Source organism: Triticum dicoccoides, chromosome 7A (genome assembly GCF_002162155.2).
Source record: "Triticum dicoccoides isolate Atlit2015 ecotype Zavitan chromosome 7A, WEW_v2.0, whole genome shotgun sequence".
Taxonomy (NCBI): domain Eukaryota; kingdom Viridiplantae; phylum Streptophyta; class Magnoliopsida; order Poales; family Poaceae; genus Triticum; species Triticum dicoccoides.
In genome coordinates, this window is record NC_041392.1 from 568,236,349 (window position 1) to 568,308,437 (window position 72,089).

Here is a 72,089-nt window from a genome sequence, read left to right on the forward strand (position 1 = left end):
AGGTGGGTACAACCCACCTGGGCGCGCCAGGAGAGGGTGTGCGCCCTGGTGGGTTGTGCCCACACAGGGGCCCCTCTCCGGTGGGTCTTGGCTCAAGAAATTCTTATTATTGATATAAAAAATCTCAAAAAGTTTTTTCCATTCCGAGAACTTTTATTTCTGCACAAAAACAACACCATGGTAGTTTTGCTGAAAACAACGTCAGTCCGGGGTTAGTTTCATTCAAATCATGCAAATTAGAGTCCAAAACAAGAGGAAAAGCGTAAGAAAAAGTAGATACGTTGATACGGCGAGTCGTAGCTCCTGTCATATTGATGTTGCACTTGTTCAAGAGATTGTTATTGTGCATGAAGAAATAATGCATGCGCCCTGTCATTTGTTTGACATGGACCAGAAGGCGCATGCATATGCTGATAGCACATACACGTGCAAGTATGAGGGAAAAGAATTATTTGGTACAGTACTATATACATCAGATTTAGGCTTTGTTGGGAATTTCCTTAAAATAGGAGATGCGATTGATTCGTTTGAGCTGCCGAGGCCGCCGGAGTTGAAACTTGATTCGGTTAGGAGAAGTAATGACTTCAAAAGGGATTTACTTTCCTGGTACCAAGTACGCATACATGGAATCCATCTAATCCAAGGTATGCACGTACATGAGGGAAGAGAAGGATTTCAAGGAGATTGTACGTGTGCTAATGCTTGTGGAGTTAAAATATGCTGCTTCTTTATGTTCCCACGTCCATCAGAAAATAAAAGGAAGGCTAGCAATCTTTTACCATGGGAGACTATGTCATTATGTTCTGTTGGATGGGGACCACCAGCAGGGATCTAACTAAAGATGCGCACCAGAAAAATAGGAGTCCAAGTTAGAAACATTTGTATCAGTTTTATACGGTTGGTTGTTTGCTAAAATATAAAGCATGGAATCTAGTATTAGTTAAGGAAAGGGTTATACGTGAGGAAGAGTCCATAGGTTTTAGGAAAGCTAGCTTGCGTGCGTGTGTGTGCTTTGTTAGATGGTTGGATAATATATAAAGCCTGGTGCGTCATCGTAGGAGGTCTGGTTATTTTGAGATGAATTAGACAACGTGTGTGTTATGGTCGTCGGCCATTATCGAGTTTAGAGAAACCTTGTCAAAAATCTCTGTTGGCGTGTGAGTTCCTGCAACGCGACGCGTAGGAGATTACAAGCTGAGCCTATATGGTTTGTCCATGTTATTCCATCAGATCGACGGGGTTGGCGTGTTTGTGCGGAGTTTGTGAATATTTTCGTAAACCCGCAATGAATTCTTGCTGCGATGGAGTTTTGTGCCATGAAAGATCGGGCCAACAATGGATCGACCCTCATCTCGAGGTTCGCTCCTCATCAAATGGTATCAGAGACCGACGTTTCTCATGGCACTTCGGAGGAGATGGCCGGCGCGCCGTCACTAAGGAGCTATTGGAGGCTATCAAGTGACTTTTTGCTGGAGGAGAAAGGATATGGTGCTGAACTTTTTCACACCTATAGTAAAGTGGGACAGAAAGTTTGCGTCATGACGATCGACCATGAGAGTTCGATCAACGCGGTCGGCATCGACATGGTGGAGAAGCTGGAGCTATCAACGACGCCACATCCACGGCCATACTCGCTGAGCAGGTGCTACGATAAGCTTGACATCACGCACCAAACTACGGTACTGTTTTCAGTGGAAAAAATTTCTTGTGAAGTTTTGTGCGACATTATTCCGGTACCGATGGATTCGTGTCATATGCTTTTGGGAGAGCCGTGGTATAAGAAAAATAATGCTACATATGACAATCTCGCCAACACATACACTGTTGAACGGGATAGAAAACATGTTCTCATGGCAATGGAAAAGAAGTCCTTCAAGACTTGGAGAAAAGCACGCTTGCAGACGATGAAGGAACAACAACATGCAAAGAAGGAGACCGAAGCTTCTGAAATTTTTTCATCACACGTTCATCCTATAGACAAAGAGGTTGCTGAAAAGACCGATTTGAAACCAAGGTTGGTTTCGCTTGAAGAAGGGGCGGATGATACGGCTAGTCGTAGCTCCAGTCATATTGATGTTGCACTTGTTCAAGAGATTGTTATTGTGCATGAAGAAATAATGCATGCGCCCTGTCATTTGTTTGACATGGACCAGAAGGCGCATGCATATGCTGATAGCACATACACGTGCAAGTATGAGGGAAAAGAATTATCTGGTACAGTACTATATACATCAGATTTAGGCTTTGTTTGGAATTCCCTTAAAATAGGAGATGAGATGGATTCGTTTGAGCTGCCGAGGCCGCCGGAGTTGAAACTTGATTCGGTTAGGAGAAGTAATGACTTCAAAAGGGATTTACTTTCCTGGTACCAAGTACGCATACATGGAATCCATCTAATCCAAGGTATGCACGTACATGAGGGAAGAGAAGAATTTCTAGGAGATTGTACTTGTGCTAGTGCTTGTGGAGTTAAAATATGCTGCTTCTTTATGTTCCCACGTCCACCAGAAAATAGAAGGAAGGCTAGCAATCTTTTACCATGAGAGATTATGTCATTATGTTCTGTTGGATGGGGACTACCAGCAGGGATCCAACTAAAGATGTGCACCAGAAAAATAGGAGTCCAAGTTAGAAACATTTGTATCAGTTTTATACGGTTGGTTGTTTGCTAAAATATAAAGCATGGAATCTAGTATCAGTTAAGGAAAGGGTTATACGTGAGGAAGAGTCCATAAGTTTTAGGAAAGCTAGCTTGCGTGTTTGTGTGTGCTTTGTTAGATGGTTGGCTAATATATAAAGCATGGTGCGTCATTGTAGGAGGTTAGGTTATGTTGAGATGAATTAGACAACGTGTGTGTTCTGGCCATCGGCCATTATCGAGTTTAGAGAAACCTTGTCAAAAATCTCTGTTGGCGTGTGAGTTCCTGCGACGCGACGCGTAGGAGATTATGAGCTGAGCCTATATAGTTCGTCCACATTATTCCTTCAGATCGAGGGGTTGGTGTGTTGTTTGTGCGGAGTTTTGAATATTTTCGTAAACCCGCAACGAATTCTTGCTGCGATGGAGTTTTGTGCCATGAAAGATCGGGCCAACAATGGATCGACCCTCGTCTCGAGGTTCGCTCTACGTTGGAGACGCATCAACTCCCCCAAGCTTAAACCTTTGCTTGTCCTCAAGCAATTCAATTGATAAACTGAAAGTGAGAAAGAAAAACTTTTACAAACTCTTTTGCTCTTGTTTGCATAAATAAGCTTAAACATTGCTACCTCTTGAGCATGTGTTGGTTTTCCTTGAAGAGGAAAGGGTGATGCATCAAAGCAGCGTAAGTATTTCCCTCAGTTTTTCAAAACCAAGGTATCAATCCAGTATGAGACTACACTCAAGTCCCCTAGTACCTACACAAACAAACAAGAACCTCGCAATCAACGCGATAAAGGGGTTGTCAATCCATTCACGGCCACTTATGAGAGTGAGATCTGATAGAGATAATAAGATAAATATTTTTGGTATTTTTATGAAATAGATTGGAAAATAAAGATTGCAAAATAGATAGTAAACTAGAATTGTAGATTAAAAACTTATATGATGTAAATTAGACCCTGGGGCCACAGGTTTCACTAGTGGCTTCTCTCAAGATAGCGTGTATTACGGTGGGTGAACAAATTACTGCCGAGCAATTGATAGAAAAGTGCATAGTTATGATGATATCTAAGGCAATGATCATGAATATAGGCATCACGTCCGTGACAAGTAGACCAAAATGATTCTGCATCTATTACTATTACTCCACACATCCACCGCTATCCAGCATGCATCTAGAGTATTAAGTTCATAAGAACAGAGTAACACATTAGGCAAGATGACATGATGTAGAGGGATAAACTCAAGCAATATGATATAAACCCCATATTTTTATCCTCGATGGCAACAATACAATACGTGTCATTTCCCTTTCTGTCACTGGGATCGAGCACCGCAAGATTGCACCCAAAGCTAAGCACTTCTCCCATTGCAAGAAAGATCAATCTAGTAGGCCAAACCAATCTGATAATTCGAAGAGACTTGCAAATATATCAAATCATGCATATAAAAATTCAGAGAATAATCAAATAATATTCATAGATAATCAAGTTCATAAACTCACAATTCATCGGATCTCGGCAAACACACTGCAAAAAGAGTTACATCAAATAGATCTCCAAGAAGATCAAGGAGAACTTTGTATTGAGATCCAAAGAGAGAGAAGAAGCCATCTAGCTAATAACTATGGACCCAAAAGTCTGTGGTAAACTACTCACACATCATCGGAGAGGCTATGGTGTTGATGTAGAAGCCCTCCGTGATCGAATCTCCCTCCGGCAGATCGCCGGAAAAGGCCCCAAGATGGGATCTCACGGGTACAGAAGGTTGTGGCGTTGGAAAAGGTGTTTCGTAGCTCTCTCCGAAGGTTTCAGGGTACGAGAGTATATATAGGTGAAAGAAATAGGTCGGTGGAGCTGCGAGCGGCCCACGAGGGTGGGGGCGCGCCCACCACCCTGGGGCGCGTCCTCCTACCTCGTGGCCGCCTTGCTGCTTCCTTGATGTCCACTCCAAGTCTCCTAGATCACGTTTGTTCCAAAAAAATCCTCGCGAAGGTTTCATTCCGTTTGATATTCCTTTTCTGCGAAACACTGAAATAGGCAAAAAAACAGCAATTTGCACTGGCTTTCGGTTAATAGGTTAGTCCCAAAAATAATATAAAAAGGTATATTAAAGCCAATTAAACATCCAAAATAGATAATATCATAGCATGGAACAATCAAAAATTATAGATACGTTGGAGACGTATCAAGCATCCCCAAGCTTAATTCTTGCTCATCCTCGTGTAGGTAAATGATAAAAACAGAATTTTTGATGTGGGATGCTCCCTAACATAATTTTCAATGTAATTCTCCTTATTGTGGCATGAATGTTCAGATCCATAAGATTCAAGATAAAAGTTTAATATTGACATAAAAATAGTAATACTTCAAGCATACTAATAAAGCAATTATGTCTTCTCAAAATAACATGGCCAAAGAAAGTTATCCCTACAAAATCATATAGTCTGGATATGCTCTATTTTCATCACACAAAATATTTAAATCATGCACAACCCCGATGACAAGCCAAGCAATTGTTTCATACTTTTGATGTTCTCAAACTTTTTCAATCTTCACGAAATACATGAGCGTGAGCCATGGATATAACACTATAGGTGGAATAGAATGGTGGTTATGGAGAAGACAAAAAAGGTGAAGATAGTCTCACATCAACTAGGCATATTAACAGGCTATGGAGATGCCCATTAATAGATATCAATGTGAGTGAGTAGGGATTACCATGCAACGGATGCACTAGAGCTATAAGTGTATGAAAGCTAAAAAAACTAAGTGGGTGTGCATCCAACTCGCTTGCTCATGAAGACCTAGGGCATTTTGAGGAAGCCCATCATTGGAATACACAAGCCAAGTTCTATAATGAAAAATTCCCACTAGTATAAGAAAGTGACAAAATAGGAGACTCTCTATCATGAAGACCATGGTGCTATTTTGAAGCACAAGTGTGGAAAAAGGATAGTAACATTGTCCCTTCTCTCTTTTTCTCTTATTTTTTTGGGCTTCTTTGGACTCTTTTTTTTCTTTCCTCGCATGGGACAATGCTCTAATAATGATGATCATCACACTTTTATTTACTCATAACTCAATGTTACAACTCGATACTTAGAACAAAATACGACTCTATGTGAATGCCTCCGGCGGTGTACCGAGATATGCGATGAATCAAGAGTAACTCGATTACATGATTAATCTAAGAACATAGTGGATACTAGGGATCAAGCCTAACAAAACTAACTCGATTACATGATGAATCTCATCCAACTCCTCATCGACCAGCGAGCCTACAAAGGAATTACCCACTCCCGGTGGGGAGCATCATGGAATTGGTGATGGAGATAGGTTGGTGATGACGAATATCGAAGATCCCCCTCTCCGAAGCCCCAAACAGACTCTAGATCTGCCTCCCAAGGAAGAACAGGGCTTGGCGGTGGCTCCGTCTCGCGGATCGCGATAATTCTTTCTCCCTGATTTTTTTCTGAAATAATGTGAATTTATAGCATCAGCGGGGCCACCAGGTGGGTACAACCCACCTGGGCGCGCCAGGAGAGGGGGGTGCGCCCTGGTGGGTTGTGCCCACCCAGGGGCCCCTCTCCGATGGGTCTTGGCTCAAGAAATTCTTATTATTGGTATATAAAAATCTCAAAAAGTTTTTTCCATTCCGAGAACTTTTATTTCTGCACAAAAGCAACACCATGGTAGTTCTGCTGAAAACAGCGTCAGTCCGGGGTTAGTTTCATTCAAATCATGCAAATTAGAGTCCAAAACAAGAGGAAAAGCGTGAGAAAAAGTTGATACGTTGGAGATGTATCAACTCTCCCAAGCTTAAACCTTTGCTTGTCCTCAAGCAATTCAGTTGATAAACTGAAAGTGAGAAAGAAAAACTTTTACGAACTCTTTTGCTCTTGTTTGCATAAATAAGCTTAAACAGTGCTACCTCTTGAGCATGCATTGGTTTTCCCTTGAAGAGGAAAGGGTGATGCAGCAAAGAAGCATAAGTATTTTCCTCAGTTTTTGAGAACCAAGGTATCAATCCAGTAGGAGACTACACTCAAGTCCCCTGGTACCTACACAAACAAACAAGAACCTGACAACCAACGCGATAAAGGGGTTATCAATCCCTTCACGACCACTTATGAGAGTGAGATCTGATAGAGATAAGAAGATAAATATTTTTGGTATTTATATGAAATAGATTGGAAAATAAAGATTGCAAAATAGATAGTAAACTAGAATTGTAGATTGGAAACTATGATGTAAAGTAGACCCGGGGGCCATAGGTTTCACTAGTGGCTTCTCTCAAGATAGCATGTATTACGGTGGGTGAACAAATTACTGTCGAGCAATTGATAGAAAAGCGCATAGTTATGATGATATCTAAGGCAATGATCATGAATATAGGCATCACTTCCGTGACAAGTAGACCGAAACGATTCTGCATCTACTACTATTACTCCACACATCGACCGCTATCCAACATGCATCTAGAGTATTAAGTTCATAAGAACAGAGTAACGCATTAGGCAAGATGACATGATGTAGAGGGATAAACTCAAGCAATATGATATAAACCCCATCTTTTTATCCTCGATGGCAACAATACAACACGTGTCGTTTCCCTTTCTGTCACTGGGATCGAGCACCGCAAGATTGAACCCAAAGCTAAGCACTTCTACCATTGCAAGAAAGATCAATCTAGTAGGCCAAACCAATCTGATAATTCGAAGAGACTTGCAAAGATATCAAATCATGCATATAAGAATTCAGAGAATAGTCAAATAATATTCATAGATAGTCAAGTTCATAAACCCAAAATTCTTCGGATCTCGGCAAACACACCGCAAAAAGAGTTACATCAAATAGATCTCCAAGAAGATCGAGGAGAACTTTGTATTGAGATCCAAAGAGAGAGAATAAGCCATCTAGATAATAACTATGGACCCGAAAGTCTGTGGTAAACTACTCACACATCACCGGAGAGGCTATGGTGTTGATGTAGAAGCCCTCCATGATCGAATCCCCCTCTGGCAGATCACCGGAAAAGGCCCCAAGATGGGATCTCACAGGTATAGAAAAGGTTGTGGCGGTGGAGAAGGTGTTTCGTGGCTCTGTCCGAAGGTTTCAGAGTACGAGAGTATATTTAGGTGAAAGAAGTAGGTCGGTGGAGCTGCGAGGGGCCCACGAGGGTGGGGGCACTCCCACCACCCTGGGGCGTGTCCTCCTACCTCGTGGTCGCCTCGCTGCTTCCTTGACGTCCACTCCAAGTCTCCTGGATCACGTTTGTTCCAAAAAAGATCCTCGCAAAGGTTTCATTCCGTTTGATATTCCTTTTCTGCGAAACACTGAAATAGGCAAAATAACAACAATTTGCACTGGCTTTCGGTTAATAGGTTAGTCCCAAAAATAATATAAAAAGGTATATTAAAGCCCATTAAACATCCAAAACAGATAATATAATAGCATGGAACAATCAAAAATTATAGATACGTTGGAGACGTATCAAGCATCCCCAAGCTTAATTCTTGCTCGTCCTCGAGTAGGTAAATGAGAAAAACAGAATTTTGGATGTGGGATGCTCCCTAACATAATTTTCAATGTAATTCTCCTTATTGTGGCATGAATGTTCAGATCCATAAGATTCAAGATAAAAGTTTAATATTGACATAAAATAGTAACACTTCAAGCATACTAATAAAACAATTATGTCTTCTCATAATAACATGGCCAAAGAAAGTTATCCCTACAAAATCATATAGTCTGGCTATGCTCTATTTTCATCACACAAAATATTTAAATCATGCACAACCCCGATGACAAGCCAAGCAATTGTTTCATACTTTTGATGTTCTCAAACTTTTTCAATCTTCACGAAATACATGAGTGTGAGCCATGGATATAACACTATAGGTGGAATAGAATGGTGGTTGTGGAGAAGACAAAAAAGGTGAAGATAGTCTCACATCAACTAGGCGTATTAACAGGCTATGGAGATGCCCATTAATAGATATCAATGTGAGTGAGTAGGGATTGCCATGCAACGGATGCACTAGAGATATAAGTGTATGAAAGCTCAAAAAGAAACTAAGTGGGTGTGCATCCAACTCACTTGCTCACGAAGACCTAGGGCATTTTGAGGAAGCCCATCATTGGAATATACAAGCCAAGTTCTATAATGAAAAATTCCCACTAGTATAAGAAAGTGACAAAACAGGAGACTCTCTATCATGAAGACCATGGTGCTATTTTGAAGCACAAGTGTGGAAAAAGGATAGTAACATTGTCCCTTCTCTCTTTTTCTCTCATTTTTGGGCTTCTTTGGACTCTTTTTTTTCTTTCCTCACATGGGACAATGCTCTAATATGATGATCATCACACTTTTATTTACTCATAACTCAATGTTACAACTCGATACTTAAAACAAAATACGACTCTATGTGAATGCCTCCGGCGGTGTACCGGGATATGCGATGAATCGAGAGTGACATGTATGAAAGAATTATGAACGGTAGCTTTGCCACAAATACGATGTCAACTACATGATCATGCAAAGCAATATGACAATGATGAAGTGTGTCATAATAAATGGAACGGTGGAAAGTTGCATGGCAATATATCTCGGAATGGCTATGGAAATGCCATAATAGGCAGGTATGGTGGCTGCTTTGAGGAAGGTATATGGTGGGTTTATGGTACCAGCGAAAGTTGCGGTACTAGAGAGGCTAGCAATGGTGGAAGGGTGAGAGTGCGTATAATCCATGGAATCAACATTAGTCATAAAGAACTCACATACTTATTGCAAAAATCTACTAGTTATCGAAACAAAGTACTACGCGCATGCTCCTAGGGGGATAAATTGGTAGGAAAAGACCATCGCTCGTCCCCGACCGCCACTCATAAGGAAGACAATCAATAAATAAATCATGCTCCGACTTCATCACATAACGGTTCACCATACGTGCATGCTACGGGAATCACAAACTTTAACACAAGTATCTCTCAAATTCACAACTACTCAACTAGCATGACTCTAATATTACCATCTTCATATCTCAAAACAATCATCAAGTATCAAACTTCTCATAGTATTCAATGCACTTTATATGAAAGTTTTTATTATACCCATCTTGGATGCCTATCATATTAGGACTAGTTTTATAACCAAAGCAAATTACCACGCTGTTCTAAAATACTCTCAAATAATATAAATGAAGCATGAGAGATCAAAAATTTCTACAAAATAAATCCACCACCGTGCTCTAAAAAATATAAGTGAAGCACTAGAGCAAAATTATCTAGCTCAAAAGATATAAGTGAAGCACATAGAGTATTCTAATAAATTTTGATTCATGTATGTCTCTCGCAAAAGGTGTATACAGCAAGGATGATTATGGTAAAAAAAATTCAAAGAATCAAATCATACAAGACGCTCCAAGCAAAACACATATCATGTGGTGAATAAAAATATAGCCTCAAGTAAAGTTACCGATAGACGAAGACAAAAGAGGGGATGCATTCCGGGGCATCCCCAAGCTTAGGCTTTTGGTTGTACTTGGATTTTACCTTGGGGTGCCTTGGGCATCCCCAAGCTTAGGCTCTTGCCACTCCTTGTTCCAAAATCCATCAAATCTTTACCCAAAAACTTGAAAACTTCACAACACAAATCTCAACAGAAAATCTTATGAGCTCCGTTAGTATAAGGAAACAAATCACCACTTAAGGTACTGTAATGAACTCATTTTTTATTTATATTGGTGTTAAACCTAATTTATTCCAACTTCTCTATGGTTCATACCCCCCGATACTAGCCATAGATTCATCAAATAAGCAAACAACACACAAAAAATAGAATGTGTCAAAAACAAAACAGACTGGAGTAATCTGTTGGTTTCGAATACTTATGTAACTCCAAAACTTCTACCAAATTAGGAAGATCTAAATAATTTGTACATTGATCTACTGCAGTTAGAATCAGTATTTTATTGCTCTCTGGTTAAAAATGAAAATTATTCTCGTGAGCACATACTTTCTGTTTTTTTCAGCAAGATCAAATAACAATCATCCAAGAAGATCCAAAAGGCTTTACTTGGCACAAACACTAATTAAAACATAAAAAACACAATCACAACTGAGGCTAGATGATTTATTTATTACTAAACAAGAACAAAAAGCAAGGAACAAAAACAAATTGGGTTGTCTCCCAACAAGCGCTATCGTTTAACGCCCCTAGCTAGGCATAAAACAAGAATAGATCTAGGTATTGTCATCTTTGGTATGCAATCCATAAGTGTATCTCATAATAGATTCATAAGGTAATTTAATCTTCTTCCTAGGAAAGTGTTACATGCCTTTCCTTAATGGAAAGTGGAATCTAATATTTCCTTCTTTCATATCAATAATTGCACCAATCGTTCTAAGGAAAGGTCTACCAAGAATAATAAGACAAGTAGGGTTGCAGTCTATATCAAGAACAATAAAATCTACGGGCACATAATTCCTATTTGCAACAATAAGAACATCATTAATTCTTCCCATAGGTTTCTTAATGGTGGAATCCACAAGATGCAAATTTAAAAAACAATCATCAAATTCACGGAAACCTAGCACATCACACAAAGTTTTTGGAATCGTGGAAACACTAGCACCTAAACCACATAAAGCATAGCATTCATGATCTTTAATCTTAATTTTAATAGTAGGTTCCCACTCATCATAAAGTTTTCTAGGGATAGAAACTTCTAATTCAAGTTTTTCTTCATAAATTGCATTAAAGCATCAATGATATGTTTAGTGAAAGCGTTGTTTTGATCATAAGCATGACAAGAATTTAACACGGATTGCAACAAGGAAATACAATCTATCAAAGAGCAATTATCAGAATTAAATTCCTTGAAATCCAAAACAGTGGGTTCATTGCTATGTGAAGTTTTTACCTCTTCAATCCCAGTTTTACCAATTTTTGCATCAAGATCTAAAAACTCCGAATCACTGGGACGCCTTCTAACTAAAGTTGACTCATCTCCAGTCCCATCTTTGTCAAGATTCATATTGGCAAACAAAGATTTAATAGGAGACACACCAATCACTTTTAGATATTCATCATTATTATCATGAAAACTAGAAGAACACGCTTTTACAAAAGCAATCTTTCTTAGCACGCATCCTAGTGGTTCTTTTTTGCACTCATCAATGGAAATTCTCATGGCATTGAGAGACTCATTGATATCATGCTTAGGTGGAATAGATCTAAGTTTCAAAGAATCAGCATCAAGAGAAATTCTATCCATGTTCCTAGCCAACTCATCAATCTTAAGCAATTTTTCTTCAAGCAAAGCATTGAAATTCTTTTGCGAATTCATAAATTCTTTAACACTATTCTCAAAATCAGAGGGCATATTATTAAAATTTCCATAAGAGTTGTTGTAGGAATTACCATAATTATTAGAGGAATTACTAGGGAACGACCTAGAATTAAAGTTTCCTCTATACGCATTGTTACCAAAATTATTCCTACCAACAATCCATAGATTCATTATTATTCTCAATAAAAGTAGACAAAGGCATGTCATTAGGATCAGAAGAAACACTCTTATTAGCAAACAATTTCATAAGTTCATCCATCTTTCAACTCAAGACATTAATCTCTTCTATCGCATGAACCTTTTTACTAGTAGATCTTTCGGTGTGCCATTGAGAATAATTAACCATAATATTATATAGGATTTTAGTAGCTTATCCTAAAGTGATTTCCATAAAAGTGCCTCCCGCGGCCGAATCTAAAAGATTTCTAGAAGCAAAATTCAACCCAGCATAATTTTTTTGTATAATCAACCATAAATTCAAACCATGTGTAGGGCAATTATGTATCATTAGTTTCATCCTCTCCCAAGCTTGTGCAACATGCTCATGATCAAGTTGCTTAAAATTCATAATATCATTTCTAAGAGAGATGATCTTAGCGAGAGGAAAATACTTAGAGATAAAAGGATCTTTGCACTTATTCCATGAATCAATACTATTTTTAGGCAAAGAGGAGAACCAAGTTTTAGCACGATCTCTAAGCGAAAACAAAAATAGCTTCAATTTAAAAATATCATTATCCACAGCTTTGTTCTTTTGCATATCACATAAATCAACAAAGCTGTTTAGATGGGTAGTGGCATCTTCACTAGGAAGGCTAGCAAATTGATCTTTCATGACAAGATTCAGCAAAGCATTATTAATTTCACAAGATTTGGCATCGGTAAGAGGAGCAATTGGAGTACTAATAAAATCATTGTTGTTGGTATTGATAAAATCACATAATTTAGTATTATCTTGAGCCGTCGTGACAAACAATCAATCCAACACACAAGCAAACAAGAGGCAAGCGAAAAGAGACGAATGGAAAAAGGGCGAATGGAAAAGAGGCGAATAAAACGGTGAGGGTGAAGTGGGGGAGAGGAAAATGGCAAATAATGTAATGGGAGGGATAAGAGTTTGTAATGGGTACTTGGTATGTCTTGACTTGTGCGTAGATCTCCCCGGCAACGGCGCCTGGAATCCTTCTTGCTACCTCTTGAGCATGCGTTGGTTTTCCCTTGAAGAGGAAAGGGTGATGCAGCAAAGTAGCGTAAGTATTTCCCTTGGTTTTTGAGAACCAAGGTATCAATCCAGTAGGAGACTACACTCAAGTCCCCTAGTACCTGCACAAACAAACAAGAACCTCGCAACCAACGTGATAAAGGGGTTGTAAATCCCTTCACGGTCACTTACGAGAGTGACATCTGATAGAGATAATAAGATAAATATTTTTGGTATTTTTATGATATAGATTGGAAAATAAAGATTGCAAAATAGATAGTAAACTAGAATTGTAGATTGGAAACTTATATGATGTAAAGTAGACCCCGGGGCCATAGGTTTCACTAGTGGCTTCTCTCAAGATAGCATGTATTACGGTGGGTGAACAAATTACTGCCGAGCAATTGATAGAAAAGCGCATAGTTATGATGATATCTAAGGCAATGATCATGAATATAGGCATCACGTCCGTGACAAGTAGACCAAAATGATTCTGCATCTACTACTATTACTCCACACATCGACTGCTCTCCAGCATGCATCTAGAGTATTAGGTTCATAAGAACAGAGTAACACATTAGGCAAGATGACATGATGTAGAGGGATAAACTCAAGCAATATGATATAAAACCCATCTTTTTATCCTCGATGGCAACAATACAATACGTGTCGTTTCCCTTTCTGTCACTAGGATCGAGCACCGCAAGATTGATCCCAAAGCTCAGCACTTCTCCGATTGCAAGAAAGATCAATCTAGTAGGCCAAACCAAACTGATAATTCAAAGAGACTTGCAAAGATATCAAATCATGCATATAAGAATTCAGAGAATAATCAAATAATATTAACCCACAATTCATCGGATCTCGGCAAACACACCACAAAAAGAGTTACATCGGATAGATCTCCAAGAAGATCGAGAACTTTGTATTGAGATCCAAAGAGAGAGAAGAAGACATCTAGCTAATAACTATGGACCCGAAGGTCTGTGGTAAACTACTCACACATCATCAGAGAGGCTATTGTGTTGATGTAGAAGCCCTCCGTGATTGAATCCCCCTCTGGCAGATCGCCGGAAAAGGCCCCAAGACGGGATCTCACGGGTACAGAAGGTTGTGGCGGTGGAAAAGGTGTTTCGTGGCTCTCTCCAAAGGTTTCAGGGTATGAGAGTATATATAGGTGAAAGAAGTAGGTCGGTGGAGCTGCGAGGGGCCCACGAGGGTTGGGGCGCGCCCTCCTACCTCGTGGCCGCCTAGCTGCTTCCTTGACGTCCACTCCAAGTCTCCTAGATCACGTTTGTTCCAAAAAAGATCCTCGTGAAGGTTTCAATCCGTTTGGATTCCGTTTGATATTCCTTTTCTGCGAAACACTGAAATAGGCAAAAAACAACAATTTGCACTGGGCTTTCGGTTAATAGGTTAGTCCCAAAAATAATATAAAAAGGTATATTAAAGCCCATTAAACATGCAAAACAGATAACATAATAGCATGGAACAATAAAAAATTATAGATATGTTGGAGACGTATCAAACAACACCCATGTTTTCAGCTAACATTATAACTAACCATGTCAACAATACCTTTTAAAGATTATAATGATTCGTATCAATGACATAATCAACTAGCGAGCGATAATAAGATATCTCAAACAACAAGACGTTGTCAAAACAATCATTATATAATATGACAATAATGGTATCTCGCTAGCCCTTTCTGAGACCGCAAAACATAATTGCAGAGCACCTCCGAAGTTCAAGCAGCGACTAAACATTGTAATTCATGGTAGAAAAGATCCAGTCATGATGCACCCAACATTAGCTATACACAATGCATAAATCATGACCGCTGTGCTCTATTCAGTTTCTGGCACTTGTTTATAGAAGGTGATGACACAACATAAAAGTAAATAGATAGGCCCTTCGCAGAGGGAAGCAGTGATTTGCAGAGGTGCCAGAGCTCAATTTTTAAAATAGAGATAAATGATATTTTGAGACAAGCACCCTTCTTATTCACTTCACGACCATCAGTTATCAACATATTCCATGCTAAGCACGCTAGTGGCGGTTCGCAAGCGATAAAAGTAATGGTTTACTCCCCCTCCACCAACATTCACATTCCACAAGTTGGCCGAAACAACGGGTGCCGTCCAAACCAACAACAGTCCCAGGGGAGTTCTGTTTAATTATTTGCATTTTTTAGTTCGAGACTGGGAATCCCTATTACCACCCATTTCCTCGTGCGATGGCAAGTGAATAAACACTCGACCTGAGGATAACATGCTTAGCATGGAAGATATCGACCACCTCCTGTCATTCCATGAACGATCCAGGCTCACAAAACGGATAATTTTTTAGAAGTTTTTAGAGATGGCACGTGCAAATTTACTTAGGACGGCAGGGTAATACCTTAGATAGGTAGGTATGGTGGACTCGTCTGGAATAACTTTGGGTTCAAGGTTTTTGATGTACAAGCAGAATTCCCACTTAGTACAGGTGAAGGCTAGCAATTTAAGATTGGGAAGCGGCTAGCTAGAGAGCAACAATGATCATGACCACGCATTATGCATAAGTAACATTGGACACTAGCATGAGTAGGATATGAACACCATGAACATAAACATTATAGAGGCTATGTTGGTTTTGATTTAACTACATGCATGAACATGTACCAAGTTAAGACACTCGAACATTCAGAGGAGGATACCATATCATCATACTACATCACAATCATTTTAACGCTATGTTGATATCCAAGATAAATTATTATTAACTCCCAGCTACTTATGCACGGCATGCGAAACTATAATCTCTAATTGTCATTGCAAACATGTTTAATCATAACGGGGTGAATCATGGGCACTTGGTGATACGTCTCCAACGTATCTATAATTTTTGATTGTTCCATGCTATTATATTATTTGTTTTGGATATTTAATGGGATTTATTATGCACTTTTATATTATTTTTGAGACTAACCTATTAACCGAAGGCAAAGTGCAAATTGCTGTTTTTTTGCCTATTTCAGTGTTTCGCAGAAAAGGAATATCAAACGGAATCCAAACGGAATGAAACCTTCGTGAGGATCGTTTTTGGAACAACTGCAATCCAGAAGACTTGGAGTGGACGTCAAGGAAGCAGTGAGGAAGCCACGAGGCAGGAGGGCACGCCCAGGGGGGCCAGGCGCGCCCCCACCCTCGTGGGCCCCTCGAGGCTCCACCGACCTACTTCTTTTACCTATATATACTCATATACCTTGAAAACATCCAAGAGCACCATGAAACCCTATTTCCACCGCCGCAACCTTCTGTACCCGTGAGATCCTATCTTAGGGACTTTTCCGGCGCTTCACCGGAGGGGGAATCGATCACGGAGGGCTTCTACATCAACACCATAGCCTCTCCGATGATGTGTGAGTAGTTTACCACAGACCTTCGGGTCCATAGTTATTAGCCAGATGGCTTCTTCTCTCTCTTTGGATCTCAATACAAAGTTCTCCTTGATTCTCTTGGAGATCTATTCGATGTAATTATTTTTGCGGTGTGTTTGTCGAGATCCGATGAATTGTGGGTTTATGATCAAGATTATCTATGAACAATAGTTGATTCTTCTCTGAATTCTTTTATGCATGATTTAAATATCTTTGCAAGTCTCTTCGAATTATCAGTTTGGTTTGGACCACTAGTTTGATCTTTCTTGCAATGGGAGAAGTGCTTAGCTTTGGCTTCAATCTTGCGGTGCTCGGTCCTAGTGACAGAAAGGGAAACGACGCGTATTGTATTGTTGCCATCGAGGATAAAAAGATGGGGTTTACATCATATTGCTTGAGTTTATCCCTCTGCATCATGTCATCTTGCCTAATGTGTTACTCTGTTCTTATGAACTTAATACTCTAGATGCATGCTGGATAGCGGTCAATGTGTGGAGTAATAGTAGTAGATGCAGAATCGCTTTGGTCTACTTGTCACGGAGATGATGCCTATATACATGATCATGCCTAGATATTCTCATAACTATGCGCTTTTCTATCAATTGCTCGATAGTAATTTGTTCACCCACCGTAGATTATGTTATCTTGAGATAAGCCACTAGTGAAACCTATGGCCCTCGGGTCTATTCTCTATTATATTATTTTCCCGTCAACTAGCTATTTCTGTTGCCGTTTATTTTGCAATCTTTACTTTTCAATCTATACAACAAAAATACCAAAAATATTTATCTCATTATCTTTATCATATCTCACCTTTGCAAGTGGCCGTGAAGGGATTGACAACCCCTTTATCGCGTCGGTTGCAAGGTTCTTGATTGTTTGTGCAGGTACGAGGGACTTGCCTGTAGTCTCCTACTGGATTGATACGTTGGTTCTCAAAAACCGAGGGAAATACTTACGCTAGTTTTTTGCATCACCCTTTCCTCTTCAAGGGAAAACCAACGCATGCTCAAGAGATAGCAAGAAGGATTCTTGGCGCCGTTGCCAGGGAGATCTACGCACAAGTCAAGACATACCAAGTACCCATCATAAACTCTTCTCCCTCGCATTACATTATTTGCCATTTTCCTCCTGTTTTCCTCTCCCCCACTTCACCCTTGCCGTCTTATTCGCCTTTTTCTGTTCGCCCTTTTTCCGTTCGCCTCTTTTTGTTTACCTTTTGTGTGGTCGTTCTTTGTGCGAATTGCTGCCATTATGTCTGGAACTGGGGAGGTTATCATTGATAAGGATAGTGGTATTAACACGGAAAACTTTGATGTTTTTGTTGATCCTCATGAAGATCCTACTATTTTACACACTAAAAAGTTTCGGATTGGTAGTGGTAATATTATTGGAAAAGGAGTTATTCAAGATTTCTTTACGTGTGTCGGTGCTTTGCCCACTATGGGAGGGTCAATTCTTCATAGAACTAGTAGTCTTGCAGATGTTATATCTTTGCTCATAGTTGAACTTTAAAGACAATTTATGCATATGCATCCTTCCATACAGAGGATTTTCTTAGAATTTTCCAATATTGAGCATTCTTCTGTCAAACGCGCAACTACTATCTTTTTGGCACATGAGTTCAGACTTATTATGAAAGAAGCCAAGGAAATTTTTGCGCACTATAGGGTGGATGCCGGCCGTCCACCCATAGAGGCTATCCTTTTTAATCAGGAAGATATAATGCATTTACAATCTTTAGATCATGTTGCTTATAATGAAAACCTTAGAAAGAAGGTTCCTACCAATGTTCTAGTCAATAGAATGTCCAAGTTTAATAATAATTTTGCTATTCAGAACAACGGGCTGGGATTTTCTCTTGAACAAAGTCTCGTGACTTTTTTTCTAAAAGAATTCTTATAATGATGAATTAGTTGTGCAATATAAGGGGCCAAAGGAGGAACCCATACCTCCCGAGCTTGATCTTGGGGACTTTTGTCCCATTAAATTTAGCCCTTTTGATTACTTTTGCTTGCCTCAAAGAAAACTTGCTGCCGAATGTAGGGAATATGAGATGAGTTTTCACGATTTGCCTTACCAATATTTTGACAATACCTAGATCTATTCTTGCTTTTATGCCTAGCTACGGGCGTTAAACAATAGCGCTTGTTGGGAGGCAACCCAATTTTATTTTTGTTTCTTGCTTTTTGTTTCTGTTTAGTAATAAATAATTCATCCAACTTCTGTTTAGATGTGGTTTTATGTTTTTAATTAGTGTTTGTGCCAAGTAGAACCTTTGGGAAGGCTTGGGGAAAGTCTTTGCGATCTTGCTGTAAAAAATAGAAACTTTAGTGCTCACGAGATTAGCTGCCATTTTTTTACTGGTGAGGGATATTAGGTTGATTCTTTTTGTGGATGATTAACAGAAAAATTCCTCACGTCTATCAATTTATTTCAGAATTTTTAGGGTTACATAAGTATACGTTTGATATATATTTCTACAGACTGTTCTATTTTTGACAGATTCTGTTTTTCGTGTGTTGTTTGCTTATTTTGATGAATCTATGGCTAGTATCGGGGGGTATGAATGTTAGGAGCTAGGGTTCTGCCGGTTGTAGGGCGGAGATTGTAGGGGAAAGATGGTGGAAGACGAGGTCGAGGGCGCGGCGGCCGGCGGCTGGGCGCCGTCCTTGCGTGGTGGAGAAGAGGCGGCGACGGCGCAAGAGGCGGCTAGGGTTAGGTCTCCCGGCTCCCTAAGGGAAGCCGAGCAAATACTGATTGCTTATTGCTTGATTAGATTGATACATCTCCTCTTCTTATATAGAGAGGTTTACTTGACTCATAAGCAAACGACCCTAATAACGATAAGATAATTGGGCTAAGCCCCTAATAACGATAGGATAACTTGGGCCACAGCCCACTGGGCTAAGCCCCTAATATGCCGGTCATAACACTTCTCCCCGCCTGCACAAACAGTTCGTCCTCGAGCTGTAAGGCGGGGAAGCGCTTGCTGAACTCCTCGAGGTGATCAAACAGCGTCAAACACCTCCACGACAGCTGGGGCGGCCAGGTCGCCGAGCTCGGCGGCGATGTCGTCCTCCTCAATGTAGTCTGCAGCCTCTAGGTAGAAGAGTCGGGGGCAGACATGGCTGGGCATGTAGGTCTCGTCGCAGTTGAAGCACAACCCTTGGCGGCGACGCTCGAGTAGCTCGGACGAGGTGAGCCGGCGGACGGGCGCGCCGCGGTCGTGGCAAGGGGTGCTGCGAAAGCCTGAGTAGGCCGACCCTATGCGGGAACATCCGGCCAGGGTGGTGGCCCAGCGGCCCGGGACGGTGATGCCTGCTGGATGGCCACCGCGTGGCGCTCGAACCCACGGGCGTAGTACATGGCCGTCTGGAGGTCTTGGGGCCCCTACAACTCGACGTCCACACGGATATGATCTGGCAGACCGCCGACGAAGAGGTTGGCCCGCTGGTGAGCCGTCACGCCGGACGCGTGGCACGATAGGGCCTGAAAGCGGTCGGTGTAGTCCTGCACCATACAGGTGAAGGGAAGACAACCCAATTCCGCCAGCCGGCTCCCACGTATCGGCAGGACGAATCAAAGGAGGAAGAACTCACGAAAACGCTCCCATGGCGGCATGCCGCCCTCGTCCCGCTCGAGGGCGTAGTACCACGTATGTGCAGCGCCGCGGAGGTGATAAGAGGCGAGCCAGGTGCGGTCCGACGCGAGCGTCCGTTGCCCCCGAAAGAACTGCTCGCACTGGTTGAGCCAGTTGAGGGGGTCCTCGGCGCCGTCGTAGGTGGCGAAGGCGAGCTTGGCAAAGCGCGGCGGTGTCTGAGCATGACCGCCGTGAGTGTATGGCTCGGCGGTACGGAGCAGCGAAGAGGATGGTGTTGGTCCGGTGTGCACAGGTGGTCCACAGGAAAGCGGTGGCCCGTCGAAGCCAGCGTGCAAACCCACGGAGCCAAAGGGCCTGTCGTACGGCAGGGAGGGTGCCTGCAGGTCCGCGGCCATGGTGTAGACTGGCAGCGGTGACATCCCGGCCAACCAAGCCGGAAACTGGGATGGCGAGGGCGGGAACTGCACTTGCTGAATCGGCACGCCCATCGGCGCGGTTGTAGTCAGCCCGGTGCTGGGCGGCGGAGGCGCTGGCAGTGGCAGCAGCTGCTGCCTGGAAACGGCGGAGGCGGCGGGCGCGGCGATGGCCGCGGTCGGCCATTGTGGCCAAATCAGGGCGGTGGCGGGGGCTGGCTGTAGCTGCAGCGAGGGATGGAGCGGCCCGACCAGCGTTGCGGTGGCCCCGGGGTGCGGCGGCTACCAGGGTTGCCTGGGCGGTGGTGGCGAGGACCCGGGTGGCGTGGGTGATGCAGCGTGGGCCGGCGCCGGCCATTGGGGCACGACGACGGGCGGCGGCTGAAGCGGCCAGTGGTGGTGTAGAGGCCCGGTCGGCGCCGCGGGTGCCAAATACAACGGCAGGGCGGCTGGCCCGATTGCGGCGGCCGGTGGCCCGTAGGGGCTGGCTAGGTATAGTCGTATCCCCTCGACGACGGTGACAAGATCGTTGAGGACCCCGGTGATCTCCACCGGGGAGTAGACGGCTGCCGGTGGAGCGGTGGAGGGCGCCATCATCTGGGTGGTGGCGGCGCCGTCATCTGGGTGGTGGCGGCGCCGTCATCTGGGTGGTGGCAGCACTAGAGGATGCGACCAGCGGCGCGGATGGGGAGGGCAGCGACGCGGTGGTGATGGTCGGCAGCGGAAGCGATGGGATGGGCGGCGGCGATGACATGATCAGAACTGAGCTACCTGATACCAAGGTGTTAGGAGCTAGGGCTCTGCCGGCTGTAAGGCGAAGATTGCAGGGGAAAGATGGAGGAAGATGAGGTCGAGGGCGCGGCGGCCGGCGGTTGGGCGCCGTCCTTGCATGGTGGAGAAGAGGCGGCGGCGACGCAAGAGGCGGCTAGGGTTAGGTCTCCCGGCTCCCTAAGGGAAGCCGAGCAAATACTGATTGTTTCTTTCTTGATTAGATTTGATACATCTCCTCTCCTTATATAGAGAGGTTTACTTGACTCCTAAGGAAACGACCCTAATAACGATAAGATAATTGGGCTAAGCCCCTAATAACGATAAGATAACTTGGGCCACAACCCAGTCGGCTAAGCCCCTAATATGCCGGTCATAACAATGAAGCATAGAGAAGTTGGAATACAGTAGGTTTAACACCAATATAAATAAAGAATGAGTTCATTACAGTACCTTGAAGTGGTGATTTGTTTTCTTATACTAACGGAGCTCATGAGATTTTCTGTTGAGTTTTGTGTTGTGAAGTTTTCAAGTTTTGGGTAAAGATTTGATGGATTTTGGAATAAGGAGTGGCAAGAGCCTAAGCTTGGGGATGCCCATGGCACCCCAAGGTAAAATTTGAGGACAACCAAAAGCCTAAGCTTGGGGATGCCCCGGAAGGCATCCCCTCTTTCGTCTTCGTCCATCGGTAACTTTACTTGAGGCTATACTTTTATTCACCACATGATATGTGTTTTGCTTGTAGTGTCTTGTATGATTTGAGTCTTTTCTTATTAGTTTACCACAATCAGCCTTGTTGTACACACCTTTTGGAGAGAGACACATGAATCGGAATTTATTAGAATAATCTATGTGCTTCACTTATATCTTTTGAGCTAGATAATTTTGCTCTAGTGCTTCACTTATATCTTTTTAGAGCACGGTGGTGGTTTTGTTTTATAGAAATTATTGATCTCTCATGCTTCACTTATATAATTTTGAGAGTCTTTTAGAATAACATGGTAATTTGCTTTGGCTATGAAATTAGTCCTAATATGATAGGCATCCAAGATGGGTATAATAAAAACTATCATAAAAAGTGCATGGAATACTATGAGAAGTTTGATACTTGATGATTGTTTTGAGATATGAAGATGGTAATATTAGAGTCGTGCTAGTTGAGTAGTTGTGAATTTGAGAAATACTTGTGTTGAAGTTTGCAAGTCCCGTAGCATGCACGTATGGTGACCGTTGTGTGACAAATTTGAAACATGAGGTGTTCTTTGATTGTCATCCTTATGAGTGGCGGTCGGGCACGAGCGATGGCCTTTTCCTACCAATCTGTCCCCCTAGGAGCATGCGCGTAATGCTTGGTTTTTGATGACTTGTAAATTTTTGCAATAAGTATATGAGTTCTTTATGACTAATGTTGAGTCCATGGATTATACGCACTCTCACCTTTCCATCATTGCTAGCCTCTTCGGTACCGTGCATTGCCCTTTCTCACCTTGAGAGTTGGTGCAAACTTCGCCGGTGCATCCAACCCCCGTGATATGATATGCTCTATCACACATAAACATCCTAATATCTTCCTCAAAACAGCCACCATACCTACCTATTATAGCATTTCCATAGCCATTCCGAGATATATTGCCATGCAACTTTCCACCGCTTCATTTATTATGACACGCTTCATCATTGTCATATTGCCTTGCATGATCATGTAGTTGACATTGTATTTGTGACAAATCCACCATGCATAATTTATCATACATGTCACTCTTGATTCATTGCCCATCCCGGTACACCGCCGGAGGCACTCATATAGAGTCATATTTTGTTCTAGTATCGAGTTGTAATCATTGAGTTGTAAATAAATAGAAGTGTGATGATCATCATTAATAGAGCATTGTCCTAAAAAGAGAAAAAAGGAAAAAAAGACAAAGGGACAATGCTACTATCCTTTTTTCCCACACTTGTGCTTGAAAGTAGCACCATGATCTTTATGATAGAGAGTCTCTTATTTTGTCACTTTCATATACTAGTGGGAATTTTTCATTATAGAACTTGGCTTGTATATTCCAACAATGGGCTTCCTCAAATGCCCTAGGTCTTGTGATCAAGCAAGTTGGATGCACACCCACTTAGTTTCTTTTGTTGAGCTTTCATACATTTATAGCTCTAGTGCATCCGTTGCATGGCAATCCCTACTCCTTGCATTCACATCAATTGATGGACATCTCCCTAGCCCGTTGATTAGCTGCGTCAATGTGAGACTTTCTCCTTTTTGTCCTCTCCACACACCCCCATCATTATATTCTATTCCACCCATAGTGCTATGTCCATGGCTCATGCTCATGTATTGCGTGAAAGTTGAAAAAAGTTTGAGATTACTAAAGTATGAAACAATTGCTTAGCTTGTCATCAGGGTTGTGCATGATGAGAGCATTCTTGTGTGACGAAAATGAAGCATAGCCAAGCTATATGATTTTGTAGGGATAAGCTTTCTTTGGCCATGTTATTTTGGGAAGACATAATTGCTTAGTTAGTATGCTTGAAGTATTATTATTTTTATGTCAATATTAAACTTTTATCTTGAATCTTTCGAATCTGAACATTCATGCCACAATAAAGAGAATTACTTTGAAAATTATGTTAGGTAGCATTCCACATCAAAAATTCTGTTTTTATCATTTACCTACTCGAGGATGAGAAGGAATTAAGCTTGGGGATGCTTGATATGTCTCCAACGTATCTATATTTTTGATTGTTCCATGTTATTATATCATCTATTTTGGATGTTTAATGGGCTTCATTATGCACTTTTATATTATTTTTGGGGCTAACATATTAACCGAAGGCCCAGTGCAAATTGTTGTTTTTTTTACCTATTTCAGTGTTTCACGGAAAAGGAATATCAAACGGAATGAAACCTTCGCGAGGATCATTTTTGGAACAAAAGCAATCCAGGAGACTTGGAGTGGACGTCAAGGAAGCACCGAGGAAGCCACGAGGCAGGAGGGCGCTCCCAGGGGGGGCACGCGCGCCCCCACCCTCGTGGGCCCCTCGAGGCTACACCGACCTACTTCTTTCGCCTATATATACTCATATACCCTGAAAACATCCAGGAGCACCATGAAACCCTATTCCACCGCTGCAACCTTCTGTACCCGTGAGATCCCATCTTGGGGCCTTTTCCGGCGCTCCACCGGAGGGGGAATCGATCACGGAGGGCTTCTACATCAACACCATAGCCTCTCCGATGATGTGTGAGTAGTTTACCACAGACCTTCAGGTGCATAGTTATTAGCTAGATGTCTTGTTCTCTCTCTTTGGATCTCAATACAAAGTTCTCCACGATTCTCTTGGAGATCTATTCGATGTAATTATTTTTGCGGTGTGTTTGTCGAGATCCGATGAATTGTGGGTTTATGATCAAGATTATCTATGAACAATATTTGATTTTTCTCTACATTCTTTTATGCATGATTTAAATATCTTTGCAAGTCTCTTCGAATTATCAGTTTGGTTTGGCCCACTAGATCGATCTTTCTTGCAATGGGAGAAGTGCTTAGCTTTGGGTTCAATCCCGCGGTGCTTGGTCCGAGTGACAGAAAGGGAAACGACACGTATTATATTGTTGCCATCGAGGATAAAAAGATGGGGTTTACATCATATTGTTTGAGTTTATCCCTCTACAACATGTCATCTTGCCTAATGCGTTACTCTGTTCTTATGAACTTAATACTCTAGATGCATGCTGGATAGCGGTCGATGTGTGGAGTAATAGTAGTAGATGCAGAATCATTTCGGTCTACTTTTCACGGACATGATGTCTATATACATGATCATGCCCAGATATTCTCATAACTATGCGCTTTTCTATCAATTGCTCCACATTAATTTGTTCACCCACCGTAGATTATGCTATCTTGAGAGAAGCCACTAGTGAAACCTATGGCCCCCGGGTCTATTCTCTATTATATTATTTTCTTGTCAACTAGCTATTTCTGTTGCCGTTTATTTTGCAACCTTTACTTTTCAATCTAAACAACAAAAATACCAAAAATATTTATCTTATTATCTTTATCAAATCTCACTTTTGCAAGTGCCCGTGAAGGGATTGACAACCCCTTTATCGCGTTGGTTGCAAGGTTCTTGATTGTTTGTGCAGATACGAGGGACTTGCGTGTAGTCTCCTACTGGATTGATACCTTGGTTCTCAAAAACTGAGGGAAATACTTACGCTACTTTGCTGCATCACCCTTTCCTCTTCAAGGGAAAACCAACACATGCTCAAGAGGTAGCACTAGGTTAAACATATTTACACAGAAAGACAAGTCGAGTTCATAGCAGTTTCTCTTTGCCACGGCCAGAACATCGAATATCGTCATTATTGCCTTTCACTTGCACGACCGAATGATATGAAAATAATAATAGTGCAAGAGTGCCATGAACTAAGCTGGAATCTGCAAAATATTTTATTCAATAGGAGAAGACAAGGTAAGATGGGCTCTTATTAGCTCAACAATTATTCATGTGAGAGCCACTCAACATTTTCATCGTGGTCTTCTCCTCGATACAACTCGAATACAAGAAAAGAAATTCAGAGGAACACACTGATTTTTTTGGAGTTTTTGGTTTTCTTCAACAAGCAAATAGAAAGCAAAAATGAGAAAAACTATTTACACGGGAAAGCTCCCAACAAGCAAAAGAAGAACAAGGACATATTTTTGGATTTTCTTTTTGGTGCTACTACTGAGCATGCATAGAAAGTAAACTAGCTACAACTATTTTTTTGTTTTTCTAAAGTTTTGCAAACACACAAGAAGAAAGCAAGAAAAATAAATCTAAGCATGGATGATACAATGAAAAAGCGTGAACACTGACAAATGGAATGATATGTGAACATGAATATAATGTCGGTGAGAGACACGTACTCTCCAAGCTTAGGCTTTTGGCCTAACTTGGTAGTGAATCGGTAGCCTGGAGGGTAGTAGTCGGCGTGGTAGCTCACGGAGGCTCTTGGTGCGGATGCCTCGGCCTGCTGGGCTGCCACCACTGCTGCGTTGTGAGATCGGGCCTCGCTGTCAAGAACAAAATATATCCCCTTGCTCTGACAATCAAAGAGAGCAGGCGCAGGCAAATATGTGTCCACAACATGTGATTGCTTAAACAACAAATTATAAGTGAAGTTTGTTGGGGAATGCGGTAATTTCAAAAATTTCCCACGCACACGCAAAATCATGGTGATGCATAGCAACGAGAGGGGAGAGTATTGTCTATGTACCCTCGTAGAGCGTAAGCGGAAGCGTTATGACAACGCGGTTGATGTAGTCATATGTCTTCACAATCGAACAGTCCTAGTACCGAAAGTCTGGCACCTCCGTGATCTGCACACATTCAGCTCGGTGACGTCCCACGAACTCACGATCTAGCAGAGTGTCGAGCGAGAGCTTCGTCAGCACGACGGCGTGATGACGGTGATGATGATGCTATCAGAACAGGGCTTCGCCTAAGCACTGCTACGATATGACTGAGGTGGATTATGGTGAAGGGGGGCACCGCACACGGCTGGAAACAATCAACTTGTGTGTTCTAGGGTGCCCCCTGCCCCCGTATATAAAGGAGCAAGGGGGAGGCCGGCCGGCCCTTGGGGCGTGCCAGCAAGGAGGAGTCCTCCTCTTAGTAGGAGTAGGACTTCCCTTTCGTACTCCTACTAGGAGGGGGAAAGGAAGGAGGAGAGGGAGAAGGAAAGGGGGCGCCACCCCTCCTTCCCTAGTCCAATTCGGACTAGAGGGGGAGGGGGCGCACGGCCTGCCCTGGCCGGCCCTCTCTCTCTCTACTAAGGCCCATGTGGCCCATTAGTTCTCCCGGGGGGTTCCGGTAAACCTCTGGTACTCTGGTTTTCTTCAAAATCACCCGAAACACTTCCGGTGTCCGAATATAGCCATCCAATATATCAATCTTTATGTCTCGATCATTTCGAGCCTCCTCGTCATGTCTGTGATCACATCCGGGACTCCGAACTACCTTCGGTACATCAAAACACATAAACTCATAATACCAATCGTCACCAAATGTTAAGCGTGCGGACCCTACGCGTTCGAGAACTATGTAGACATGACCGAGACACGTGTCCGGTCAATAACCAATAGCGGAACCTGGATGTTCATATTGGCTCCCACATATTCTACGAAGATCTTTATTGGTCAAATTGCATAACGATATACGTTGTTCCCTTTGTCATCGATATGTTACTTGCCCGAGATTCGATTGTCGGTATCTCAATACCAAGTTCAATCTCGTTACCGGCAAGTCTCTTTGCTCGTTCCGTAATGCATCATCCCGTAACTAACTTATTAGTCAAATTGCTTGCGAGGCTTATACTGATGTGCATTACAGAGAGGGCTGAGAGATACCTCTCCGACAATCGGAGTGACAAATCATAATCTCGATCTATGCCAACTCAACAAACACCATCGGAGACACCTGTAGAGCACCTTTATAATCACCCAGTTACGCTGTGATGTTTGGTAGCACACAAAGTGTTCCTCCGGTATTCGGGAGTTGCATGATCTCATAGTCATAGGAACATCTATAAGTTATGGAGAAAGCAATAGCAACAAACTGAACAATCATTGTGCTAAGCTAACAGAATGGGTCAAGTCAATCACATCATTCTCTAATGATGTGATCCCGTTAATCAAATGACAACACATGTCTATGGTTAGGAAACATAACCATCTTTGATTCAATGAGCTAGTCAAGTAGAGGCATACTAGTGACACTATGTTTGTCTATGTATTCACACATGTACTAAGTTTCCGGTTAATACAATTCTAGCATGAATAATAAACATTTATCATGATATAAGGAAATATAAATAACAACTTTATTATTGCCTCTAGGGCATATTTCCTTCAGTCTCCCACTTGCACTAGAGTCAATAATCTAGATTACACAGTAATGATTCTAACCACCATGGAGTCTTGGTGCTGATCATGTTTTGCTTGTGAGAGAGGCTTAGTCAACGGGTCTGCAACACTCAGATCCGTATGTATCTTGCAAATCTCTATGTCCCCCTCCTTGACTTGATCGCGGATGGAATTGAAGCGTCTCTTGATGTGCTTGGTTCTCTTGTGAAATCTGGATTCCTTTGCCAAGGCAATTGCACCAGTATTGTCACAAAAGATTTTCATTGGACCCGATGCACTAGGTATGACACCTAAATCAGATATGAACTCCTTCATCCAGACTCCTTCATTCGCTGCTTCCGAAGCAGCTATGTACTCCGCTTCACATGTAGATCCCGCCACGACGCTCTGCTTGGAACTGCACCAACTGACAGCTCCACCATTTAACAAAAAACACGTATCCGGTTTGTGACTTAGAGTCATCTGCATCAGTGTCAAATCTTGCATCGACGTAACCATTTACGACAAGCTCTTTGTCACCTCCATATATGAGAAACATATCCTTAGTCCTTTTCAGGTATTTCAGGATGTTCTTGACCGCTGTCCAGTGATCCACTCCTGGATTACTTTAGTACCTCCCTGCTAAACTGATAGCAAGGCACACATCCGGTCTGGTACACAACATTGCATACATGATAGAGCCTATGGCTGAAGCATAGGGAACACCTTTCATTTTCTCTCTATCTTCTGCAGTGGTTGGGCACTGAGTCTGACACAACTTCACACCTTGTAACACAGGCAAGAACCCTTTATTTGCCTGATCCATTTTGAACTTCTTCAAAACTTTATCAAGGTATGTGCTTTGTGAAAGTCCAATTAAGTGTATTGATCTATCTCTATAGATCTTGATGCCCAATATATAAGAAGCTTCACCAAGGTCTTTCATTGAAAAAATCTTATTAAAGTATCCTTTTATGCTATTAAATTTGGTATCATTTCCGATCAACAATATGTCATCCACATATAATATCAGAAATGCTACAGAGCTCCCACTCACTTTTTTGTAAATACGGGCTTCTCCAAAAGTCTGTATAAAACCATATGCTTTGATCACACTATCAAAGTGTATATTCCAACTCCGAGAGGCTTGCACCAGTCCATAAATGGATCGTTGGAGCTTGCACACTTTGTTAGCTCCTTTTGGATCGACAAAACCTTCTGGTTGTATCATATACAACTCTTCTTTAAAATATCCATTAAGGAATGTAGTTTTGACATCCATTTGCCAAATTTCATAATCGTAAAATGCGGCAATTGCTAACATGATTCAGACGGACTTAAGCATCGCTACGGGTGAGAAGGTCTCATCGTAGTCAACTCCTTGAACTTGTCGAAAACCTTTTGGAACAAGTCGATCTTTGTAGACAGTAACATTACCGTTAGCGTCAGTCTTCTTCTTGAAGATCCATTTATTCTCTATGGCCTGCCAATCATCGGGCAAGTCAACCAAAGTCCATACTTTGTTATCATACATGGATCCCATCTCAGATTTCATGGCTTCAAGCCATTTTGTGGAATCTGGGCTCATCATCGCTTCCTCATAATTCATAGGTTCGTCATGGTCAAGTAACATGACTTCCAGAACAGGATTACCATACCACTCTGGTGCGGATCTTACTCTGGTTGACCTACGAGGTTCGGTAGTAACTTGATCAGAAGTTTCATGATCATCATCATTAGCTTCCTCACTTACTGGTGTAGGAATCACTGGAACTAATTTCAGTGATGAACTACTTTCCAATATGGGAGCAGGTACAATTACCTCATCAAGTTCTACTCCCCCCCACTCACTTCTTTCAAGAGAAACTCCTTCTCTAGAAAGGATCCATTCTTAGCAACGAATATCTTGCGTTCGGGTTTGTGATAGAAGGTGTACCCAACAGTCTCCTTTGGGTATCCTATGAAGACACATTTCTCCGATTTGGGTTCGATCTTATCAGGTTGAAGTTTCTTCACATAAGCATCGCAGCCCCAAACTTTAAGAAACGGCAACTTGGGTTTCTTGCCAAACCACAGTTCATAAGGTGTCGTCTCAACGGATTTAGATGGTGCCCTATTTAATGTTAATGCATCTGTCTCTAAAGCATAACCCCAAAACGATAGCGGTAAATCAGTGAGAGACATCATAGATCACACCATATCTAATAAAGTGCAGTTACGACATTCGGACACACCATTACATTGTGGTGTTCCAGGTGGTGTGAGTTGCGAAACTATTCTGCATTGTTTCAAATGAAGTCCAAACTCATAACTCAAATATTCACCTCCACAATCAGATCGCAGAAACTTGATTTTCTTGTTACGATGATTTTCCACTTCACTCTGAAATTCTTTGAACTTTTCAAATGTTTCAGACTTATGTTTGATTCAGTAGATATACCCATTATGCTCAAATCATCTGTGAAGGTGAGAAAAAACAATATCCTCCGTGAGCTTCAATGTTCATTGGACCACATACATCAGTATGTATGATTTCTAATAACTCTGTTGCTTGCTCCATTTTTTCGGAGAATGGAGTTTTAGTCATCTTGCCCATGAGGCATGGCTCGCAAGTACCAAGTGATTCTAGAAGTCCATCAGAATGGAGTTTCTTCATACGCTTTACACCAACATGACCTAAACGGCAGTGCCACAAATAAGTTGCACTATCATTATCAACTCTGCATCTTTTGGCTTCAATACTATGAACATGCGTATCACTACTATCAAGATTTAGTAAAAATAGACCACTCATTAAGGGTGCATGACCATAAAAGATATTAGTCATATAAATAGAACTACTATTATTCTCTGATTTAAATGAATAACCATCTCACATCAAACAAGATCCAGATATAATGTTCATGCTCAACGCTGGCACCAAATAACAATTATTTAGGTCTAAAACTAATCCCAAAGGTAGATGTAGAGGTAGCGTGCCGACGACAATCACGTCGACTTTGGAACCATTTCCCACGCGCATCGTCACCTCGTCCTTAGCCAATCTTCGATTAATCCATAGCCCCTGTCTTGAGTTACAAATGTTAGCGACTGAACCAGTATCAAATACCCAGGCACTACTGCGAGCATTAGTAAGGTACACCTCAATAACATGTATATCAAATATACCTTTCACTTTTCCATCCTTCTTCTCCGCCAAATACTTGGGGAAGTTCCGCTTCCATTGGCCAATTCTTTTGCAGTAGAAGCACTCAGTCTCAGGCTTAGGTCCAGACTTGGGTTTCTTCACTTGAGCAACAACTGGCTTACTGTTCTTCTTGAAGTTCCCCTTCTTCCCTTTACCCTTTTTCATGAAACTGGTAGTCTTGTTAACCATCAACACTTGAAGCTCCTTTTTGATTTCTACCTCTGCAGCCTTTAGCATTGCGAAGAGCACATGAATCGTCTTATCCATCCCTTGCATATTATAGTTCATCACGAAGCTCTTGTAGCTTGGTGGCAGTCATTGAAGAACTCTGTCAATGAAAATATCATCTGGAAGATTAACTCCTAGTTGAGTCAAGTGGTTGTGGTACCCAGACATTCTGAGTATATGTTCACTGACAGAACTATTCTCCTCCATCTTGCAGCTATAGAACTTATTGGAGACTTCATATCTCTCAATCCGAGCATTTTCTTGAAATATTAACTTCAACTCCTGGAACATCTCATATGCTCCATGGTGCTCAAAACATCGTTGAAGTCCCGATTCTAAGCCGTAAAGCATGGCACACTGAACTATCGAGTAGTCATCAGCTTTGCTTTGCCAGGTGTTCACAACATCTGGTGTTGCTCCTGCAGCGGGTTTGTCACCTAGCGGTGCTTCCAGGATGTAATTCTTCTGTGCAGCAATGAGGATAATCCTCAAGTTACGGACCCAGTCCGTGTAGTTGCTACCATCATCTTTCAACTTCGCTTTCTCTAGGAACGCATTAAAATTCAACGGAACAACAACACGGGCCATCTATCTACACAACAAAGATATGCAAAATACTATCAGGTACTAAGTTCATGATAAATTAAAGTTAAATTAATCAAATTACTTAAGAACTCCCACTTAGATAGACATCTCTCTAATCATCTAAGTGATCACGTGATCCATATCAACTAAACCATGTCCGATCATCATGTGAGATGGAGTAGTTTTCAATGGTGAACATCACTATGTGATCTTATCTACTATATGATTCACGCTCGACCTTTCGATCTTAGTGTTCTGAGGCCATATCTACATATGCTAGGCTCGTCAAGTTTAACCCGAGTATTCTGCGTGTGCAAAACTGGCTTGCACCCGTTGTATGGGAACGTAGAGCTTATCACACCCGATCATCACGTGGTGTCTCGGCACGACGAACTGTAGCAACGATGCATACTCAGGGAGACCACTTATACCTTGAAATTTAGTGAGAGATCATCTTATAATGCTACCGCCGAACTAAGCAAAATAAGATGCATAAAGGATAAACATCACATGCAATCAATATAAGTGATATGCTATGGCCATCATCATCTTGTGCCTTTGATCTCCATCTCCAAAGCACCGCCATAATCACCATCGTCACTGGCTTGACACCTTGATCTCCATCGAAGCATCGTTGTCGTCTCGCCAACTATTGCTTATACGACTATTGCTACCGCTTAGTGATAAAATAAAGCAATTACATGGCGATTGCATTTCATACAATAAAGCGACAACCATATGGGTCCTGCCAGTTGCCGATTACTGTGTTACAAAACATGATCATCTCATACAATAAAATTTAGCATCATGTCTTGACCATATCACATCACAACATGCCCTGCAAAAACAAGTTAGACGTCCTCTACTTTGTCGTTGCAAGTTTTACGTGGCTGCTACGGGCTAAGTAAGAACCATTCTTACCTACGCATCAAAAACCACAACGCGGTATAGTGATTGATTTTTGATCATCGGAAAGAACTCTGTTCATTGAATCTGATTCAACTAAAGTTGGAGAAACTGACACCCACCAGCCACCTATGTGCGAAGCACGTCGGTGGAACCAGTCTCGCGTAAGCATACGCGTAATGTCGGTCTGGGCCGCTTCATCCGACAATACCACCAAATCAAGAAACAACTAGTGACGACAAGCAATATGTATATACCCACACCCGCAACTCCTTTGTGTTCAACTTGTGCATATAACATCTACGCATAAACCTGGCTCTGATGCCACTGTTGGGGAACGTAGTAATTTAAAAAAATTCCTATGCACACGCGAGATCATGGTGATAGATAGCAACGACAGGGGAGAGTATTGTCTGCGTACCCTCGTAGACCATAAGCGGAAGCATTATGACAACATGGTTGATGTAGTCATACGTCTTCACAATCGACCGATCCTAGTACCGAAAGTATGACACCTCCGCGATCTGCACACATTTAGCTTGTCGAGGGAGAGCTTCGTCAGCACGACGGTGTGATGACGGTGATGATGATGCTACCGGAACAAGGCTTCGCCTAAGCACTGCTACGATATGACCGAGGTGGATTATGATGGAGGGGGGCACCGCACACGACTGGAAACAATCAACTTGTGTGTTATAGGGTGTCCCCTGCCCCCATATATAAAGGAGCAATGGGGGAGGCCGGCCGGCCCTTGGGGCGTGCCAAGAGAAGAGGAGTCACCCTCGTAGTAGGATTAGGACTTCCCTTTCCTACTCCTACTAGCAGGGGGAAGGAAGGAGGAGAGGGAGAAGGAAAGGGGGGCGTCGCCCCCCTTCCCTAGTCCAATTCGGACCAGAGGGGGAGGGGGCGCGCAGCCTACCCTGGCTGGCCCTCTCTCTCCACTAAGGCCCATGTGGCCCATTAGTTCTCCCAGGGGTTCTGGTAACCCTCCTGTACTTCGGTTTTTTTCCAAAATCACCTGGAATACTTCCAGTGTCCGAATATACCCGTCCAATAAATCAATCTTTATGTCTCGACCATTTCGAGACTCCTCGTCATGTCTGTGATCACATCCAGAACTCCGAACTACCTTCGGTACATCAAAACACATAAACTCATAATACCGATCGTCACCGAACGTTAAGCATGCGGACCCTACAGGTTCGAGAACTATGTAGACATGACCGAGACACATCTCCGGTCAATAAGCAATAGTGTAACCTGGATGTTCATATTGGCTTCCACATATTCTACGAAGATCTTTATCGGTCAAACCGCATAACGATAGAGGTTGTTCCCTTTGTCATCTGTATGTTACTTGCCCGAGATTCGATCGTCGGTATCTCAATACCAAGTTCAATATCGTTACCAGCAAGTCTCTTTACTCATTCCATAATGCATCATCCCGTAACTAACTTATTAGTCACATTGCTTGCAAGGCCTATAGTGATGTGCATTACTGAGAGGGCCCAGAGATACCTCTTCGACAATCGGAGTGACAAATCCTAATCTCGATCTATGCCAACTCAACAAACACAATCGGAGACACTTGTAGAGCACCTTTATAATCACCCAGTTACGTTGTGACGTTTGGTAGCACACAAAGTGTTCCTCCAGTATTCGGGAGTTGCATGATCTTATAGTCATAGGAACATGTATAGTTATGGAGAAAGCAATAGCAACAAACTAAACGATCATCATGCTAAGCTAACGGAATGGGTCAAGTCAATCACATCATTCTCTAATGATGTGATCCCATTAATCAAATGACAACTCATGTCTACGGTTAGGAAACATAACCATCTTTGATTCAACGAGCTAGTCAAGTAGAGGCATACTAGTGACACTTTGTTTGTCTATGTATTCACACATGTACTAAGTTTCTGGTTAATACAATTCTAGCATGAATAATAAACATTTATCATATGATATAAGGAAATATAAATAACAACTTTATTATTGCCTCTAGGGCATATTTCCTTCAAAGTTATTAGCCCTTCCCGAGAGAATCTTATGCTATTTTAAAGCATCAAAATCTAAATACCGAGTGGGAAGGATAGGATCAAAGGGCAAAGGTGAAACACCTAGTCCTCGTGCTAAACGTGTGGCATAAATTCCACCATAGAACCATCCACTTTTGGCGTTATTCTAAAGTCTACATGCAACAATCGCTCCAAGGTTATAAATCCTTTCACCAGTTAGAGCGCTGTGAATGAGGCTCAAGTCTAGCGAACAAAGTATGCTACAGTCTTGCTTGCCTACTATGCATTTCCCGTTAAATAATGCAAGGTACTGAATTGTGGGAAAGTGAATGCTCTTTATTCTTCCTTGCCTTACTCCCCTATTTTCACCGTAGCAAAGGCTAGTCAAGAAGGTCTCATACTCAGCCTTTGCTGGCACATCAAGCGAACCCCAAAATGGAAGTTTGCAATGGTAGGCAAAGTTCTCTAGTGAAATGGTATATGGTTCATCATAAAGCATAAATGACACCCTAGACTCACGTGGAAAATATTTAAATCATTTGACAAATGATTCAGTGAGAAGATGGTGTTGTGCACACTTATCTGATAGGTAAGGACCGAGACCAGCCGGTTGGCTCCCCATGAACATGACGACGCTGTTTCTCCGTTCCGACCCAACCATGTACACGAGCTCTGGCCGTACATATGCGCGAGTAGGCATTCAAGACCCTGCCCGTATGTACATACATGGCCGTATTTTCTTTCTTGCACACTGGCCGCTGTACGTACGTGTACATGCTACGTGCGCGCCACTTCTATGACACGTGTGTTCCTCTACATCTGTCGGGATGTGGGGTTCCGGCAAACCCTTAAGGTTCGAACACTAGGGTGCGCGCGAAGTCTTTCCCTCCAACCGATCTACGCTCTAGCTCGCTAAGATCTTGCGGACGAACTCACAACACAGAATGACACAGGGTTTATACTGGTTCGGGCCACCGTTGTGGTGTAATACCCTACTCCAGTGTGGTGGTGGTGAATTGCCTCTTGGGCTGATGATGAACAATACAAGTGAAGAACGGCCTCCTGAGGTTGAGGCGTTCTTGTGCTCGGTGAGCTTGTGTGTGGGGGTGGTCTCTCTCTCCTCCTCTCTCTAGCTAAGATGAGGTGATCCCCCCTCCACTGTGGTGGCTAGTCCTATTTATAGAGGCCCTGGTCCTCTTCCCAAATATCGAGCGGGAAGGGATCCAACAATGGCGGGCTAATTTAAAGGGGGACAACTAGTACAAGCTATCCTGACAAAAGTAGTCTTCGCCTGCACAAAGTTCTGGTGGTGACGCTGTTCTGGGCTCCATGGTGACCTCCGTCTTGCAGTCCATGGTCTTGGTCTTGTTTCACCGAAATGGCAACCTTTGCTTGAGGCCTCGGTACTCCGCGGCTGCACTTGCCCCCTTTGCACCAAAGAGGAAACAAGGACGCTATGCGCACTGGCGCCCGCCTGGTGTCGATCGTCACGGCTCACGTCATGAGAGCCTCGTGAGGTTCACCTCGCCTTGATATCTCCGCTCCTCGTGAGCCTGCTTGGCTAGCCCACTCCAGAGGAGGTCTTGCGTCATCCGCCTCGCGAGGCTTGGCCCCTCACGAGGGTCTTGGGCGCTTTGTTGGTGAAGATGGGCCCTACGGCCTGCTGGCTCAGCCACGCCGCGGGCCGCAGGTAGGCAAGTCTGGGGACCCCCGTTCCAAAAACACCGACATTAGCCCCCGGGCCCAAGGTGCGCTTGGGCTTGGCTTCGCGGCGAAGCCAAGGGTAAAGTTCGGAGCACCGCGGGCCCCAAAAGCCTATGGCCTCGGTTGACGCGTGGTGGTTAATTGGACGTGGGCGTCTCCGCTTCCCCATGTTGCTTCGGCGACTGCACGACTTGACAAGTCCCTGCGACATGCAAGGGAAACCCTCATTACCTACGATCATGGGAGACGCCGGTTGGCCTTCTCTTGCCATAAATGGGGAGGGGGCGGAGCCCCCGTTGCCCATCTCTTCCTTGCTTGCTTCCTCCTTCTTGCTCCATTGCTTGGAGTGCCTCCGATGGCGCCTCAAAGGAAGTTCTCTGCCGCCGAGAAGGGAAAGGCCCCTCGCGAGGGCCCTAGTTCCCCGGTGCCCAAGCGCGGTCGCGGCCGCCCGCGCAAGCACGCTGCGACACCCGCCATGGCCCACCGTCGAGGCGGCGCCACGGCACGCGGAGGGGGCCATCCCAACCGTGGCGGTCCAGTTGACGGGGGGAGGTGCGCGATGGTGGCGAGGCCTCCCCACCCGTGCTTTCATTCAGTTGAGGCGTCGCCGGAGTTCGTTGTTTGGTCGGAAAACCCGGCCGGCAACTGTCTCCAGCTTCCGCGCTTCCTTGTCGATGAGCTGCCGGCCCCTGGTCCAGGGGGCTCTGGTTGCAGGTGGATGGTTACTACAGCAAGGCCTCCTGGGTCATGGTCGAGACTTCTGCCGCGGGCAACATAGCCCTGGCCCGTGGCTGGCAGACGTTTGCCCGCACGCGCGGCCTGGGCAGGCGGTGCACGCTCCACTTCAAGTATGGCGGCAGGTCGACCCTCTACGTGAGGGTGTTCGGGGAAGATGGCCGCCACGCCGGGTGCTGCCCCAAGACGAACGACGGTGAGGAGGTGCTCGACCTTGGCGACGGTCGTGACGAGGGTGAGGGCGAGCCTGCCCTCAGCGGTGACCGCATCTCCTCCAGCTACGGCGGCTCTCCCTCCTGCGACAGCTCTAGCAGAAGTGGCTACGATTAGCCGTCGCGCCGCCACGCTCGCTTCGAAGGAGGCGGCGGGCATCTCGTCATCACGCCTCCGTGAAGCGCGAGGAGGGGTCTGGCTAGGCTTGGGCGTCGCTAAGGGCCTGCCCCCGCGGATTGCTGAAACACCGCTTTGTTTGGTTTTTTCCTTTCTTTTCCTGCACCAGAAAATGAAAGCAGTATGGGCCCAGAGGGGCGTGTATCGAAGTATGGTTCTTGGTTAATGCAACGTGCGTATTATTCCCATGCAATGCTGTTATTTTGCGCAGAGATAACCTAACCTGGCGTGTTTGGGACGCCCCTTCCTTCACGAGATATCTGCGTTTGCTCAGGAACTGCAAGAATTTGTTAGGGGGTGCGCTAGAGGATTTTACCATTCACCCGAACCTTGACTTGGTGCTTTGCATCACGGTACCCGAGGGGCACGGATTTAGGAGAGTTGCGCCAGCTTCCAGGATCGAGCGAGGGTGACCTGCCTAGCCCCCTCGCGGGGTATGCGAGAGAGAGAGATCACGGGTAAACCATAGCCGAAAAACACGGTAAAAGGCGAAGGGACCAAATCAGCAAGGAACGCCAAAGGCAAACTCGATTAAGGAAAAGCAAGCCAACTATGGAAAGCAAATGAAAAGCCGCATCCGGCACCTAATCTAGTCTTCAAGTCTTCTCACCAGCGCGGAGCTAAGTGCTGTCCACTAGGCGTGGGAGGGAGCCCCAGGGCTTGAGGCCGGTGCTCCTGAGACTCCGAGGCGTGCACAACCCCAACTCATTATTACGTGAGAGTGTCAGGGGCAGTGATTCTTCACAGGCACCAGGCCTTGCTTCATAGGCTCTGGGCCTTGCTTCACAGGCTCTAGGCCTTGCTTCTCAGGCACTGGGCCTTGCTTCATAGGCTCTGGGCCTTGCTTCACAGGCTCTAGGCCTTGCTTCTCAGGCACTGGGCCTTGCTTCTCAGGCACTGGGCCTTGCTTCATGGGTAGAACTTTCGGAGGTGCTGGATGTTCCAGGCGTTTTGGATAGGTGTCTCCTCTTGCGTCTCCAAGCGCACGGCGCAAGGCCTGGTGATGTGGGCGACCCTGAACGGGCCCTCCCACATGGGTGAAAGCTTGTGCAAGCCTTCCCTGGAGAGGACCCTCCTCAGGACCAGGTCACCCGTCTCGAGCGTCCTGGAGCGAATGTTGCGGCAGTGATAGCGCCGCAACGCTTGCTGGTGTTGGGGAACGTAGCATAATTTTAAAATTTTCTACTCATCACCAAGATCAATCTATGGAGTCATCTAGCAATGAGGGAGAGAGGAGTGCATCTACATACCCTTGTAGATCACGAGCGGAAGCGTTCAAGAGAACGGGGTTGATGGAGTCGTACTCGGCGTGATTCAAATCACCGATGACCTAGTGCCGAACGGACGGCACCTCCGCGTTCAACACACATACGGTTGGGAGACGTCTCCTCCTTCTTGATCCAGCAAGGGGGAAGGAGAGGTTGATGAAGATCCAGCAGCACGACGGCGTGGTGGTGGAAGCAACAGTGATCTCGGCAGGGCTTCGCCAAGCACTGGGAGACGGAGGAGTGTCACAGGAGGGAGAGGGAGAGGCTAGGGGCTTGGGTGCGCAGCCCTCCCTCCCCCCCACTATATATAGGGTGCCTAGGGGGGCCCTAGGAGATCCAATCTCCTAGGGCTGGCGGCGGCCAAGGGGGGTGCCTTGCCCCCCAAGGCAAGGGTGGCGCCCCCACCCCTAGGGTTTCTAACCCTAGGCGCAAGGGGAGGCCCAAGGGGGGGTGCACCAGCCCACTAGGGGCTGGTTCCCCTCCCACTTCAGCCCATGGGGCCCTCCGGGATAGGTGGCCCCACCCGGTGGACCCACAGGACCCTTCCGGTGGTCCCGGTACAATACCGGTGACCCCCGAGACCTTCCCGATGGCCGAAACTGGACTTCCTATATATGAATCTTTACCTCCGGACCATTCCGAAACTCCTCGTGACGTCCGGGATCTCATCCGGGACTCCGAACACCTTTCGGGTTACCGTGTGCTAATATCTCTACAACCCTAGCGTCACCGAACCGTAAGTGTATAGACCCTACGGGTTCGGGAGACATGCAGACATGACCGAGAAGCCTCTCCGGTCAATAACCAACAGCGGGATCTGGATACCCATGTTGGCTCCCACATGCTCCATGATGATCTCATCAGATGAACTACGATGTCAAGGATTCAATCAATCCGTATACAATTCCCTTTGTCAATCGATACGTTACTTGCCCGAGACTCGATCGTCGGTATCCCAATACCTTGTTCAGTCTTGTTACCGGCAAGTCACTTTACTTGTACCGTAATGCATGATCACGTGATCAACCACTTGATCACAATGAGCTCATTATGATGATGCATTACCGAGTGGGCCCAGAGATACCTCTCCGTCATACGGAGTGACAAATCCCAGTCTCAATTCGTGCCAACCCAACAGACACTTTCGGAGATACCTGTAATGTACCTTTATAGTCACCCAGTTACGTTGTGACGTTTGGCACACCCAAGGCACTCCTACGGTATCTGGGAGTTTCACAATCTCATGGTCTAAGGAAATGATACTTGACATTCAGAAAAGCTACATCAAACGAACTACACGATCTTTGAGCTAAGCTTAGGATTGGGTCTTGTCCATCACATCATTCTCTCCTAATGATGTGATCCCGTTATCAATGACATCTAATGTCCATAGTCACGAAACCATGACTATCCTTTGATCAACGAGCTAGTCAACTAGAGGCTCACTAGGCACGTGTTGTGGTCTATGTATTCACACATGTATTACGATTTCCGGATAACACAATTATAGCATGAACAATAGACAATTATCATGAACAAAGAAATATAATAATAACCATTTTATTATTGCCTCTAGGGCATATTTCCAACAGTCTCCCACTTGCACTAGAGTCAATATTCTAGTTACATTGTGATGAATCGAACACCCATGCAGTTCTGGTGTTGATCATGTTTTGCTCTAGGGAGAGGTTTAGTCAACGGATCTGCTACATTCAGGTCTGTATGTACTTTACAAATCTCTATGTCTCCATTTTGAACACTTTCACGAATGGAGTTGAAGCGACGCTTGATATGCCTGGTCTTCCTGTGAAACCTGGGCTCCTTGGCAAGGGTAATAGCTCCAGTGTTGTCACAGAAGAGAGTCATCGGGCCCGACACATTGGGTATGACTCCTAGGTCGGTAATGAACTCCTTCACCCAGACTGCTTCTTGTGCTGCCTCCGAGGCTGCCATGTACTCTGCTTCACATGTAGATCCCGCCACAACGCTTTGCTTGCAACTGCACCAGCTTACTGCCCCACCATTCAAAATATACACGTATCCGGTTTGTGACTTAGAGTCATCCAGATCTGTGTCGAAGCTAGCATCGACGTAACCCTTTACGACGAGCTCTTCGTCACCCTCATAAATGAGAAGCATTTCCTTAGTCCTTTTCAGGTACTTCAGGATATTCTTGACCGTTGTCCAGTGTTCCATGCCGGGATTACTTTGGTACCTTCCTACCAAACTTACGGCAAGGTTTACATCAGGTCTGGTACACAGCATAGCATACGTGATAGACCCTATGGCCGAGGCATAGGGGACGACACTCATCTTTTCTCTATCTTCTGCCGTGGTCGGGCATTGAGCCGTGCTCAATCTCGTACCTTGCAATACAGGAAAGAACCCCTTCTTTAACTGATCCATTTTGAACTTCTTCAATATCTTGTCAAGGTACGTACTCTGTGAAAGACCAATGAGGCGTCTCGATCTATCTCTATAGATCTTGATGCCTAATATATAAGCAGCTTCTCCAAGGTCCTTCATTGAAAAACACTTGTTCAAGTAGGCCTTTATGCTTTCCAAGAATTCTATATCATTTCCCATCAACAGTATGTCATCCACATACAATATGAGAAATGCTATAGAGCTCCCACTCACTTTCTTGTAAATGCAGGCTTCTCCATAAGTCTGCATAAACCCAAACGCTTTGATCATCTCATCAAAGCGAATGTTCCAACTCCAAGATGCTTGCACCAGCCCATAAATCGAGCGTTGGAGCTTGCACACCTTGTCAGCATTCTTAGGATCGACAAAACCTTCCGGCTGCATCATATACAATTCTTCCTTAAGGAAACCATTAAGGAATGCCGTTTTGACGTCCATTTGCCATATCTCATAATCATAGAATGCGACAATTGCTAACATGATTTAGACGGACTTCAGCTTCGCTACGGGTGAGAAAGTCTCATCGCAGTCAACCCCTTGAACTTGTCGATAACCCTTAGCGACAAGCCGAGCTTTATAGATGGTCACATTACCATCCGCGTCTGTCTTCTTCTTAAAGATCCATTTATTTTCTATGGCTCGCCGATCAACGGGCAAGTCAGTCAAAGTCCATACTTATTTTTCATACATGGATCCTATCTCGGATTTCATGGCTTCCAGCCATTTGTCGGAATCCGGGCCCGCCATCGCTTCTTCATAGTTCGAAGGTTCACCGTTGTCTAACAACATGATTTCCAAGACAGGGTTGCCGTACCACTCTGGTGCGGAACGTGTCCTTGTGGGCCTATGAAGTTCAGTAGCAACTTGATCTGAAGTTTCATGATCATCATCATCAACTTCCTCTCTAGTCGGTGCAGGCACCTCAGGAACATTTTCTTGAGCTGCGCCACTTACCGGTTCAAGAGGTAATACTTCCAAGTTCTACCTTCCTCCCACTTATTTCTTTCGAGAGAAACTCTTTCTCTAGAAAGGACCCATTCTTGGCAACAAAGATCTTGCCTTCGGATCTGAGGTAGAAGGTATACCCAACAGTTTCTTTAGGGTATCCTATGAAGACGCATTTTTCCAACTTGGGTTCGAGCTTTTCAGGTTGAAGTTTCTTGACATAAGCATCGCATCCCCAAACTTTTAGAAACGACAGCTTAGGTTTCTTCCCAAACCATAATTCATATGGTGTCGTCTCAACGGATTTAGACGGAGCCCTATTTAAAGTGAATGCGGCAGTCTCTAAAGCATAGCCCCAAAATGACGGCGGTAAATCGGTAAGAGACATCATAGATCGCACCATATCCAATAGAGTGCGATTACGACGTTCGGACACACCATTACGCTGAGGTGTTCCAGGCGGCGTGAGTTGTGAAACTATTCCACATTTTCTTAAGTGTGTGCCAAATTCGTGACTCAAGTATTCTCCCCCATGATCTGATCGCAAGAACTTGATTTTCCTATCACGTTGATTCTCAACCTCACTCTGAAATTCCTTGAACTTTTCAAAGGTCTCAAACTTGTGTTTCATTAAGTAGACATACCCATATCTACTCAAGTCATCAGTGAGGGTGAGAACATAACGATAGCCACCGCGAGCCTCAACACTCATTGGACCGCACACATCAGTATGTATGATTTCCAATAAGTTGGTTGCTCGCTCCATTGTTCCTGAGAACGGAGTCTTGGTCATTTTACCCATGAGGCATGGTTCGCACGTGTCAAATGATTCGTAATCAAGAGACTCTAAAAGTCCATCTGCATGGAGCTTCTTCATGCGTTTGACACCTATGTGACCAAGGCGGCAGTGCCACAAGTATGTGGGACTATCATTATCAACCTTACATCTTTTGGTATTCACACTATGAATATGTGTAGCATTACGCTCGAGATTCATTAGGAATAAACCATTCAACATCGGAGCATAACCATAAAACATATCTCTCATATAAATAGAACAACCATTATTCTCGGATTTAAATGAGTAGCCATCTCGTATTAAACGAGATCCTGATACAATGTTCATGCTCAAAGCTGGCACTAAATAACAATTATTGAGGTTTAAAACTAATCCCGTAGGTAAATGTAGAGGTAGCGTGCCGACGGCGATCACATTGACCTTGGAACCATTCCCGACGCGCATCGTCACATCGTCCTTCGCCAGTCTCCGCTTATTCCGCAACTCCTACTTTGAGTTACAAATGTGAGCAACCGCACCGGTATCAAATACCCAGGAGCTACTACGAGTACTGGTAAGGTACACATCAATTACATGTATATCACATATACCTTTCGTGATGCCGGCCTTCTTGTCCGCTAAGTATTTGGGGCAGTTCCGCTTCCAGTGACCACTTCCCTTGCAATAAAAACACTCAGTCTCGGGCTTGGGTCCATTCTTTGGCTTCTTCCCGGCAGCTTGCTTACCGGGCGCGGCAACTCCCTTGCCGTCCTTCTTGAAGTTCTTCTCACCCTTGCCTTTCTTGAACTTAGTGGTTTTATTCACCATCAACACTTGATGTTCCTTTTTTGACTTCTACCTCTGCTGATTTCAGCATTGCAAATACTTCAGGAATGGTCTTTTCCATCCCCTGCATATTGAAGTTCATCACAAAGCTCTTGTAGCTCGGTGGAAGCGACTGAAGGATTCTGTCAATGACCGCGTCATCCGGGAGATTAACTCCCAGCTGAGTCAAGCGGTTATGCAACCTAGACATTTTGAGTATGTGCTCGCTGACAGAACTATTTTCCTCCATCTTACAGCTGAAGAACTTGTCGGAGACTTCATATCTCTCGACCCGGGCATGAGTTGAAAAACCATTTTCAGCTCTTCGAACATCTCATATGCTCCGTGTCTCTCAAAACGCTTTTGGAGCCCCGGTTCTAAGCTGTAAAGCATGATGCACTGAACGAGGGAGTAATCATCAGCACGTGTCTGCCAAGCATTCATAACGTCTTGGTTCTGTGGGACGGGTGCGTCACCTAGCGGTGCTTCTAGGACATAATCTTTCTTGGCAGCTATGAGGATGATCCTCAGGTTCTGGACCCAGTCCGTATAGTTGCTGCCATCGTCTTTTAGCTTGGTTTTCTCTAGGAACACATTGAAGTTGAGGACAACGTGGGCCATTTGATCTACAAGACATATTGTAAAGATTTTAAACTAAGTTCATGATAATTAAGTTCATCTAATCAAATTATTAAATGAACTCCCACTCAGATAGACATCCCTCCAGTCATCTAAGTATAACATGATCCGAGTTAACTAGGCCATGTCCGATCATCACGTGAGACGGACTAGTCAACATCGGTGAACATCTTCATGTTGATCGTATCTTCTATATGACTCATGCTCGACCTTTCGGTCTTCTGTGTTCCGAGGCCATGTTTGTACATGCTAGGCTCGTCAAGTCAACCTAAGTGTATTGCGTGTGTAAATCTGTCTTACACCCGTTGTATTCGAACGTTAGAATCTATCACACCCGATCATCACGTGGTGCTTCGAGACAATGAACCTTCGCAACGGTGCATAGTTAGGGGGAACACTTTCTTGAAATTATTATGAGGGATCATCTTATTTAAGCTACCGTCGTTCTAAGCAAATAAGATGTAAACATGATAAACATCACATGCAATCAAATAGTGACATGATATGGCCAATATCATTTGCTCCTTTGATCTCCATCTTCGGGGCTCCATGATTGTCGTTGTCACCGGCATGACACCATGATCTCCATCATCGTGTCTTCTTGAAGTTGTCTCGTCATCTATTACTTCTACTACTATGGCTAACGCTTTAGCAATAAAGTAAAGTAATTACATGACGTTTATGTTGACACGCAGGTCATAAATAAATAAAGACAACTCCTATAGCTCCTGCCGGTTGTCATACTCATCGACATGCAAGTCGTGATTCCTATTACAAGAACGTGATCAATCTCATACATCACATATATCATTCATCATTCATCACAACCTTTGGCCATATCACATCACAAAACACTTGCTGCAAAAACAAGTTAGACGTCCTCTAATTGTTGTTGCAAGTTTTTACGTGGCTGCTATAGGTTTCTAGCAAGAACGTTTCTTACCTACGCCAAAACCACAACGTGAATTGCCAATTTCTATTTACCCTTCATAAGGACTCTGTTCATCGAATCCGATCCGACTAAAGTGGGAGAGATAGACACCCGCCAGCCACCTTATGCAACTAGTGCATGTCAGTCGGTGGAACCGGTCTCACGTAAGCGTACGTGTAAGGTTGGTCCGGGCCGCTTCATCCCACAATGCCGCCGAATCAAGATAAGACTAGTAACGACAAGCAAATTGACAATATCGACGCCCACAACTACTTTGTGTTCTACTCGTGCATAGTAACTACGCATAGACCTAGATCATGATGCCACTGTTGGGGAACGTAGCAGAATTTTAAAATTTTCTACGCATCACCAAGATCAATCTATGGAGTCATCTAGCAACGAGGGAGAGAGGAGTGCATCTACATACCCTTGTAGATCACGAGCGGAAGCGTTCAAGAGAACAGGGTTGATGGAGTCGTACTCGACGTGATTCAAATCACCGATGACCTAGTGCCGAACGAACGACACCTCCGCATTCAACACACGTATGGTTGGGAGACGTCTCCTCCTTCTTGATCCAGCAAGGGGGAAGGAGAGGTTGATGAAGATCCAGCAGCACGACGGCGTGGTGGTGGTAGCAACAGTGATCTCGGCAGGGCTTCGCCAAGCGCTGGGAGACGGAGGAGTGTCATGGGAGGGAGAGGGAGCGGCCAGGGGCTTGGGTGCGCAGCCCTCCCTCCCCCCCGACTATATATAGGGTGCCTAGGGGGGCGCCGGCCCTATGAGATCCAATCTCCTAGGGGGGGCGGTGGCCAAGGGGGGTGCCTTGCCCCCCAAGGCAAGGGTGGCGCCCCCACCCCTAGGGTTTCTAACCCTGGCGCAGGGGGAGGCCCAAGGGGGGGCGCACCAGCCCACTAGGGGCTGGTTCCCCTCCCACTTCAGCCCATGGGGCCCTCCAGGATGGGTGGCCCCACCCGGTGGACCCCCGGGACCCTTCCGGTGGTCCCGGTACAATACCGGTGACCCCCAAAACCTTCCCGATGGCCGAAACTGGACTTCCTATATATGAATCTTTACCTCCGGACCATTCCGGAACTCCTCGTGACGTCCGAGATCTCATCCGGGACTCCGAACACCTTTCGGGTTATCGTTTGCTAATATCTCTACAACCCTAGCGTCACCGAACCTTAAGTGTGTAGACCCTACGGGTTCGGGAGACATGCAGACATGACCGAGAAGCCTCTCCGGTCAATAACCAACAGTGGGATCTGGATACCCATGTTGGCTCCCACATGCTCCACGATGATCTCATCGGATGAACCATGATGTCGAGGATTCAATCAATCCGTATACAATTCCCTTTGTCAATCAGTATGTTACTTGCCCGAGACTGGATCGTCGGTATCCCAAAACCTTGTTCAGTCTCGTTACCGACAAGTCACATTGAGCTCATTATGATGATGCATTACCGAGTGGGCCCAGAGATACCTCTCCGTCATACGAAGTGACAAATCCCAGTCTCGATTCGTGCCAACCCAACAGACACTTTCGGAGATACCTGTAATGTACCTTTATAGTCACCCAGTTACGTTGTGACGTTTGGCACACCCAAGGCACTCCCACGGTATCCGGGAGTTGCACAATCTCATGGTCTAAGGAAATGATACTTGACATTCAGAAAAGCTACAGCAAACGAACTACACGATCTTTGAGCTAAGCTTAGGATTGGGTCTTGTCCATCACATCATTCTCCTAATGATGTGATCCCGTTATCAATGACATCTAATGTCCATAGTTAGGAAACCATGACTATCCTTTGATTAACGAGCTAGTCAACTAGAGGCTCACTAGGGACGTGTTGTGGTCTATGTATTCACACATGTATTACGATTTCCAGGTAACACAATTATAGCATGAACAATAGACAATTATCATGAACAAATAAATATAATAATAACCATTTTATTATTGCCTCTAGGGCATATTTCCAATAGCTGGTACCTTGCCACCCTTAATGCAGCTTCGCGACGTCGTTCCTCCCCCAGCATGAGATCCATCCCCCGCATGGCGTCCTGCCGTGTTTCGTCGAACACCAGGACCCGCGTGAAGCGATGCCTGACCTTGTGAGGGAGGACTGCTTCAGCTTTGTAGACGAGGAAGAACGGAGTCTCGCCCATTGGCTTGGTAGCGGTGGTGCGGATGGACGACAACACGGACTGGAGCTCGTCGTGCCAGCCCCTGCTGCAGGCCTCCAGCTTTTTCTCTAAGGTCCTAGTCTCGAGGCCCCTCAGGACCTCAGCGTTGGGACGCTCGGCCTGACCATTGCTCCTGGGGTGGGCTACCGAAGCGTAGCAGATCTGTGTTCCAAGGTTAGCATAGTAGGTTTTAAAGAGGTTACTAGTAAACTGCGAGCCGTTATCTGTGATAATGCGGTTGAAGACCCCGAAGCGGCTCACGAGGCCCTTGATGAACTTGACAGCAGAGCCGGCTGGAATGGTTCGGACGGCTTCCACCTCTGCCCACTTGGTGAACTTATCGATGGCGATGTAGAGATAGCGGTAGCCCCCCGGCGCTCGTGGGAACGGGCCTAGGATGTCCAGCCCCCAGACCGCGAACGGCCATGTGAGCGGGATGGTTTGGAGGCCCTGAGCAGGCTGGTGGATTTGCTTGGCGTGGAATTGGCAAGCTTCGCATGACTTCACCAGCTCAGCTGCATTGTTGAGTGCTGTAGGCCAATAGAATCCACTGCGGAAGGCCTTGCCGACGAGGGTCCGTGATGACGAGTGATGTCCACAGTCCCCGCCGTGTATGTCAGTCAACAGCTCCCTCCTTTGATCACTGGAGAAGCAACGCAGTGTGATGTCGTTCGGTCGTTTCCTGTACAACTCGCCGTCTTGAATGCAATATGCCATGGCCTGTCGGGACACGCGCTCCGCGTCCTCTTCTTTCTCCGGCAGTGTCCCGTGCATCTGGTACTCCCTGAACTCCTTGGTCTAGCACTCCTCCTGGGCTCGAGCGCCAAGAGCAGCCGAGCTCCTAAGGTTGGGCCGCAATCTGGGGCTCCCGAGGCCGGGGGCTGGGGGAGCTCCTCCCGAGGCTGAGTTGTGTTTGAAAGAGGCGGCGTAGCTGACGGCTTGAAGAGCCGCTCTTCGAAGATGCCGGGCTCTTGCGGTTGCCGCTTCGATGCTCTCTTGGCGATGTCATCAGCTTCCTTGTTGGTGCCCCGGGGCACGTGCTGCAGCTCCAAGCCTGCGAACTACTTTTCCATTTTGCGCACCTCAGCAAGGTAGGCCTCCATGTGCTCGCCCTTTGGCTCATACACTTTGTTGGAGAAGTTGACGAGGAGCTGCGAGTCGCCCTTGATGGTAAGGCGCCTCACCCCCATAGCCGCCGCAGCCTTCAGGCCGGCTATGAGGACCTTGTATTCTGCGATATTGTTGGAGACCTTCTCGCCGTGCTAAAAGCAGAGTTGCACGGCGTAGCAAAGCTTGTCCTGAGTGGGCGAGATGAGCACTGCTCCAGCCCCCGCGCCCTGGTGCGCAAAGGCGCCATCAAAATACATGACCCAGCCGTCTGGCGCCTCGCTTCCTGGGGAGGTGGACCGGTCTTCTCCTTCCTCAAGAGCCGGGGCATCTGTCCATTCTGCCACAAAATCGGCGAGTGTGGCTCCCTTGATGACCCTGGTGGTGCTAAACTCCAGCTGAAATGCTTACAGCTCGATGTTCCATTCAGCGACCCTCCCGGCTGAGTTTGGGCTCCTGAGTATCCTCTCCAATGGGTAAGACGAGACGACCTTGATGGGGTGCCCCTGGAAGTAGTGCCGCAGCTTGCGCGAGGCCACCAAAAGTGCGAGTAGGAGCTTCTGCGGCATGGGGTAGCGCGCCCTCGCGTCCCGCAGTACAGTGCTGACGAAGTACACCGGGTGCTTGACGAGGGTCGGTACACTGTTGAGGCTCGGGTCCCGTGTAGATTGCGGCATATCCTGAGGTGATGGGTCTCCTGAGACCTGACCACCCTCAGGAGCTTCCGCGATGTTGCTCTGCTGAGCTAGGTCCTCCGCCGCTGATGGCTTTGCTGCACCTCTCTGGCCCGGTGCTGCATCAGCTCTACCCTTGTCTTGACACTCCTCCCGAACCGCCACTAGCGCCCCGCTGGCAGAGTACGGGGTGGCAGCAAGGTAGAGCAAAAGAGGCTCAAGAGGCCATGGTGCCACCATCACCGGGGGCTGGTGAGGTATTTCTTGAGGTCTCGGAAGGCCTGGTCGGCCTCCGGGGTCCACTCGAAGGGGCCTTTCTTCTTCACGAGCTTAAAGAAGGGCAAGGCGCGCTCGCCTAGCTTAGAGATGAAACGCCCTAATGTGGTCAGCCGTCCTGCCAGCTTTTGCATCTCCTTGAGGGTCTGTGGTGGGCTCATGTCTTCGATGGCCTTGATCTTTTCCGGGTTCGCCTCGATCCCTCTGTGGGATACGAGAAACCCTAGAAACTTGCCGGATGGGACGCCAAACACACACTTTTCCGAGTTAAGCCTCAAGTTCACTTGGCGCAAGCTCTCGAAGGTCTCCTCCAAGTCTTGAATCAACGTCCTCACCTCGCGAGATTTGACCACTATGTCATCAACGTAGGCCTCTGTGTTCCTGCCGAGCTGCCGCCCCAAGGCGATGTGCATCAGCCGCTGAAAGGTCGCACCCGCGTTGCGAAGGACGAAAGGCATGCAGGTGTAGCAGTACACCCCACATGGTGTCAAGAAGGCCGTCTTCTCCACATCCTCCACTGCCATCTTGATCTGATGGTATCCAGAGAACGCATCCAAGAAACATAGCAAATCGCACTCAGCGGTGGAGTCGACGATTTGATCGATGCGTGGAAGGGGGAACGGGTCTTGGGGGCAGGCTTTGTTTAGTTTGGTGAAGTCGACGCACATCCGTTCCTTCCCGCCTTTCTTCGGTACTACAACGGGGTTCGCCAGCCATTCGGGGTATCGAACTTCTCGGATTGTACATGTCGCCTCCAGCTTGCGTGTCTCTTGGACGATGAAGGCCTGCTTCTCAGTGGACTGCCGTCTTGCTCGCTGCTTTACGGGGCGTACGTTGGGGCACACCTTTAGATGATGACTAGTCGTCAACCCGTGCAATTGCACGGACTAGCTATATGTTGAGTAAAAAAGATTTGTGATAATTTAAAAAATTAACACTAACACTGTCTAATTATAAGTTTACTCTGTGTAAATCACAATAACATTAGCTTTTGAATCAAGACACAACCAAATTTGATTTATTTCCATAGTAAATTAGAAATTAGCCTCTCATTCTCGGTAGTAAACAGGAAACATAAAAAATTGACCAGTTTACCTACACAGGCTAAGGATGTTCATATTGTTTTAGTATTAATGTTGCATCCCAATATATATACTGTGGAATTGAACCTTTTAAGTTAATCAACATACATAGAAGGATTTATACCAATATAAAAGATATTTCCGTTTGGCAAATCTAGAATACAAACAATAAAGCCCTATAGATATTTGAAATTGTTACAATTATCTTAATTTGCAATCCAACTGTTCATTCATTCACAAACATAGTAATCGCAGATAAATTCAAGAAATATAAACATATTAAAACTTAAAACTAAAATATTCATTGCCATTGTGAAACCAACATACAGAAAGTAGGTTTATGTTGTGCAATCTTATACCTATTCATATTATCTGAGTTTGCTTCTATCAAGACATGCACCAAAGCAATTATATTTATGTTTAGGTCTATTAGAAATCTCTTTTGGCTTTGCAACTAATTTTGGTTCACAAAATAGTTCTATCAGACTGACTTGATACATACTCATCTAGACGAATCGTTCCCAAATATAATAAATTAATATACTACGGTTGCAAGACATATGAATTAGCAGGTTAAATATATGCTTTCAAATAGATTGGAAAGGGCATGTGCAAAATACACAATGAACGATCTAGAAACATAGCAGTACGCCAAATATAGCATTCATGCATAGGCGACATAATTAAAAGCAAGACTCTTGGTCTAAACATCTCCAAGCGTACAAAAAAATAGATTTGGCGTTGGTTAATTGAGCACAGACAATATATGCCATGCATTATATAAACTTGACTGACCTTGGATGGCACTGGATTGAGAATTTCGTATAGGGGTAATTCTTAAGTACAATGATAAACAAAGAGACATGAACTGGTAAACTGCCAGCTATATCATTACTTGTGGCATCTTCTAGAAATTGCTTGTCCTAGTACTACATGCGACCGGGGGCGCCCATCCGATTTGTTGTAACATTCATGATCCTGATGTCATGTTTTCTTCTGTTGCTGTAGCCATTGGCATTAGATTTTTCTTCTTCTCTTCATTTGGCTGGAAGATCTGCAACCTCATTACGTAGATCGATTAAGGAGAAAGATCAAAGACCATGACCTTAGCTTTGCGAGGGAGTTTTATGAAAGTGGTATCTTACTAATTTTTCTGTAATATGACTCGGTGACGATCTTCAAAATCAATCTGAATGAACCCTCCTTTTGTTAAGAGAAAACAAGAATTAGTCAGGTATATACACATTTTAAAGAGAAGAAATTAGTGGGGTACCATATGCACAAGTCTTGGCCTTCTTGCATTGACTCCTTTGAACTTCACCTTGACACCATGACACAATAAAATGACGCTCTCCGGCATTGACGACCCCATGTGTATTTACTATTTAGTACAACAGGTCCATAATGTATGTACATAGATATTGTCTTTTCACTTTAACGTGAACAATGGCTGGGCATAAGGGGTGGTGAAGAACAGAGAGATATCATGAACAATGATGGGAACACATTTAAAATTTCCTATCATACTTTCTCATGTCGAGAAATTGTTGTTTCTTCTTGTGGTCTCAAATAGTCATGAAGAGGATCAGATTATATCCCAGGAACTTCTTGTTATACTTCCCTTTAAGAATTGGCTTACCACCAACTTTGGTGTCTGATGCATCCGGCAGCCATACCATCGGTGGTACCATCCAGCCTAAATCTGGTTAGACGACGCCACAATGGCGTATGGCGGCCAACACGGCTCCCTGCTGTGTCAGCATCACTTGGCTGCAGGGGCTTGTATCTTCTCGTAATGGCAGGACATTTTTTGCTGGTTCTATTTGTGCTCGGCCTGGCCATGAAACCTAGAGTTCAAGTGTACATAGGGATAAGAGATCAGTTAGACAGCAAAGCGAATCAGATGAAACACATGATCTACAAAAATTCACCATATAAAAAGTATGAAAGTAAAGTAGATGCATGGAGATTAATAGTCAACCCTCTCAGCGATAGCACCTGTATAGAATTGTATAGATCAAGCCTGCATGGTGCCATTGCTTCAGAAACGCTCCTGTCCGTTGCTAATCGGCAGAACGCAAAACCAAAGCATGCACATTGGTCTGCTAATCTGGAAATTGGACGCCATGACATGCTCTGCTCTCCAATCATGACAGAGATCCTCTCGTCGAGTCAATGTGCCATAAAGCAACATACAGGGTATACTCTCATCATGTGGGCCTTACCTAAGCCTTTGTCTAAGTGGCAACGGCTTGCCGTTCGGCACTGCGACTGTGTTGAACGCGTCCATGTATGTTTGATTGATGATGGCCATCGGCATCGTCGATGCAATTCTGCGCTAGCGTCCCAGGCTCAATCCGAACTGTCATACGCGTGATTAAGGAATAAATTAATTTAGATAATAAATTACCTTGTATTGTAGATATAGCTTATCAAACCCACTTGATTCAATTACCTTGTTTTTTCTGCAGGTGAAGGCAAGTAGAGCCCAGCAACTTATCTCCCAGCGGATCTCCTTATATTAAGGGAATCGAGGGAACATTGCTGATGCCGCCGATAAACACTACATTTTTTTAGGAAGTGTATCGAACGTGGTGCCATGGGTCTTTGTAGTCTCTATGTCCCTGCACTCACAACACCATGATGTGCGTGGAGACATACATCAAAGAATCACTGGTCGTCGGGTTGTACATGTACAGGAAAATTAGCAAAACATAAAGGGCCAACTTGGCGAAGGCACGGGGCGGCGTGCATGACGCGTGAGGAGAAGAGCCTACCCTTGATCGAAGACTTGGGGCGTCCATGGCAGCGTCGTACATGTGGCGTGAGAAGAAGAGCTCCACTTGATCCATCTATTTCAGAAGGCTTGGGATGGCCATGGCGTAGCATACATGGGACGTGAAAAGAGAGATTAGAATTTTTTTTGCGGACCCAGAGGAGATATTATTTTAACTAATCAAAGATTTTTGTAGAGGTGGGTCGTCAGAGTTTGGGCTTTCGGAGAGAGAGGAGCAGCGCAAGTTTATTTTTTATTAATGTGAAAATTTGTGAAATTTTCTAGGATTTATCTATACCGTAATAACTCGGTCCCAAGAGCAACCCTTGATCGAAGGCATGGGGCGTCCATGGCAGCGTCGTACATGTGGCGTGAGAAGAAGAGCTCCACTTGATCCATCTATTTCAGAAGGCTTGGGATGGCCATGGCGTAGCATACATGGGACGTGAGAAGAGAGATCAGAATTGTTTTTTTTTGCGGACCCAGAGGAGATATTATTTTAACTAACCAAAGATATTTCTAGAGGTGAGTCGTGAGAGTTTGGGCTTTCGGAGAGAGAGGAGCAGTGCAAGTTTATTTTTTAATTTTTATTAATGTGAAAATTTGTGAAAATTTCTAGTATTGATCTACACCATAATAACTCGGTCCCACCAGATTAATGGCTCCTAATTACTAATTAATGCGGGAATTTCTAGGAAGTGCCTAATTAGTATAGGTATAGATAGATAGATAGATGGATTACCTCTCTCAGGACCCCTACCAGTTGATCGGGCTCCCACCTGAATATCTCCTTGTTCGCGCGCAAAAACCTCACCGAAGCTTCTTCCTGCCCCGGGTTAAGGCCGGTTCCTATGGTGAAGGTGGCTCCTGAAGACCCATCCTCGTTGACCGGCACCTGCTTGGTCTCCGCCTTGTCTTGGGTGAACAACTGCTTTTTCTTGGTCGGCGCGGCCTCCTCGGCCTCCGGCGCACCGGCGCCGGCTGGCTGCGCTGCTGCCGCGGTCTTGAAGGCGAGCCTGAGCGCCATCACGGCCTCCTTAGCGTCCCCTTGGATGGTGAGGACGCCCTTGCTCCCTGGCATCTTCATGAGGTTGTAGCCGGGTGAGTTGCCACCATGAACTGAGCGAGGGCCGGGTACCCAAGGATGGCATTGTACGGGAGACCGATGCGGGCGATGTCAAAGTCCATCAGCTCGGTGCGATAGTTATCCTGCGTGCCAAAGGTGACAGGGAGGCGGATCTACCCCAAGGGGTGAGCAGCTCCACCGCCCACCCCTGTGAAGGGCTTGCTGAGGCCGAGCCGTTCGAGCGGCACATGAAGAAGGTTGAAAGCTTCCACGGAGAGCAGGTTGAGACCGGCGCCGCCGTCGATGAGGGTCTTGGTGACGGCAACGTTGTAGATGGTGGGCGTGCAGAGCATCGGAAGCATCCCTGAGCCAGCGGTGGAGCCGGGGTGGTCTTCCAATTCGAAGGTGAGGTCGGCTTCTAGCGCGGCCCAACCCGACGGAGTCCCCGGGCGCTTGCAGGTGGCTCCAATCTGACAGAAGAAAGGCTTGACGTGGCGATCTGAAGGAGGTGCTTGGGAGCCGCCCAGCAGTGCCGCAAATGCGTGGTGTGCCTGCGCCGCGTAGCGCGCAGTGAAGAGGTCGCGGAGTTCCCCCCAGGACGTCACCGTGGATCCTGGGAGGTCGAGCAGCCAAGCGCGTGGCTCGCCGGCGAGGGCCAGGGGGAACAAGTTTGCCATGATCTTGTCGTCACCTCCGGCTTCGAGGACGGCCTCCTCGTACGCTAGCAGGAAAAACGCCGAGTTTGCCGCGCCGTCGTAACGCGGCGGCATCTCCGGCCTGAACTTGACAGGCCACTGCGCTCACCGCAGAGCGGGGGCCAGGGCTCGGTACCTAGACTCCCTGCTGCTGGCGTCGGCCGAGGAGGTCGGTGGCGGGGCACCTGCCATGGGAGCGCGGTGCGGCGGTACGTGGCGCTGGTTGATGGAGAAAAGCTCCGGCGCACCCCTACCTAGCGCGCCAAATGTCGGGATGTGGGGTTCCGGCAAACCCTTAAGGTTCGAACACTGGGGTGCGCGCGAAGTCTTTCCCTCCAACCGATCTACGCTGTAGCTCACTAAGATCTTGCGGATGAACTCGATGAACTCACAACACAGAATGACACATGGTTTATACTGGTTCGGGCCACCGTTGTGGTGTAATACCCTACTCTAGTGTGGTGGTGGTGGATTCTTGGGCTAATGATGAACAATACAAGTGAAGAACGGCCTCCTGAGGTTGAGGCGTTCTTGAGCTCGGTGAGCTTGTGTGTGGGGGTGGTCTCTCTCTCTCTCCCCCCTCTCTAGCTAAGATGAGGTGATCCCCCCTCCACTGTGGTGGCTAGTCCTATTTATAGAGGCCCTAGCCCTCTTCCCAAATATCGAGCGGGAAGGGAGCCAACAATGGCGGGCTAATTTAAAGGGGGCAGCTAGTACAAGCTATCCTGACAAAAGTAGTCTTCGCCTGCACAAAGTTTTGGTGGTGACGCTGTTCTGGGCTCCAAGGTGACCTCCATCTTGCAGTCCATGGTCTTGGTCTTGTTGCACTGAAATGGCAACCTTTGCTTGAGGCCTCGATACTCCACGGCTGCGCTTGCCCCCTTTGCACCAAAGAGGAAACAAGGACGATGTGCGCGCTGGCGCCCGCCTGGTGTCGATCGTCACGGCTCACGTCACGAGAGCCTCGTGAGGTTCGCCTCGCCTTGATATCTCCGCTCCTCGTGAGCCTGCCTGGCTAGCCCACTCTAGAGGAGGTCTTGCGTCGTCCGCCTTGCGAGGCTTGGCCCCTCGTGAGGGTCTTGGGCGCTTTGTTCATGAAGATGGGTCGTACGGCCTGCTGGCTCAGCCACGGCGCGGGCCGCATGCAGGCAAGTCTGGGGACCCCCGTTCCCAGAATGCCGACAACATTGACCAGTATGTACGTACACATTCGCGACCAAAATGACAACGCTACGTACGCTTCGACCAGGTCGGTCCCGACTGTCAGGCACTTCCTTGCGTGCGAAGATGTAGCTGGTGGGTCCCAGCAGTTAGGGGGGAGAATCATTTTTTTTTGCTCGGGTGCACTTCCTTGCGTGCGAAGATGTAGCTGGTGGGTCCTAGCAGTCAGGGGGAAACATTTTTTTTCACGAAATACAGTGGCCCGTCCGGTGGGTCCATGCTGTCAGGTGGAGAAATAATTATTTTGCGTGTAATAAGGAGGCACTTCCTTGTTACGGCCGTGGACCCAGCTGTCAGCCTCTCCACGTACAATCCATGTCTGATGGAAGCCGTTCCTTGACCACGTTGACCACGCCGTGCCGAGAGCACCAGGGCGGTGGATGACGGCGAGGCCTAGGAAGGGGACGACGTGGAGCCGGGGAAGACACGGCAGTGGAAGCCCGCGCGGAGAGGAGTACGAGGGTTCACTGGTTCGGCTGCGGTGTGAGGCTGCCGTCACCGCAGGGCCTGGCCAGCGGTGGGAATAGTAGGGGACGGTGAGGCCTCCGCGGCAGCACTACTGGCCATGGGAGGCAGGAGCATGCGGCACGACCGGCGCAGCTTTGGGCGGCTGGAGCAAGAAGACCAGAGGTTGGAGAAGCACAACGGTCGTTGGATGGACATCATACGGTCACTGGAGCTAGAATCGTTCATATTGACTAATTTGACAAAGCACTCCTCCCCGTCAACTAGTAGGCCCACAAGCCAGCCACCCACCAAGGTGGGTCCCAACTAGTAGGGGTAGTATTCATTTTTGTGTGCGTAATAAGGCGACACTTCCGGTGGGTCCGAGCTGACAGCGGGGGGAATGTTTTTTTCGCGAAATACGGTTGCCCGTCCGGTGGGTCCCAACAGTCAGGGGGAACATTTTTTGCCAAATACGGTGGTCCATCCGATGGGTCCCTCCTGTCAGGTGGAGGAATAATTATTTTCCGCGTAATAAGGAGGCACTTCCTTGCGGCTGCCGTGGACCCAGCTGTCAGCCTCTCCACGTATAGTACTCTTCCGATGGAAGTCGTTCCTTGACCATGTTGACCACTCCGCGCCGAGAGCACGAGGGCGGTGGACGACAACAAGGCCTAGGAAGGGGATGACGCGGAGCCGGGAAAGATGCGACAGTGGATGCCCACGCGTAGAGGAGTATGAGGGTTCACTGGTTCGCTGCGGTGTGAGGCTGTCGTTGCCGTAGAATAACATGGGGTGTGGGTGAGTAGAGGGATGGCCTGGCCAGCGGTGGGAGTAGTAGGGGCGGTGAGGCCTCCGCCGCATCGCAACCGACCAGGGAGGCAGGAGCACGAGGCACGACCGGCGCTGGTTTGGGCGGCTGGAGCAAGAAGACCAGAGGTTGAAGAAGCACTTTGACCGTTGGATGGATATTGTACGGTCACTGGAGCTAGAATCGTGCATATTGACTAAGTTTACAAAGCCCTCCATCCCCGTCAACTTAGTAGGCCCACAAGTCAGCCTGCCATTATACTGGGTCCCAGCTAGCAAGGGGAGTATTCATTTTTTTGTGTGTAATAAGGACGCACTTCCTTGCGTGCGAAGATATAGCTGGTGGGTCCGAGCTGTCAGCAGCGGTAACGTTTTTTTCACGAAATACAGAGGCCCTTTCGGTGGGTCCTAGATGTCAGGTGGAGGAATCATTATTTTGCGCATAATAAGGAGGCATTTCCTTGCATGCGGCCATGGATACAGCTGTCAGCCTCTCCATGTACAGTCCACTTCAGATGCATGTCGATTGTTGACCATGTTGACCAGGCCGCGCTGAGAGCACCAGGTCGGTGGACGACGGCGAGGCCTAGGAAGGGAACGACACGGAGGCAGGAAAGACTCGATAGTTTTTTCCCACGAGGAGGGGAGTACGAATGTATGAGGGTTTACTGGTTCGTCTGTCGTCGCCGGAGAATAACAGCAGGTGTGGCTGAGTAGAGGGATGGCTAGGCCAGTGATGGGAGTACGGTGGGGCGGTGAGTCCTGCGCGGCAGCACAGCCGGCCGCGGGGAGGAGGGAGCAGGCAGTCCCGTCGGCGCTTGCTCGAGCGGCTGGAGCAGGAAGAGCAGAGATTGAAGAAGCACGACAGCCGTTGGATGGACATCCAACAGTCACTGCTTGTGTGTCAAACTTTTTTAGGAAAGTCTCAAATCTTTGGAAAACAGCATACAGCCCATCTGCCATTATTTCTAATAATTTACAGCCCATTTGCTAATTCTTAAGGGTTTTCTGGAGCCCATATTCTTTTTGTTAGCATTACAACCCATATTGTGGCCACGGTTAAAAAATTATACGAAATGTTGCATATTTCGGTGCGGTCTGAACTGTTTTTAATCCCAAAATTTCGAGTCACATTCAAACTGATTTTAAAAATAAATGTATATCAATATAAAATCCAACAAATTGTCCATGCATAAAAATTAATGCAATATAAAATCTTGAAATGAAAAAAATAAATTTGAAAGTAATTGCCGGTTTGATGTGTTTTAAAAATGTACAGCCCGTTTCTCATTACTGATAGGCCATTTTCTCGTCCAGCCGAATGAAACTCTCCTCGTCTTGAAAGATTTGCAGCCCAACAGGCCTGACAAAGCGACTTACGTGGCAAATCACAAAAAAACTGGGCTAGCCATTTTTAGAAAGAAAAAAAAACTACTGGGCTGGTCTGTGGTAAACATAAAAGAGAAGGTTGTCTAGACAGGCGAGAGTGCCCCACACAGCCCAGTTGACACCTTGCTTCCGTCTCAAAAACAAATTAGATAAATGCCACAACAAATATGACGATTCATAAAAATGCCACTGCAATTTCCAAACTTTGAAAAATGCCGCTGCAATTTTTGCAAACTTTGGAAAACGCCACTGCAATTTGCAAAATTTGAAAAATGCCACTCCAAACTTCGAAAAATGCCACCGGAAATGGCATTTTTCGAAGTTTGGAAATTGCAGTGGCATCTCTCAGAAACACCAGATTTGGAGTGGCATTTATCAAATTAACCCAAAACAAAAATAACTGGGAGAGCTACTGGGTGATATGTCTCTGTCGTATCTATAATTTTTTATTGTTCCATGCCAATATTATTCAACTTTCATATACTTTTTTGCAACTTTTTATATTATTTTTGGGACTAACATATTGATCCAGTGCTCAGTGCCAGCTCCTGTCTGTTGCATGTTTTTGGTTTCGCAGAATATCCATATCAAACGGAGTCCAAACGGGATAAAAACAGACGGAGCTTATTTTTGGAAAATATGGAAAATTCGAAAAATCAACACGAAATACTGCCCGAGGTGGTCACGAGGCAGGGGGGCGCCCCTCCTTAGGGCGCGCCCCTACCCTCGTGAGCCCACCGTAAGGCGGTTGATGCTCTTCTTTTGCCACAAGAAAGCTAATATTCGGAAAAAAATCACGGCGAAGGTTTCAGGCCAATCGGAGTTACGGATCTCCATATATATACGAAACGGTGAAACAGAGCCAGAGGAGAACGCAGAACCAGATAGAAACAGAGAGATAGATCCAATCTCGGAGGGGCTCTCGCCCCTCCCATGCCATGGAGGCCAAGGACCAGAGGGGAAACCCTTCTCCCATCTAGGGAGGAGGTCAAGGAAGAAGAGGAAGAAGGGGGCCCCTCTCCCCCTCTCCTCCGGTGGCGCCGGAACACCGCCGTGGCCATCATCATCATCACCGCGATCTTTACCAACACCTGCGCCATCTTCACAAACATCTCCATCACCTGCCCCCCTCTATCTATAGCAGTCCACTCTCCCGCAACCCGTTGTACCCTCTACTTGAACATGGTGCTTTATGCTTCATATTATTATCCAATGATGTGTTGCCATCCTATGATGTCTGAGTAGATTTTCGTTGTCCTATCGGTGGTTGATGAATTGCTATGATTGATTTAATTTGCTTCTGGTTATGTTGCCGTCCTTTGGTGCCCATGATATGAGCGCGCGCGTGGATCACACCATAGGGTTAGTTGTATGTTGATAGGACTATGTATTGGAGGGCAAGAGTGACAGAAGCTTCAACCTAGCATAGAAATTGATGCATACGGGATTGAAGGGGGACCAATATATCTTAATGCTATGGTTGGGTTTTACCTTAATGAACATTAGTAGTTGCGGATGCTTGCTAATAGTTCCAATCATAAGTGCATAGAATTCCAAGTCAGGGATGACATGCTAGCAGTGGCCTCTCCCACATAATACTTGCTATCGGTCTAGTAAAGTAGTCAATTGCTTAGGGGAAATTTCGCAACTCCTACCACCACTTTTCCACACTCGCTATATTTACTTTATTGTTTCTTTATCTAAACAGCCCCTACTTTTTATTTACGTACTCTTTATTATCTTGCAAACCTATCCAACAACACCTACAAAGTACTTCTAGTTTCATACTTGTTCTAGGTAAAGCGAATGTCAAGCGTGCGTAGAGTTGTATCGGTGGTCGATAGAACTTGAGGGAATATTTGTTCTACCTTTAGCTCCTCGTTGGGTTCGACACTCTTACTTATCAAAAACTATTGCGATCCCCTATACTTGTGGGTTATCACTGGGTCCCTGGTGTCAGCCGCTCATTGTGCAATTCTCTCGTTTATTGACTACGTTGACAATGGCATGGGACCCAAATGTCAGAAATCCATTAGGAGGTGCCATTTTTTATTGGATTGAAATAAGGAGGCACCTGCTTGCGTACTGCCATGACCTTGGCCGCCTTGCGGATCCCTGCTGTCATCCTCTCCACGTACAATCATCTCCTGATTGTGTACGCGTCAACTTGGTAGGCCCACAAGTCAGCCTCTAAACCCGTGGAGGACAAATACAACCCATTTAAAAAAATAACAACCCATTCCATATGTTCAAACGGAAAGTTCAACATTTAGAGCAAAGTAACAAGTCTGATCCACATATAGAGTACTAAACTTCCACGTTGACAACCATCATAGCCAAGTTAACTATCTACTCCCACTAATACTCTAGTAGCGCACAAGTACTAACTTACTCTTAGCTAACTAGACGATGCCGGCCGCCATTTGCGGTACACGCTAAGCACCGGCACCGGCGTCCTCCGCCTCGCCTCGGACTTGCCAGAGGTGTGATAGGGCGCGTTGCTCGCGCGCGTTGGCCCTTTCCATGCTGGCATGGTCCACCGAAGCTTCGGCTTCTAAGCGGGAAACCCACTTGACGAGCTGGTAGTAAAAATCGGCGTCACGAACTTGTGCATGCCCGACAGCCTCCAGGGCTATTTGCCTGGCGCCGGCCTCCACATAGTCGGCCCAGGTGCGGGCGCTCTGCTCGCGACTCAGAGCATCGGTACGCCGCTGCTCCATGTCCCGCTGGCGGCGCAAATCGGCGATACGCTACTCCTCCGCCAAGCGGTCGCACTCCAACAACTCCTGCTCCTCCACTAGGCGGTCACGCTCCAACAAGTCCTCGATCTCCGCATTTCCATCTAAAGACCGATAGAATGCCTCCTCCCTCTGTCTGCCTTCCGGTGAAAAACCAAACACTAGTTCTGGCGGTGACCGCCTCTGGCCCCGCCTATCGCGGACGGGCGGGGGCATGGCGGACGTGGCGAGAGCGAGGATAAGTGGCAAGCGACGTCGGGCCGGTGGGGGCTTATGAGGATAGGGCGAGTTGGGTCACGGTGCCACCATAGAAGGCCGGGAAACAGTACTTATGGTTGGAAGGTAGCGCGACGGTCATCGGAATTCAATGCATAATTAAGCAGGCATGGCTTAGCGCGCCAGCTTGCCATGGAAAACTAGAAAAACTGAAATTCTGACTGTGTCGTCCCGTCCCGTCCGTGCTGGGTCGCACGCCGGCATGACGGTCAAACGAGTGCACTCGAATCATCTCCCTCCTTGTCAATAATGGTTCCACGGATTTAAAAGGCCCGCAACAATTAAAGTGCATCTTTTTCGCATCAGTTAGCTGCCTTAATTACGGCCGGCTACATGTAGGCACTCAAAATTGCTCGCAGCCAGTACGCGGAGTAGCATGCAACGAGTCGCAGCTGAGGGCATTAGTTGATGAACTTTAGTTGGGAGATAAGGCATTTGCGAACGTTTTCGCTGGCAGTTTCTTCAGATTCGCATGGCATTTTCTTTAGAGCATCTTGTCAGTTTCTTCAGAGGTAGGCATTTTTATTCAAAAAACTGCCACTTCGGATCTTGAGTCGCAACTAAAACAGCCATGAGCGCATTAGTAGGCTGGCAAGTGATCGATCAGTAACTTGTAAACACTGAGCGAACAGATATAAGGAACTATTAATGCATCTCAATGATTCACAGATCATATACAAATATGTAGCTCCAAAAGTAAAGATCAGCCACAACTAAAACCAACTAGTACGATTCCCATACATAAGATCAACATGTTAATGCATCTCAATGATTCATAGATCATATACAAATATGTAGCTCCAAAAGCAAAGATCTAGAAAAAACATATGTTCTTCCTACTAACATGGATGCTTCTCTTGGCCAACATTCAGTATAGACTGAAAGACAAATTTGTTTGTGAAGTCTAAAATTCCTCTTGCAAACGTAAGTGGTTTCACCAAGAGATGAACCATGAGAATGAACCACACATGATGGTGGAACATCCACTGCAATATGATTTGGTCTTCTCTTGATCACACGGCGAGACTATTTTTGGAATACAAACTTTAACTTAGGCAAAATGACGCCCATTGTATAATCAGACCAAAGTAATGAAGCACCTAGTGTTGGCCAATAAATAGTACAGTACTACTTTTCTGCAGTCCATGAAGTGACTATCCAATCTTTCTGTGTCTATTTTCAAATGGCACTACATGCAGTGACTATACTATTCTCTTGTGTAGTTCAACCAAAATTGCGGTCACTTTGTGTGTTTGCCAAATAGCAACGGGCAGACATCTCTGTCTGCACAAATATCAAGAAGCTAATAAACATATACTCCCACCTTGTATTTTCGGTTTAAACATGTCTCTTCCGCTTAGCATCTGTCATGTTTTGCACTGGACAATTTGATACAGTCATGTTTTGCCCTGGACAATTTCATACTGAATTGATTTGCTTTTCAGAGCTGAAATATAGCGCCTATTCTTCATCAGACCAAGGATATCCATGTTCGTAGTGATGGAAGAGGTGAAATTGATACAACTGAAATTGAGCATCCAATCATTGAATCATGTTCTGCACCTCCAATGTAGGTCCACCCTGCCAATAAATTCACATGCAAACCACTAGTATTACTATCTAATGATAGTACAAAAAGAGTAGCAAGATAGTAGCAAACCATGTACCTTCTTAATGAATAGTTCATAGTGCCACCAATTGGATATAAAGGTTTGGAAGAAAACATGCTCCTAATGTTGAACCAGTTGGACTTTTTGTGCGGTTGCACTAAAATCGAGCATCCCTGTTTGCATAGATATTGAAAGTGTGATTACTATAAAAGTGGCACTAGTTGAAGCATAGACTCACAAATATAAGCATTCCAATTTCTTAATGGGAAAAGGTAGCAAGACTATTTCTAACCACCTGTTTGAAGGAATAAATAAGGTAACAACGGCCGATGTCAGAAAGGCATATATAGTTCTTTCTGAAAGAATGATCAATTCCTGACCTTTCCTCTTCTTTTAAGCATATTTTGTGCAGTTCAACTAAAATAAAATGCCATCACCGCCTTGACAATTCAGTGACACTGTGCAAAAGGAAATGACTTAACATTACACCATGATGTCAGGTATGTAGTCGACAGGCATTAGAGACAAACTTATAGACCTCCTCCGATAACATAATGAACATTAATTTTAACAAATATGTGACTAGCTTTACCGGGATAATTTGAATGAACTCTACACCCTCTGTTCCTTAATATAAGACATTTTCGCGGTTCAGTTTAAAGTACCCAAATGTCTAGTATTTGGAAAAACAGGTAGTAGTTTTCGTGAGCACATATCTGGGAAAGCTTACCACACTTTATTTATGTCCATACGCTAATGCAACACCATTCGAAATTTCGAGTACTACAAATATACACTAATCCAGTGGCTAGTGCAATAGTAGAGTAGTTATTTTATTACAGGGTACAGTACAATGGTTTTATTGAATAGATTTCAATAAACTCTGGCACTGGAAGATTTCTATAAGAATTAACAATACAAAATGTAAAGGTAACACGTTTCGGCATTGGTATACTAGCCGTGCATGAGCATTAAACCAAATACAAAAGTCTAAAGATAACTAGCATTATTAACTAATGACGGTATAAAAAATTGCAAACCATGTACCTCCAAGGTAAATATCATTTTGAACTCGGGGGGACCTTAAAAATTGCTATCCCAATCTTGATAATCGATCAAATATAAAAACTTGATCGAACAAATCAAGAGAACAACCAGAGGAGGAGGTGCCCACTCTTGACCTTTCCTCTTGTCTTCATAATTTTTGTGCATTTTAACCAAAATAAAATGGCATTAGCGTCTTGGCATTTTGGTGACACCGTACAAAAAAATTAACTTATCTCATGAAAGTGAGGTATGTAATCTATAAGCATTAACAGTGCAAAAATCTGAAGGTAGTAACAAGTTTCATCATTGGCATACTGGCTGTGCAACAACATTAGAATGCCTTAGCTGAAAAATCTTTAATACATCCACAATCAATAGCTAACCTTGAAATAATCTAGTGACATTAAATGACATTGCTTAAATTTATCAGTGGCATTAGACTGAGTGCGACATTAGTTAAATGTGGCATCACTTTAGCAGTAGCATTGGTTGACTTGACTACTGGCGTTATACTAATAGCAAAAAAGTGACAATAAGAGCATGGGAGGCCCATTCAGACAGTGAGCGCACTAGTACGATGTACCTCCACGGATGCATAGAGTGGTGAGTGAGGTATGGTTGCCCAGAGCAACAAATATCCAAGCAGCATATGTGGATTACGTCCCATTTTTGTTATCTTCAGCCACCCTTTTCCTATGTGAGGACAACAAAACAATCGACCTGGTCATTCTCTATTGCGTTGTCATGCCTTTCTACCCTTCTTCAACCAAGAGGCACGAGACTCGTTCCTTAGCTACTGATTTTGCCCTTTTCAACCTAGATGCGGGTCTGATGCCTACTCTCTTGGATAGTACAGTCTCCCTTCCTTTCCTTATTCAACCCAGACATGGATTAGTCTGCATGAAGTAGGGTTTCCTTTAATAGTGCAAATTAAGGTTTTCGTCTGCGTGACCAGCAGAGCAGAGGAGCAAATTGGGAAGATGGTGGAGTGGAAAAAGATCCACATGCAGCGACATGGCAGATGGGGCAATAGAACAAGGGTATGGTTCGAAAAGAGGTAGCATACCTGAGGGTCAAAGGGAAGTGGCTTATCTCATGGTCATCGTCCTCCGCACGCACTACAGCAGCGAGCTTGGGGACGGAGGCCATCCCGCGTGGGTGCTAGGTCTGAGAGGACGGCCTTGTCGTCAGTGCGTGACCTCGCTCACCGACGACGAGTGCGTCAACGATGCACGTCCTTTTATTCCCCGGCGGATATGTGACCACAGGTGAGGAGGGAGGGAGAGGTCGTCTTTTTTAGAACTGGAGAGAGGGTGATAGTGTGAGAAGCAAGTGGGCAGCCCTTAGCAAGAAAGCTCTGAAGCTCCAGCTTATATATCTTTTTTATACTACTAGTACTAGAGGTAGAGTAGTGGTAGAGTATTTTATATTTTCTCTGCAAACAATACCAGTTAGTTGTGCTTCAAAAACGAACGGCACGCCATTAAAAAAATAAAGTCGAGAAATAATACGGCACTTCGGGCCAACGCGGCCAGATCGCATTTTGCACGAGAAATTACACACCATGTTTCATTTAGATGTGGTCCCATTCCAACATGTCAGTGAGACGATGGCGAGTCCTTTCGTAAAATTTCGGAAAGGACGTGTAGGCCGGGGCGCCTCTTCGTGTACCATGGAAAACTGGCAACCGTCCACTGACTCTTCGCCTTTCCCTCTCGATTTGGAACTGTTATCGCACACTCTTCCTCCCTCCTCCATTTTCCTTCACCCTTCCTTCTACCATTGTTCGATCGTCTTCTCCATGGAGGGAACAAGCCGGAAATGACCCCGTTATTCTTGCCCCAATCTGAAAGATGACGTGGTGGGGGAGCTCATTGATCGGTGCGGCGTCATCACCTCGGCTAGCATGGCAGGTTCGTTCAAGAACATTCTCGACTCAGCTAATAACATCATTACAAGGAACCCAAGGGTCTAGGAGCGGTTTGATCTCCCTTATCTTCTTCGCTATAAGCCTGTTCGCATGGGGGCGGACGACGGAGGCCTCACCTTGTGCAAGTTGATGTCGCTTGATAACAATACGTGTGATGTCAAGATGCCATCACTTCAGGGTAAGGCCTGGGCTGGCGCAAATGGAGATTGGGTTGTTTATATTGGGTACAATTGCGAGTGGGAACTTGTGAATGTGTACACTCGTCAGCGGATTCCACTTCCAAAAATCTCAGAGTGCCCAGAGGTTGAGCACACAGATGATCTATGTACGTTCAAATACGATCATGGTGACTGTCGTCTATGGAAGATAGCAATTTGTCGAGTTCCCAACCACTCTTGGAATTACAAGAACTATCAAGTTGTTGCTATCTTCGACAAGCTTGTTGCCTTCCTTACTGATTCCACGGCTCGTCCATGGATATTGCTCAAAAATCAGTTTCTGTACACGGATGAGTATTGTGATGCAATTGAATACGAGGATCTTGTGTTTGCTGCCACCACTCGTGGCACTGTTTTTGCATGGGATCCTCGTAGTTTTGGTACATTTGTCTTCCACCGTAATTAAAATTGTTTCATCCACATGCATGCGGGTTAGCAAGTTTCCCTTTACTAATTAACCTTCTTGTGTTTCCAAGGTTCTGTGAACATTCCACCACCTACACTTGAAAAAAATTATAACCAAGGGGGAGACGATGATGGTGATGATCATGAGCATGAGGACGAGCAGAAATTATATACTCAGTGGCAGCTGGCAACTAATTCCCATGGATCACCTCTTCTTGTCTGTATACAGTGCACTGAGATTGTTACTACTGAGGGAGCATGTGTTGTCTCTCATGGTCGCCCTCTCCAGACCTACTCCAACACCCGTTGCAGGGTATTTGGGATGGATACTAGTGTGCTAGCGCCAACACCTTCAGCCTGGTACAGAATTGATAGTCTTGGAACAAACTCGCTCTTCCTTGGACCAAACTATCCAATGATGGTTAAAGGTGATCCAGTTGTTGTTGACACAACGTTACTACCATTTATGAGAAGCAATTGTATCTATACCTCGGACATTGCGGTGGTTCCCTACCCTACTCTTGATATATGTCGCTTCAGCCTGGATGATCAGTCCCGCGTTGCTCTCGATATTGACAATAGCTGGCCCTTCCCAGAGCACCTATGGTTCAAAGCAAGCGTTTCCAACGCCAAGGATTGGTTGAGTTGAAGTTCATTTCATTGCTTGTTATTTGTTGTGTGATGAAAACTTCGGTATTTACTAGAATGTTTTGTTGGAAATAATCTATAATCCAACATGTATCATCATTGTCGTTGTGTGTTGATGACTTGTTGTATGTAATGAATGGTACATTTGTAAATGCGTGTCATAGACTCAATTTATGAATGGTTTTCGAGTCACTTCTTGGAGTGTGAGTACCGTAGTAGTATAGCCAGCATCCGGTTAGTATATGAAGTTGCCACATCACATAGAGCCAACCTAATATTGGAGTACCAGATCTGAGATGCCAAGTGTACCAGATGAATGACTCCAAGTTCGACCACCGTGATGCTAGGTGCGAGCCAAGGAACACTGTTGGAGAGACCCCCCTCATAATTTTCCTACATTGGTCATTTGATTCATAGGATAGAATGCTATAGGATTTTTTCCTATGTAATCATGTTTTAATTGGCAATCTAGCATCCACTCCAACTTTTGTTTCACTTCCTTTGATCCTACGAACAGAGTACTTGCTCTAAATGATGTGCCATTGCAAGAGCCGCCTATATTAATTAACCATGCTCTAAAAAGGTGGACCAGCTTTGGCTATAGTAGCACTGTACTAGGTTAGTAGGTGACCTTGCCCTTGGCTCTTCTCCTCTTATGGAAGTCGAACAATAATGATGGTACTACAATAGTACTTCTGGCAATCTGGCACCAAATGAACTGCTGCACATCCATCGCTTGTAAGCAAAAGTTTCTCCTCGTGCTGTGAGCCACTGCGCACGCGTTGGTGAGGGAGAAGGCGTAGTAATCAACCTTCTCATCATTTTGCGAGTTGACGGGACACATCAAAGTTATTTATTAGTACTCTCTTCAAAAAAGGCCGACCATGTCCATGGCTACCATCTCGTGCTATGTCATTGAGTACGTGCACTATTCACGTGCCATCGAGGAGAGAAAATATTGTGTAGTACTAGGTTCCATCGAAGTGCACGACTCACTTACGCACTACATATCTCTATTTTCTTGTATGACACGCCACCTTGATGCTAGATGTCCCGTGTGTCATGGAGGCATATAGTATGATTTTGTAAAATGGAGGCATATAGATGTCCCGCCTGCCGTCAACAGGATGAACAAAGCTCATGTCTTAAACGAAAGAGTGGAAGAACATAGATTCCCGACGACCGAGAAGGAGCTACAAACCTCGGGGTGGAGCATCTGCACTCATAATATTTTATATTATTCAGCGATATAAAATCAACCAAATCTCTCCATGTTCCTATACCATTCTATAGTACTATGAGAATAACTTTGAACGTAAGCCATTGATTCACTCTATCCAATGGTCATAGTTAGAAAATCCAAACAAAACCAAGCATTGGATCAACTCTTTTGTCGAGATCAACTCTTTTAGCACTTAGATTGTTGCCGCCTGCCCACCTAGCCCACCTATATATCCGCTCATGTGTGATAACCACAGGAGCTATCCACTCAGATTGTATGTTAAAAAAATAAAGGTCGATAACTAATGCGGCACCTCGGGCCAACGCGGCCAGATCACATTTTGCACAAGAAATTATACACCATGTTTCGTTGACATGTGGTCCCGTTCCAACATGTCAGTGAGACGACGGCGAGTCCTTTTGTAAAATTTTTGAAAGGACGTGTAGGCCGGGATGCCTCTTCGTGTACCGTGGCAAACTGGCAACCGTCCACCGACTCTTCGCCTTTCCCTCTCGATTTGGAACTGCTGTCGCATGCTCTTCCTCCCTCCTCCATTTGCCTTCACCCTTCCTTCTGCCATTGTTCGATCATCTTCTCCATGGAGGGAACAAGCCAGAAATGACCCCGTTATACTTGCCCCAATCTGAAAGATGACGTGGTGGGGGAACTCATTGATCGGTGCGACATCATCACCTCGGCTAGCATGGCAGGTTCGTTCAAGCCCATTCTCGACTCAACTAATAACATCATTACAAGGAACCCAAGGGTTCAGGAGCGGTTTGATCTTCCCTATCTTCTTTGCCGTGACCCTACTGCCTGGTGCAGGGACGAGGGAAGCCTCGCCTTGTGCAAGTTGATGCCGCTTGATAATGATACGTATGATGTTAAGATGCCGTCGCTTGAGGGCAAGGATTGGGCAGGCGCAAATGGAGATTGGGTTGTTTATATTGGGTACAATTGCGAGTGGGAACTTGTGAATGTGTACACTCGTCAGTGGATTCCACTTCCAAAAATCTCCGAGTGCCCTGAGGTTGAGCACACAGATGATCTACGTATGTTTAAATATGATCATGGTGACTGTCTTCTACAGAACATAGCAATTTCTCGAGTTCCCAACCGCTCTAGGGATTACAAGAACTATCAAGTTGTTGCTATCTTCGACAAGTTTGTTGCCGTCCATCATGGTTTGACTGGATGGATATTGCTCAAAAATCCGTTTCTATACACGGATGTGTACTGTGATGCAATTGAATACGAGGGTCTTGTGTTTGCTGCCACCACTCGTGGCACTGTTTTTGCATGGGATCCTCGTAGTTTCGGTACGTTTGTCTTCCACCGTAATTATAATTGTTTCATCCACATGCATGCGAGTTTGCAAGTTTCCCTTCTCTACTAATTAACCTTCTTCTTGTGTTTCCAAGGTCCTGTGGACATTCCACCACCTATACTTGAAATTTTTTATAACCAAGGGGGAGATGAGGACGAGGAGGGCCGATATACTCGGTGGCGCCTGGCAACTTCCGATGGATCACTCTTTCTTGTCTGTATACAGCCCACTGCTGATGTTACTACTAAGGAAGTAGGTGTTGTCTCCCATGGTCGCACTCTCCGGACCTATTCCAACACCCATTGTATGGTATTCGGGATGGATACTACTGTGCTAGCGCCAACACCTTCTCCCTGGTACCGTATTGATAGTCCTGGAGCAAACTCGCTCTTCCTTGGATAAAACTATCCAATGATGGTGAAAGGTGATCCAACTGCTGTTGACACAACATTACTACCATTTATGAGAAGCAACTATATCTATACGTCGGATATTGCGGTGGTTCCCTACCATGGTCGTGATATAGTAGGTCGCTTCAGCCTGGATGATCAGTCCTACATTGGTCTCGAGATTGACAGTAGCTGGGCATTCCCAGAGAATCACTTGTGGTTCAAAGCAAGCATTTCCATCGCCGAGGATTGGTTGAGTTGTAGTTCATTTCATTGCTTGTTATTTGTTGTGTGATGAAAACTTTAGTATTTATAATGTATCCTCATTGTCATTGTGGGTTGATGAACTGTTGTATGTAATAAAATGATATGCCTGTGATAAATTTACTAAATTTATGAATGGCTTTCGAGTCGCTTCTCTGAGTGGGTGCTGCGACGAGGCAAAAAATATTTTCCGAATACATAATTGTATGTGCATTGCAATAGGTTATCAGATGAGGCCAATCAACAATAGTACACTATTTGTACTAGCTTCACATGCTGCACTATCTCTATGTCTACGTACGTAATACAACAAGTTTTAAACTTGAGACCAGCCACCCATCCTCACAAAGAACACTTTTTAACCTAGCACAGACTCCGGGAAATTTGGCCATAGTGTGAGGTGGGCCAT